General features: G+C 38.0%; 1 non-coding gene across 1 annotated transcript; it reads left to right on the forward strand.

Moving 5' to 3' along the window:
- The first annotated feature begins 513 nt into the window (after positions 1–513).
- Positions 514–585, forward strand: TRNAH-GUG (transfer RNA histidin (anticodon GUG)). The gene has a single exon. It is a non-coding gene; the product is annotated as a tRNA-His (tRNA).
- Positions 586–72,089: the final 71,504 nt, after the last annotated feature.

The following is a 72,089-nucleotide window of genomic DNA, read 5'->3' on the forward strand; positions in this document are numbered from 1 at the left end:
GCTCACAAGCCTTTAAATCAAATTCGTGCCCTCAGCTCCAATTACTGTGTCACACGCGCAACCCTTTGTACCCTCTTAGCAACAGAATGTACGCGTATGAAATACGACGTCTGCTTGAACTTTTTTTTTTATTGCGTTTATTTTGCTTTAGGTTAAAATGAATATAAACATCAATTCTTTGTTAAAAATCACGTGCAAGTGTTTATATTGTTACGATTCATTTTTTTAAATAATTCGTATCTTTGGGGTTCAACAGCAAATAAATAAATAACAGAAAAAGGTTAATTTTGATCGAGTTGCCTAAGTGTTGGAAGTGGGAAGTGATTGGAGTTATTGGAAGTAAAGATATATTTGTGTGTGTGTGTGTGTTTGTAAGCAGAAACCTGCGCCTGCTTCTCTCACTAAAGATAAAAAACTGGAATTACTCTATAAAAACTAGTTCATTCTTTCTCTTTCATTACCACAATCTGACGTAAGTACATGTACTGTTCTTAAGAGCCTTATAGCAGAGCAGCCGTGATCGTCTAGTGGTTAGGACATTGCGTTGTGGCCGCAATAACCCAGGTTCGAATCCTGGTCACGGCAATTTTTTGTACCTACTTACTTCTTTATACAATTTTTATAATTAATAAAAGCATTTCAAAGATAGATTCGCAGACTGCTTTCAGTCTGGTGATTGAACTCTTTTATCAAATCTTTTATTTTTCTTCCAAGTCTAAATATATCCACGGATAACGATATAGCATGATGAGTTCAGCATATTGGGAAAAGAGAATATACGTGTGGTGGATGCTTTAGCGAGCATTTACGCTCTTCTTATATATCTTTTGTTTTAGGTTTCTTTAGTTTAATTTTGGTGTCTAAACTTTTGTTTGAAAATAATTTAAATTGGTCATATTCCTAACAATAATTTTAAAATATTTTGCATTAATAACATTTAAAATATTATGTTTTTTATAAAAACAACTTTTTTGTTGTTCTTGACAAGACGATTTTTTCCCTAAAAATTATCATTTCATTAAAGTAGCCGTCCCAAGCACATTTTTACATGTTTATGTCTTTCCGATGAAACGTCTACCATTTCTTTGAACCCCATACTCACTTTTAAATAATATTATTAAAAAAGTTGGCCTTAAAAAAAATAATAAATAAATAAAAACGTAAAACTGTAGCTCGATGGCTCGTTTAACATGCCATTACTCCCAATTGTTTTGTGGATAGTGCATGCAATTATTCCAAGTTCATATTTAGATTCCAATTATTGTATTATACATCGCGTGGGTGTGTAACTGTATTTTTACTTTATCTCGTTGACTAGAAGCGGATGTTGAACTGCAACTGCTTAAAATCATTGGGTTGGTTCTATAGGTTTCCAAATATCATTATCTTATCGTATCTTATTTATAATAAACCAGCTGGGAAAACTACAGTGATATCGAGTTCATGTTTGCGTAGGCAGTGCTTTAACATTCTTATAAACAGTGACTTGGGTAAACTGATACACGTAAATGTTAATCTGCAGTGGGGGATAACTGTTGTCCCTTCGGTAATTCTCTGCTGGGATATCGAATATACCTTGAATTTGCTCTCTATTTTGCCAGTTGGTTTTTAAAGCATAAATGTAGAAGATCGCTTAAATATATCTTAAATAAATCGATTAAAAAAGGAAAGAAAGAAAGAACTAGTGCACTGCAATTTGTTTTTATTTGAAAGTCTTTTTCTTTCTTTTTTTTTTATTTTAAGGAAATTTTTGTCTTTATAAGTCTAGTGGATTTTTCCCTGGAAAAGCGTGAAAATATGCAAAGAAAAGATGGGGACCAGAAAGAAGCAAAACCGCTGGTACAGACGAAGGTCTATACAGTAATCCCTCGATTAATGCGCCCCCGATTAGTGCGTTTTCGATTAGTGCGTCATGTTTTTTTTCTATACTCAAATTCGATTAGTGCGCCTATATACATCTTAAAAATAAATGTTACAGATTTTAAAATTTTTCTATCTATACATTTTTTATGGCTAACTATTTTAAAAAATCATTCACCAGGATGAAATAAATTAGTTACCGCTTTAAAACATTTCACAAAGTTATTTTTAATGCCATACTACACTACTTCCATGTACACTATGTTCCAAATTTTTACCACCAAATACAACTTCTCTCGTACAACCTCAGGGGATTATCGCAACTTTTAAGGCATACTACCTGAGAAGAACATTTAAACAGGCAATAGAAGCAACATCTGGTGAGAATTCTATGACATTAGTAGAATTCTGGAAGAAATTTAATGTTAAATCTGCTATTGAAAATATTCATCAATCTTATGCGAGCCGTTTGGAAACACATTCTTCCACATTCTGCAAAAGATTTTGGAAGCTTTTCAAATGAAGTGGATAATGTTGTTGAGGAAATTGCAAATCAGGCATTAACTAGGTTTTGATGAGATTGACAATGATAACGTCCAAGAGTTAATTAAACCTCATTCTGAAGAATTGAGTGATTCCGACCTGCTAAATTTTAGATGCACAGCGGGAGGATCCCGAAGAATATGAATAAAATTTAACCACAAAAGAGATTTCGCAGAAACAATTTGAAAATATTTTTCGTACAATCAAAGTTTTTAAGCAGCAATGTTTAGAGGCTGACCCTGATGAAGAGAGAAGCAGTAAAACTTGCAGAAGAAGCAACACAGCCATACCGTCACTTGTATGAAAAAAAGAAACAAAATGCCCGCCAAACTACGTTAGCTCAATTCTTTGTTAAGAAGTAGAATAATAAAATTTATATTCTGAATATGTTTTATTGACTTTCAGCTTTATGGTTTTCCTTTAACTAGGCCCTGAGACATACCTTAATTCTTTTATAAAAAAATTAAGGTTGAAAAAAGAAATTTGAGGAACGAGTTAAACTTTTTCCCAAAGGTTATTATATTCGATTAGTGCGTTTTCGTTTGATGCGCCTGTTTTAAAGAACGCATTAGGAGCATTAATCGAGGGATTGCTTTACTTCGACTACGCGAATAGCTTTATCACGGATTTTCAGCCGAAGGTGAGGCCCTCCCCAGGAAACTCGGAGTTTTCATCCCGCAGACAGTCCCGTTAATGTATATATGTGCGGACATAAAATACTTACCCTTAGAAGGATGCAGTCAAGGAATGGCAAAGCGACTACATTAAATTGCCTAAAACTCCTAAACAAGGGACGCATTCTGTTTCAGACGAACGAGAACTGGATGGATGGATGGGTATTCAACATAAAGAATCAATGATGGCAGAGCAGTAAACCTTTATAGTTAATGATTATGCTTTCTGTGTATCGCGATTGGTGAGAGAGAAAATCCATTGTCTTCACTCTGGTGCGTACCCCGAAGACATCTTTGCCAGCCATATATGATGGCAACAGCCGTCGAAAATATCGTCGTGGAGTAACCCAACTTTATATGACTATGAAAATTATGCTTCTATTCTTCGAATTATGCAACTATACATTTCTTTTTCTTTTTGTCTATTAATTGGGTTTTCCATCTCATTTGCATATACAATTTAACATTATTTTGACTGTCCAAAAAAAAAAAATCAGCTAATGCCTTTTTATTCCCGTATACGGGGAGTAGGCGAGGCCATTTAGCCCTATCTAACTTTTGGAGACTGAGTGAGCAGTTCAATCTCCACTGGTACCAATCAAAGATAGATGGCCCAAGGCTATCACTAATTAAGCGGAACACAGTGAAGAGAGACGGCTCAAATGTGCCGACATCTCGTGGTCAACCCTAACACAATATATTTAATGTCTGAAATAATGTGGATTCTACGGTCGATTTTCTTGAGTTTACGGGACGAAAAACCTGAGTTTCCGGGAGGAAAAATCCGCTTGCCCGTGCCAGAGATCGACTAACTCGGGAACCGGTCGAAAAAAGGCTTAGAAAAATTTCCTCTAGTCGCCGACTAGACTCGAAACCAAGTCTTCCTTCGTGCGACCAAGCGCCGTGGTGCGCAAACGCCACATCCACTGAGCTACACAGGCTCTCCTTTTTGACTGTCAATTTTTTTTTTAATTATCATTTGTGAGCCGCTGTCAGTTTTCATTTTAGTGTCAGTTTACATATTTTATCTGTCTTGTAAGGTAGTTCCCATGTTATTATTATTTCTTAATCGTAATGGAGATACAACTCACTACCGTCACTGTCAAAACCTAGGACTGGATGTTAATAAAATTTTAACACGTGATTCACAGGTTTTAACAGCACCGAATTAATCATAATAATAAGAAATATATCCAAATAATAATAATAATAATAATAATATATGACAGTGGGTGAAAGCAACATTACTCCTCCCCCCAAAAAAAGTTTCCTGATAAGCGTGAAAGCTATAAAAGAGATGAAAAAAAAACGAAATGGATGGGGATCAAAATGGCAAATCCATCCGCCAGGAAACCTTAAAGATCTGTTCCGCTTAGAAGCTTTAAAAATCTGAAATTCGTTTGCGCGTGGTTGGATGTGATGCACGCTTGGTTACATAATTACAGATTCGTGTACCCTCTGGGACTGTCCCCCAGACATACTTAGAATAATTTACACAAAGCAATACCCCTTCATTTTATTTTTATTTTGAAAATGTCTCATCTCGTCCTAAATGAAGCCATTTCATTCACAGTTGATTAAACACTGTGGAAAGTATCGAAATAAATATTATTCCGCCCCCTAATAAACCCACAGTGGGAGGAATTTGACTATCTGTGACTTGTTTCATATCCTATTAACTTCCTAGTCGATTCAACGCATGCTATTGACTACATTTCCATTGTTAGGCCACCTGCAGTGCCCAGGGTCCCAATAAGGGACGCTGAGACGGGAAGGGAAACGTTCAATGACTATTTATGGAACACCTGTATGGTTTGAAATTTTCCTCTGTTCGCAAACGCTGCTGTAGCGTCTCAGTAATGCAACGAACAGAAATATCCGCGGCACTTATAAATAGATCGAAATAGTCTTAGCCACGTGGGACCAGTTCGAAGACATCAGGAAAAATAAATAAAAAAAAAAAAAAGTGGCGTGACAGGTTGGTCACAGTTCCGGACAACAGCGTAAAGAATCGTGCGGTAAGACGAGAATTTTAACCTCCTTAGAAGCTTCCTTTGGTGTACTGGTTTCACCCTCAATGATAATAACAGTTGTAAGAAACCGCATTAAAAAGATTCCGGTTAGAAAGGGTAAAAATCCCACCTTTCTAGAAATGAAGCTCGTTAGCATAAGAATCAATGCTGTTTCCATTTCAGTAGATCATAAAGAGAACGTATGCAATTCTTGGCACTGTGCCAAAACTGAAGTTGCGGTTTATTAGCTTGATTGTTGATTCTTTTAAATTTTATTGCTTCATAATATTCCCGCTAGGGATCAACATTGTAAACATTCTCTGAGTGTATCAGAGCCGCTATAAACCGCTATGTTATTGCATGAACCTTCTCATGGATCTATTTCTGGTTTTCTTCGTACCCAATTATATATAGAATACCATCAATCAAAGCTGTTTCGGGAAATGTTTCGCTCCAGTGAAACGGCAAACGTTATTCTCACAAACTACTCACGATTTGATGCAGCAAATTACGTTCTGTTAGAACCGTGCTGGAATTATATTCTTAATGGAGTTCTCAGGTATAAACAAACAAACACCCACACTTATGAGTGCGTTAAACATTCTGGAAAGTTTAACCTCGGTGGAATTTCTTGTAGAAGCAGTCAGAACTTAATTTCACTTTATTTAAATGTGTGTTTTAAATTTTAAATTTAAAAAAAAATTCAAAACACACACACACAAAGTAGAATGATTGGAAATCCGTTTGTGTCAAACTGCTTAATCTAAAGAAGATTCCCAGCTAATTACGTTTCTCGTACTAAATAATTCAAATCAAAGAAAAAAATTTAAATCAAGCTAATTATGAGAGAAAGCTGGCTAATGAGTCCAAAAGAAATCCTAAAGAGTTCATTCGCTATGTGGCAAGTTAAAGGAGGGATGACTATGGAAGTATGACTTTAAAAAATGCTGATGGTAGAGAAGTAACAGAAGCAAATCAAATAGTTGAGTTACTAAGCGATCATTTTGCAAAGGTGCACCATCTTGGTTGTGATATTGCAATGCTGGTTGTGTCACGGACTGATGCAAGTCTAGAGATAGAAGAAATAGAGGTGCTTAGTACATTGCAGAACTTTAATGCGAACACTGCCATAGAATTAGATGGCATATTGCCCAATGTGTTACGGGAATGTTCAGGAGAAGTACAATAGCATCTCCTCTGACCAGGCTGTTTAATTTAAGACTCAGTTTTGGTAAGGTTCCAACAGAGCGGAAAGAATGGAAAATAATTCCGCTGCATAAAGGACCTACCCATCACAAAACATGGTTTTGTGATGGGTAGGTCTTGCCTTAGTAACTTACTTTCTATAATAAAGTAACAGTAGAGTTGGATAGAAGAAATCCTTACTCGGTGATACTGCTGGACTTTGCAAAGGCATTTGACAAGATTCCATACGGAAGTCTGTTGCATAAATTTGAGCAAATGGGTATAGATCCGAAGCCGATGATTTGGATTAGAGGGTGGCTGGTAGATAGATATCAAAGAGTGATTTATGGAGGAGCTCAGTCCAGGAGAAGGCAGGTGACTAGTGGTGTACCTCAGGGATCGGTATACTTGATCCTTTATTGTTTATTTTGTACTTTACTGATACTGGAAATAATTTGAAAGGAAATATCCACTTGTTTGCTGATGATGAAAAACTGGGAAGAGCCACAGTCAATGAAGGTAATGTAGAGATCTTGCAGGATGATTTAAATATGTTGGTGGTGTGGGCAAAGTTAAATGGCTGCTAGTTTAACGTGGCTAAGTGTAAGGTAATGCACTTTGGGAAAAGGAGGAGATCACATGTTGTGTACTATGTTGATGGAATTGAACTGAAAGAAATTGAGACGAGGGACTTGAGGTGACTGTGGACAAAGAATTGAAGTTTAGAGGGCATATTTGTACAGGTGGTCAAAACAGCACATCAAAATTACATGATTGCTGAAAAACAGTAACGAGCAGGGATAAGGAAGTTGTTGTTCCACTTTATAAGGCATTAATATGGCCACATTTGAACTATTGCACACAAATCTGGCGCCTGCATTTCTTGGTGATAAAGAAGTGGTGGAGAGCATCCAGAGGCGAGCGACAAAGATTGTGGCAGGTCTATGGAATGCTTCCTATGAGAATATGATAAAGCTGCGTGGACTTTAAAAACTAGCTGATAGGCGTAAGAGAGGAAATATCATAGAAGCATATAAGTTATTAAAGAGTTTTATAGATTTGACACTGAAGATTTTTTCAGTACATGACAGGAAAAGAGAGAGCAAGGGATCGCTAGTGGAAATTGTGTAACAGGGTGATTAACAATTGTGTTAGGACTGGACTTTTTTGCTTAAAGGGTGGTTGTGAGTGCTTTGTCTGTGAATGAGTTTAAGGAAAGGTATGATAGGTATTGTGTGAATGGCTCCATGGAGACATGTGGGGAAATTAATAATAATAATAATTTCCCCACAGAATAACGTTTTAAGACAACAGAATTTTAGGAGCAACAGAATTTATTCCGGTATACAAATAGACAACAGCTACCAACGATGACAAGTAATTATTATTTAAATGATCCCTCACTTTTCAAGTGCACATTAAATTAAAAAGAAAGAACCGAATGTGGCATTGTGTTTAAAGCCGAAGGCAAGGTATAACGACAGAAAAAATAACTTGAAACAAAAGGATGAAGGACTTTTTGATTGCCTTTGTATCAACCTATAGGGAGTCACTGAGAAGCTTTATGCGTTTCTTATTTTTTCTCCTCCTCTTAACCTTCGTCTGCATCCGTATGGCATTGTCGCTCGTACAAGGAAGTGTGCGGTAATGTTCCAAGCAGAACCAACTTTCCACCAACGAGCCACTAATAATGTTCTCCCCCCACACCACCATCAGTACTTTTTTTTTCTGCGCTTAAAACGCCATCATCACCCGGACTATTCTGAGCAATCAGCGGAGAAAAGGGAAGAAGGTATTGTGGTTGATTGCTGACTTCACGCATGAAGAGTTTCTTAAAATTATCGTTACGCCTTAAAAACTTCCCCAATTACAAAATAGATCCAACACTCGAAAGAAAGAGCGAAGTACCGGGTCTAATTTAGCCTCGTTGCAATTTATTTTGAGGTAAACGTATTTTAATCATTGATTAAAATATTTCTACGTAATATTTTTTTTTATTTGAAAAAGCTAGAATTTCCAAAAAAAAAATTCAAAACAGACAGTGGTGTTACCAGAACTCAATTAATGTTCAAATAAAAATACAAACAATCAGGGTTCGAAAGTCTTATTGATGCCAAAGGATCTATCATAAAAAAAATAAAAAAAACAAACTATTATTTGATTGATTTTCTTAAAAGGTGTTACAACAACTATTACGATCATCGACCCTCATATCGGTCTGATAAATTAGATGACCTTAGAAGAGTCTCATTACGGAAATACTGCAAAATTCTTCAAACACCACGAAGGTTATTTTATTGATCATAAATTAGTAAATAATAATATTTTTTGGTTTACCGATCAAGTATTGATCAATTTTATTAACTGAACCAACTAGTTTCGCCACACTTATCTGTTGGCATCTTCAGGGCTTACATAGAGGTTTAAACAGTCTCACAATTATGCGTAACTGCAAACTGACAAGAATAACTGTAAAACACTGACTAGAATAATTACAAATAAAATAGTGTCGAACGTGAGTGAAACACGTATCGCGTGTACAAGATCAGCTAGCTGTTGCTGAGGAACTTTCTGTAGTTTGTATTAAAGTTCATTTCTTCCGTTTTTAAGGTTCTGATTAGGGTTTTCCATATCTCTGGGAGTATTAGGCCTTGATTTCTGTTGAGGTTGACAGTAGAACGGGCGACTGTGGCTGCTTCTTTGAAAATTCTTGAATGATAATCTTCCTCTATGTAAGGGCAACAGCTTTTGTCACCACAAAGAGAACAAGAAGATATTCAATATATAAAAACGATTGCAATTCCGTTTGTAAGTGGCATCTCCAACAAGCTCGCCAATCTCCTCAAACAACATAAAATAATAGTAACATTCAAACCAATAGAATCTATTAGTAAACTACTAAGATCTCCAAAAGACAACCATCCTTTCTACAAATATGCTGGAGTTTATAATATTCCATGCTCATGTGGCTCTAGTTACATCGGACAGACTTCGAGAAGCCTTGAAATCAGGCAAAAGGAGCACCTTGGCTATGTCAAAAACAACAGACAGGACATTTCTGGCCTATCGTCTCATTTCTCTACAACTAACCATGTCATCGAGTGGGACAAAAGCTGTTGCCCTTACATAGAGGAAGATTACCATTCAAGAATTTTCAAAGCAGCCACAGTCGCCCGTTCTACTGTCAACCTTAACAGAAATCAAAGCCGAATACTCCCAGAGATATGGAAAACCCTAATCAGAACCTTAAAAACGGAAGAAATGAACTTTAATACAAACTACAGAAAGTTCCTCAGCAACAGCTAGCTGATCTTGTACACGCGATACGTGTTTCACTCACGTTCGATACTATTTTATTTGTAATTATTCTAGTCAGTGTTTTACAGTTATTCTTGTCAGTTTTGCAGTTACGCATAATTGTGAGACTGTTTAAACCTCTATGTAAGCCCTGAAGATGCCAACAGATAAGTGTGGCGAAACTAGTTGGTTCAGTTAATAAAATTGATCAACACTTGATCGGTAAACTAAAAAATATTATTATTCTTCAAACACGATTAATAAAAAATATATAATAAATAAAAATATCATCCAGTAAATTTCCACTTTCTGGTTAACATTCAGCTATATCAACGAAGTCTTTTTTTTTTTTTTTAAATTAAAATTCGCCTCTCAGCAACAAGACTACATGAATAACAAATAACCGAAATTAATTGATATTTCAACGATTTTGTCTTAAATATTATGATATGAAAACATGAAAATATTAAAATAAAGAAACAGAGATTAAAAGTAAGTTATAAGTCACGTTATTATTTTTTAGTATCTAGAATAAATTTTATTGTCGAACCGTGTAAATTGTGTAAAAGCAGTGTACATAATGTAATCATATCCTACATCGAATGCTTGTTAAATAAAAAAATAGTTGGATATCTACAGACGCAAAAATATACTTCATCTTGTCTGAACGATGAAACTATTATTAGAGCATGTCAAACACAAAGAAGTACTTTTAAATGAACTAATTAAAGTCACAAGTTAAGGTTCGTTTATAGCGTTAATGAAATTTATTATCCGAAATCAACTTTGATTCATTTTGAACAACCGAAAGATGACTATCGCTGTTCGGTTTGATATCAGCCTCCGAAACGTCAGTCTGATGTATACAACTTATGACAGCCAACTCCTTTATGTAATGGATGGTTATTGTGGGCACTTTTTTTTTTTTTTTTTTTTTTAATCTGTGTTCAACCAGCAACGACAAGAACTCCTGGGAAGTAGAGCAATCTTCGTATCGAAGCATGAAAATGGCGATCTGGGTATCATAAACAGGTCTATAGAAAACTCCCAGCCACTAAACGCTTATTTCTAGTTCACTGTCGGTACTTATTATTGCGACTTCCAGCCGAGTGGCGGAAAGCAATCTTTTTGGTCCATAATATGATCGTTGACTACAAAGATCGAGTGAGTACTTATGACCAAGGAAATTCTCACAAGAAATGGGTCATCGACTCCACAGTAGGAAGTAGTGCTAAACAAAGATACGGGCTGGAAATCATAACGGGAGAAAGATGAACAGTTAAAGGACTATTCGCCAGAAAACTGGTGGCAAGGCCGTGCATACTCCATGCCTAACCGGAAGTATTTTGATTCAGAACGCTACTAAAAAAAAAAAAAAAAAAACGAAATCATAAATGATGGTGGTAACTTTGTCAGTGTTGATTGATTTAAGTATGGTGTATTGATACGGCGCGAATTTTTCCCGTTTTTATGTTTATGATAAATTCATTCTTGGAAGAAATCAAATTAATTACGAAGGATAATCCAATATATTCAATGAATATCTGACTGTGTGCAGCGATACTTCTAGGTCCACTTTTATCGGTAAGTTTATTTGGATGGCTTACAGATGCTTTCATTTGTACACTTGACCTTGAAAGAAGTCGCGTCGTTTAAGGGTCAAAGTGAGTTAACCGTTAGTAGTTATCTATTGAATCCTGAACAAAATATTAGAAACATACAAAACATACCTCAAAATATTCAAATTGTCCCCCTGTGGGGCGTACGCCACACGTTGAGAAACACTGACTTAAACCAAAAGACAATGATGGTACAACACGATGAAATGTCATGCAGAATGGAGAGCTAAACGAGGTCAAATTTTCCGCTGTTTTCATCAGGGGAACCAACGGGAACAGTGAAATTCGGCTACTAGAACAAAATCCAACTCTCAACATCAGAAGAATTAAAGATAGGTAACTTCTACTAAAGAAGAAGTGGAGAAATTTTTCTGAATCTTAGAAAAGCAGCTGATACTAAGAAAAAGTTGGTCTTTGAAGATCTAATCAGCGAAGTCATACACATATAGAAACGTGTTGGCCAATGGTAAGTACATACTGGATTTCTGTTCTCGACATGCACTAGTCATCACCATGTTGCAACATAAGGACGTACACATGTTCAAGCGGAGAGAAGACAAGAAATAAGAAAATTTTCATTGACTATATGGACAGCGATATTCTTCAAGGATTCAGGATAAAACAGTACACAGGCGATTTGAAAAAGAAAGTGATCTCCCTTCAGTTTTGAGCAGGACGATGTGAATAAAGTATTGATAAGAAAAATATATCAAAGCTTTAAAAAGAATGAAAGTCGAGTAGCTTTCAGAAGGCATAGTTTGAAAGTAATAATCAAATCTCGGAGACTCATTCGCAAACTCTGAAGTAAACGTCGTCTGCAAGAATAAGGGAAAAAAAATCAAAACTGTATGGAGAACTCAAGGAGATAAAGAGGCAGTCATGAATAGGAGTATCGAAATTTCTAGGAGTAAATCACAGATGTCCTAATAGAATACAAAGAAGAATGAAACAAGACAAAGTAATGTGTAAAAGTAGCTAAACCAAAATCATGGGAAGAGTTCAGTAAGAATCCAGAAGAAAAAATATCAGGAGGTGGCAGAATGTTCTGGCGGCCATTGAGAAAGCTTAGAAATCGAGGAAACCCTATTGTAAACGGTATTAAGGATGATTAAGCTGATATTGAAAACTGAAGATAAAGATATCCTAAATGTTTGGAGTAATTACTTTGAAAGATTGATAAAAGAAGCGAAATGAGATTTGAAGGTAGGTGGAATTGTGGTATTAGACGCAAACTGCTCATATGTGGAGGCGTAAATGTTTTATAGTGCACTACATAATTCACAAGGCCTAGTAAGAAGGTCGATTTTCAGATGACTGAAATAGCTCGCATAATTTCTCCTATAAAAAAAAAAGTAAATAAAACTGAATGTGAGAATTGCAGAGGAACTTGCCAACTAATGTTTCAAGTAAGATTTATGCAAAAACATACTTGAGAAGAGGTTAAGGAAACTTTCGAAGAGAAACTTGTCGAAGGACAAGATGTCTTCGGTCCAAGCGAGTTTTCAGGATCAAGTTTTCATTTTAAGACAACTAGTTCGAAAATTCACGGGAATATAACAAGGATCGGTGTTTAAGGGTTTTTTTTTTATTTTATTTTAGTCATGATAAAGGCATATGGCAAGGTCCCAAGAGAAAAGCTGCTTAAACCACTGCAATTACAAATGCATATTATACAGAGCGATGCACACTCTATATTTAAGTTGGGATTGAAGGAGGTACAGAAAAACCTTTGACGTACAAGTATATGACACGGATGCATCCTATTTCCAATGTTATTAATCATCTATATGGATCACATTATGACGAAATGTGGTCTTAAACTAGATGACAAAATTAGAGATATTAATCTCAGTTATTTATGCAGAATAAATAAATCCAGTACAAATGTGAAGGATTCCTTAACCAAATCCAGTAACTGATATAACAAATATGGCATGAAAATCAGCAATAAACAATCCAAAAACTCTGAAACTAGGAACATGTAAGCTTCAGCTGTATTCTCTAAATGAAGAACCTACAGAACAAGTAAAACATTTCAGCTAGTTAGGCACAATTTTTACTGAAGATGGTAAATAAAATATGGAAATAAACAACAGAATCAACAAAGCTGGTACGGTAGGAAGTCAACTGAATAAATTCATATGGAATAAGAGAGAAATTAGTCAAAACACTAAATTAGCTGTATACAAGACAGTGTTCAAACCAATTTTAACTTATGGATCTGAGAGCTGGTTCAGAAGTAAAACACTTGACCAAAGACTAGAGACCGCAGATATGAGAGTCCTGAGAAAGATTAGAGGCGTGAACAGATGGCATCAATGGCAATATCATATTAAAAATGAGGATATTGGGAAAGAACTTGACCTTGTCAGCATCCAGGAATGCATTAGACGAGCTAATCTCAGATGGTATGGTCACTTAAACAGAATGGGCGAGGAAAGATTAGCAAAACAAGTGTTCCCTGACAGGTTGGCAGGGAAAAGACCCACGATGTAGGTGGATTGATGCAGCAAAAGTGCTTCAGAAGACAGAAATATAAGATCTGACAATATTAGGTTCCTGGCAGATAAAATATTAATTTAAAGGAAATTTTCGATAAAAAGTTAGCAATAATGAAACCTTTCAAGGAGTACATTCACAGCATCGTGTACATCCATAGAGGATACATATCAGAAATTTGATGATGACGAAAGAACACAAGCAAACAAATCCAGCATAAAAAATGAAGCTATGAAGATAATGTACTTGATTTGGACACTTTATGGACATTAAGAGTTCCTTTATCATAATGCAGAATTATTAACACCAGAAGACTACTAGAAACGGTTTCCAAAGAAATGCACCTCGAAGATGTCGGAGAGTGAGTGTTGATAATCTGATTCATAGTCTGCTTGAGGATTCTGATTAGCCCTTCCTTGACATGATCTAACAAAGTGGAATATCACAAGTGGCGTATTCAGAGTTTTAATTTGCAGAATTATTTGAGTGAAATAGAGATCGATTCCGCCTCCCCCCCCCCCTTAATATGCTCAATGCTACGGAGTGTCATGAATCGAGCTAATGTTGTTTGTCCGAATCCTTCCTGTTTTACTCTTACAGGCAGGACCACACCGTAACATGCAGGCATTCGAAACCAAATCCGATGGAATAGGATGGTTAATCCTTATTTCCGTAGTGTCCTGTTTATTATTATTATTATTATTATTATTATTATTATTATTATTATTATTATTATTATTATTATTATTATTATTATTATTATTGCGTGTATCCTACTGGCCAGTTTGCCTGGTTGCAGGTGCTATCGCTGAAACTGAATAAACCACAAAGGCTCTTTGTATGAATACTTGTAGCATTTCATAAATTTCTACGCTACCAAGATGTTCACCGTTTCTGGTAGGTGGCGTTGATGTTATTCTACATGGTTGCCACTTCAATACTTGACGGTAGTTTCCCTACACTATAGTCTACATCGATATCAAGGTGATTCCATGGATGGTTTCTCATTTGGATTTTAGGATTCCCCCCTCCCGTTATGCTGGATGCTGTTTAAAAATAAAAATAAAAATAAACTCGCACGTGCAACATTCTTATCTTCCCTGTAAACAGCTTTAGAGAAACTAAATTTCTCCAACACGAAAACGAATCTTTGTTGCGCGCATGAACATGCAGATAAAGGCAGTCAGCAGACGGAAGTCCATCAGTAATAAAGTCGGAACTTTAGCACGCTGTCACCCATGCGACTGAGATTATTTGATTAGCAACGCCGATACGGAGATGTAACATCAGGGCGTGCATACGCCTGTAGAAAGAGAAAGGGACGATCTCACAGTAGCGTTCACTTGTGACCATGCCAACAAACTGACACCGGCCATTGACATGCGCAGCAACTGCAGCTGAAAGGGAAAAAGTGACAACTGTCCCCCCCCCACACATTCGACCGCATTTAACCCCTAAGAGCCATCCCAAAACTTTTCGACGATTCTTTAAGACTTTAATCCTTGATTTCGTCAATTTTGTGATATTTTTTAGATATTTCCAAAAAAAATGTCATTTTAGTGAATTATTCAGGATGTAATCGAACACCCCCCCCCAGCTTGACAAGTTCAAAAAATTATTATTATTATTATTATTAATAATAATTTATATACAAGGCGAAAAACAAACAGAAACTTTATATTTGAATTCCGTTTTTATAGCAGTACACAGATATCCAAAATTTCAATAAAATTAAGTATTTCACACTATAAGACGTCATAAAAGCTGGAAAGAGAAAATTTATAATGTAAAGAAAATATTACGACAATAATAAAATTTTAATTTCTGTAAGTGGCTTATTGCTGATTGATACTTTATAAAAAATGCCAACCTCGGTATTAATTTTAGACATTTAAAATCTGCCAAGGAGAATAGATCTTTCAAAAATTATTCTCAAATTGACTTGTTTCTTTCGATCGAACTCATATATTTATGCCTGATAGTTTTGCGAATTTCAAAACATGTCTTTTCATTTCCCTCACTATATAGCAGTGCATAACTTGGTCTCCTAGCAACAACATAGCATGCGCTATTCCATTGATGATATCGGCTCACTATTGGTGGCCACTATTTGTTATGATACCATGTATGCTGTTAACTGTTTGATTAAAACACCGAATACCGTTGTGAACTGTTGAAAACTAACAATACAGAACTTTAAATGAAGAGTTGCATTGCTTATAAATGTATTTCATTGCGCAGTTTTAACTTTTGTTAAAACTGCGCAATGAAATACATTTATAACTTCTCTCAAATTGCTTTTGCTTCGGGAGGATACGCCAGTGTTACTAAAATGTCAAAAGGGGCACACAGGTACTGAAAGTTTGGGAAAAGCTGCTTCAATATAACAACTTATTTAGGATTAACAATTGATGTACGATGAATTAAGTGAAGTAAAAATGTATTGCCATTTTTGTGAACCCATAACGAAACACAGGAGCGGAGAAATCTGCTCACACGCGACAGATTATATTATTCATTACATTGTCGACTCATAAATTTAACGACAAATCCATGTGAAGGATGTAGGACTAAAATAAGAGGATTAAAATACCACTACACTATTAATGCTACAAAAGGTTGTTTGTTAAAGATGGATTGGCTATCACTTCTCGCTTTTTTTTTTCTTTGTCTGCTGCAACAGTGATTAATTCGTCTGTGATAAGAATAGATCTATTTAGGACAGTGCTTATGTAATGACAAAACTGTTCTTCGTCTTTCTCTATTCCTTTTATCTGGGAGTTCATAGAAGGGTGGAGATCCGAAGTGTAAAAATGTCAGGTAGGTGCCTCTTATCTGATGACCTAGCCATTGAAGTTGAATAAACGGTCGAGTGCTAATGAGCGGCTTGGATTTTATTCCCGTAGAACCTTCACGTTACCGATCCTTATCCATTCAGATGTATTCTAACAGATTTCGTCGGCGCGTGGTCTCAAAACTATACCATATTCACTGCCCTCTAAGTTGAAGTACGAAAACTGGAACCCACCGAGAGACCCCCGCGCGACTTCTGAAGTCGCACAGCTGAATTTTGTGGATAAGCTGATGCATGCTGTGTTCTAGATCGACCTCATTAAAAACTGCACGGGGAGGAATTTTTATTTTAATGTTTTGTTAACCCATAATGAAAAAAACCACATCATTATAAATGTAACAAAAAAGAGGTCTAGTTTGTAAATCCAGAACTTTTGATAGAATTTATTTATAACTCAACTTATTATCATTATGCTTCTAAGGTCATTTAGAATAATTTTCTAGTGTTACACACTTTTATTTATTTATTTAAACAGCGGATAGCACACTGGAGGTGAAATCATTAAACAAAAGATAAATTCAGTTAGTTTTACAATTGGAATACTTTATTCACAAGCGTGATTAAAGATCTGAACTAAAAAAGGTTTTATTTATTTATTTTTATTTTATTAATGACGTTTAAAGAGGTGTGTCTTTCGACCAAGGCAATATAGAATTTCCCTTGTGATATTGACAACACGACTAATGTTAAAAGCAAACCTCTTCGCTTTGAAAAATCACATATTGAGTATTCATAAAAAAGCGCACCCTGGTGGTGAATCATCCTTGCTCTCTAAACAGTATTGTAAAGACATTTTACAAATACTAACCGTTGAAATATGATGAAAGCTATTCGCCTACGGTTTCCAATACAAACCTTTAAATTAGATGAAACAGGACAATTAGATATAGAAGTCTACATAAATAAATAAATTCTTTATAAACTAAATTATGAAGTGTGATTTTATAAATATAAAAATAGACGGGGAAATTTTTGAATTACGAGTTAAGGATTAGTAAACAGTTCGCACTGGGAACAGCAAAATTATTCAAGATCATACGTAGGGTAACTACGATGTGCTTCCCCACCTCCGCTCTGACTATACGCCTTTCATTGGTGACTTCTAAAGCAACTTACAGTTTTCGCGGGGCCTCCTGAAAGTTTCCTTGCCTTCGTTAAACTACTTAACTTGGAAACAATTAGACACAGAGGAATGAGATCCTCGTAAGCTTTTTATAATAATTTTGCAATATATTTTAGTAATTTTCAAACTTGAACAAATATTGTAATTCACTAGCATGGAATTTGATGCCATTATAAGGATGCTTACAAAACTTAACATATGCCAAGATGCAATTAAATAAACAAATAAACGTTCGGTAATCAGTCATATGATTTCCCCTCCCCACCCCCTAAAGTATTGCTAATTGTTTCACTGACGAAGAAAACAACAAGCGAACCATTAAGCATTTATTTCAAAAAGGAAAATTTGCATAAATGGTTGTTTTCTTTTTCGTCTACTGTGAGTTAATGGCCAACATCTTTTAGATTGCCGAGATAAAGGAAGACGTCAGGCAGCCTGATAAGCAGTTGCTCGAATGACCTCTTGCAAAGGGGGGTCGGGTAGTGGGCGATAACGTAGAACTACACACGTGCTACTGGTGTCGTATAAATCTGCTTGCTTGTTCACAGCGCCGTAGAATTCAGCAGGAAGATCGTTCTTTACTTGGCTTCTGGAAACAACCTGTTGCAACAAATGTCTTTTCCTACTCCAACACTCTTATTTGTCTCGCGATGGTTATTCGCTGTATGTTAGAATATTCTCTGCATTCTAATCAGACTTCTTCCCTTGCTTATATTACCATCTTGGCCAAAAATGCAAACTAAATGATTGCGCGAATTTTCTTTTTTGGAAATGCAGACAACATATTTAGTACTTGCTTATCCATATACTGTATGCAGACATGCCCAGATCGAAACAGAGAAATATTATTATTGCACTTGGAATCAGCTCGATGTTAACTGAAGCAACTTCAAAATAAGAGTACCCGTGTTCATTGGCAAAGAGAAGGATGATGGTGTCGGTATCCACGTTAGGAGGAAGGCGAGGAACTGAATGATTTTATATTTCGTATAGTCTCGAAACAAATCATTGGGGGATACAAGTTTTTCATTTTTTCTGAGTGCATATCATCCTCGTTGCGGCATTGAACTTGCTCTTGTACTTTCACCTCTCTACTGGTTACTGGTTTTTCCCTTTCAGTCGTTTTCCAACCGTAGGTGACTTTGGGTATTGCCCACAAAGTATTCCTGGTGAGATTTTTACAGGGTAGTTCACCATTGCTTTCCCACAACCCCGCAGTTTTATCCGGGCTCGGGATCGGCATATGGCTGGGAAGTATTCATGACTGTAATCCATCTGTGTTCACGGAGACAGGTTTGCCTGTTCTGGGGAGACGCAAAACCCGAGTTTTGAGATTTGGGTGAAGAAAACCCTACCTACGTGAGACCAGCTAACTCACCTTTAGTCGAAAGAGACCAGATAAAGGTTCCTCGGGAATCGAATCCAGGTCTTTCCGACCAGAGGGCTTCGTCTCTACTGACTGAACTACGGAGGCTCCATCCAAGTTCTCCTAAGAGAACAGTTGCAGCATGTTTTAATTTTCCATAAGCACGGAAGCTCCCAAAACAATTCCGTACATATATACAGGCAGGGCTGGCTGAAGCGGGCATGCGATGCATGCGGGCGCCGCCGCCGGGGCACGGTTCATAAGTTCATTTTTAAGAAACAGAATTTTTATCATAAAAACAAAAAAATTCTTAGAATGATCAATATTAAAATAAATAAGGCCGGATACACCGAATAAAAATTAAAACAAAATTGTATAATGCAGCCTCTTTGATCAGCGAGTTGTTTACAATTTTGCAGCGAGAAAGCTAAATGCTTGCCTGCAGATGTTGTGTCTACTACAGTCTATCTAAAGTGAAATGGTGAACGGTTTTTATGCGCAGAAACGAATTTTCGTATAAAACATTTGTTGCTAGTTAACCAGTCATATGGTACGCATCTCAGTAGGCTACTGACAGTAGCGCAGTACGGACTATTATTTCGTCTCTGTGTCGTGTTGCGTAATAATTTCTTGTGGGTATAAAATAGAAATGGAATCAAAAATTAAAAAAAAAGTTATCCGGTACACAAAATCGTAAGCGTCCTGCTACGAAAGAAACAGATATTAAGAAACAAACTGGGGCTCTTAATAAATTTGTTAAAATATTAAAATATTCTGATGCAGATTGTAACCAACTCGATACATCAAAAATCAGAGTTGAAGAACCGTGCACATCATCCAGTTTGCATGAAAGTATTGTTGCAACTATTGAACAAGATAACAAGACGCATGATTTAAGTGAAAAACAGTTAGGAGAAGATTTAGTTGTAATTGATCGCGAAACTAACACATTGTTAGTCTCTGTAAATTTAGAAGATCCAGGTGAATGAGGAAATATTGATGAAAAATTACGAGTTGTTTTAATTGAAATGGGGCCTGTTCGAAAGAAAAATATAATGTATCCCACAGATACATATGATCGTAAATTTGGCGACACGTATTATAATGGAAAAATGGAAAATGGGAAGCTCGTGCCAAGAACATGGCTCATTTATTCCGAAACTTTAAATTCTGTTTTTTGCTTTTGTTGCAAACTTTTCGCACCTACTGAATCAAGTAGTCCTGTAGAAGTTATAACGATTGGAGACTAGTTTAACTCACATGAAAAATTTCTTAAAATGGAAGGAACTTGATAAAAATTTAAAAAACAAAACTACTATTGATTTCCAGACTCAAAGCATGTATGAAATGAAAAAGAAACATTGGACGAATGTTTTAGAACTCTTGATTGAAATTATAAAATTCCTTGGTAGCCAAACTTTTCGCGGATCATCTGATAAATTATATGAAAGGAATAACGGCAATTTTTTAAAATATAAGTCGAACTGTTTGCAAAGTTTGATCCCGTTATGGAAAATCATGTTGAAAGGGCCTTAAAACGAAACAATAGAGTACAGTGTTTGAGTAAAGAAAGTCAAAATGAAATATTGGAAACTTTAAGTAACGCAATCAGGGATACAATTTTATTATCAATTCGAAAATCTAAATATTATTCCATAATTTTAGACTGCACACCTGATGCAAGTAAAACAGAACAAATGACCGTTATTATTCGCTTTGTTTCCTGTGACAATGGAATTGTCAAGATCAGGGAAAACCTTTTAGGTTTTGCAGATATATCAGATTCCACAGGACGTGGTTTATGTGCAACAATAATGGAACAACTGGAAAATTGGAACATTCCCATTGAAGACATGCAAGGTCAAGGGTATGACAATGGGGCAAATATGAAAGGGAAAAAATATGGGCTCCAAAATTTGCTTTTGAACAAAAATCCTCGAGCTTTTTACGTGCCATGTGCTGCTCATACTCTAAATTTAATCATTAACGATGCAGCCAAAGTGAATGCGGGTACAATTAGTTTCTTCGGAATTATTCAAGAAATATATAATTTCTTTTCATTCTCTTACAAACGTTGGGCAATCCTTTTAAAGTTCGTAAAAAAATTAAGATTGAAACAGCCATCAGAAACGCGATGGGAAAGTAAAATTAATGCAATCCGCCCTCTACGATATTAGTTAAGAGAAATTTATGATGCACTTTTTGAAATTTTAAATAATGAAAATTTTAATAAAGAAACTCAGCATGAAGCACAAACATCATGTGCTAAAATGAAGGACTAGAAATTTATTTGCTCTCTTATAACTGGGCATGATTTACTTAACAGAATAAACCCTGTGAGTAAAATGCTTCAAGGCAAAAATATGAACATTACACTTGCTTTAGAATCTATTGAAAACTTAAAAATATTCTTACAAGAGTATCGATCAGATACAAATTTTAAAGAAGTTCTAAAAACGGCAAAAGAACTGAGTAAAGATGTGGATGGAGAACAAGAATTTAAAACTAGTACGGAAGTTCGACGACGAAAGAAGACACGACAATTTGACTACGAGCATCATGACGAAACGCCACAATCGCCAGAAGATAAATTTAGAGTGAATGTGTTTTATACACTTCTAGACGTTGCAATGTGTTCGTTAATAGAACGTTTTGAACAACTAAAAACATATTATGATACTTTCAATTTCTTGTATAGATTACTACAAATTAATAACGAAGATTTACGAAAAATTTGTGACGATTTAGAGATTCTCTTGAAGGACGGCGACAATAAAGACGTAAATGCAACAGAACTATATGACGAGTTATGTGCTTTCCGGGATATTTTTCGGAAGGATAATTTAAATATTCAAAAACCCTTTCGATATTCTTAATTTTATTGTGTCCAATAATTTATCTTTCCCTAACTTTTCAATTGCTTTAAGAATACTATTAACATTACCTGTCAGTGTAGCGAGCGGTGAACGTTCCTTTTCCAAGTTGATATTGATTAAAACCTACTTAAGAACAAGTATGTCACAAAAAAGGCTTGTTAGTTTGGCGTTAATAGTTATTGAAAATGAAAAATGTGCGGAATTAAACGTTAAGACCATTATTTCTAATTTTGTGAATATGAAATCAAAAACCCTAAAATTTTAACTTAAAAAATTTCAAGTATATTTATGTAATTTAATTTATGTTCTGTTATTCTGTAAAGATGTTATTTTTTGAATACTTATATTAAATGTTCTAATTATTTCTGAATTCTTTTCTTATTTTCTCATCTATCTCGGGTTTCTTTTATTTTTCTAAAAGATAGTTTCACTTATAAAAATTATTAAAAATTTTTTACAAGTTACTAACAATTTAGTAACTTGTAAAATGCAAGAATTTTTTAAACTTTAGTTCAAATAAATTTTAACTTTAATTAAAATTCATTTTAATTTTGTTAGAGATTCGGGTCGGTGAGAAGGCTATAATCCCTGTATCATTATATTCAACGATTAAAGTGAAGTGGCTTTATCAAAATTTGATTTAACTTTTGAGAATTTTTTGAATATTGTGGTTTTTAACGATTATCCTGCCTAGTCAACACCCCCGGTTCGTTACATTTAGCGGACCAACGTGTGGCTGTTCTGTCAAAATTTATTTAAGAAATTTCTAATAATTTAAATTTTTATTATTGTAAAAGAACCACACACTCCCGGATCGTTACAGGGGCGCTTAGATAGAAACTACTTGCGGGCGACAAAGACCCTAGCGCCGGGTCTGTATACAGGACTTTATTTCAGCCCGAAAGGTCCGAAACGCGTTCCGGTAAACTTTCCCGGACAGTTCCGGTTGAAAATATATATTTTTTTAAAAACTTTTCATGTGCTACGATGAACTCGAAAGAAAGATTGTTGAATCCAGGGAAATTTCTCTAGATTCCTCTCATATCAACAACAGCCTGAGTTACAATCTCTCTGACGCACACGTTGCTTCTGTTCAGTACTGGCGCACTCGCGACAGCGCGTAGTATTCGTTTGTTTGGAACTCATACTTGCATTTTTTTCAAACACGCTACTGTTTTTTATACTTGTTCTGTTAGTACAATTTTAAGTCTCTGTAATTTTTTATATACTTCTTTGATTGAGATACCTGAGGATGTTCATGTAACGAAACTAGTAAACTAGTAGTATCTTGTTTAAATATATCTTGTCATCTTTTCTCTCAGTAATAGTCATTAAACCTTTTTATATATATGTATATATGTATATATGTATATATATATATATGTATATGTGTATATATGTGTGTATATATATATATATATATATATGTATGCATACATATATATATATATATATATATATATATATATATATATATGTATGTATATATATATATATATGTATATATATGTATATATGTATATATGTATATATATGTATATATGTATATATATATATATATATATATATATATATATATATATATATATATATGTATGTATATATATATGTATATATATATATATATATATATATTTTTTTTTTTTTTTTTTTTTAAACAGTCTGTGTTACAATTATTCCTATAAGCGGACAAATATGAATAAAATTTGGCCATTTGAAACTTTATAAATATTTTGTAAAGATTTCAATGTTAGTTTAAATCGGACCATTTGCTGGAACAAAATGAAGAAAGGCGTTTCAAAAAAAAAAAAAAATGCAAAACTCCACTATGGTTTGATAGAATTTAAGAAAACATAGTATTTAAAATCTTTACTAATATTCAAAATGCTACGAATCATCCCCCCCCCTTTATAAAAACGACAGGATAATTCATCCTTCTATTTTCTTATTATCAATACTATTCGGAATCAAGCGGTGCAACTAAGACTATGAAGTCAGCGTATTATACCTGCTGTAAACTACGCATTCTTCCGCCTGCTTGTGTGATTTGTGGAATGAACCCCCCCCCCCCCCGTTTCCAGGAGGAAAACCCTGTCACTTCGGTGTGAGACCACCTTTAGCCTTTAGCCGAAATGCCCTGATAACAGTTCTTCGCATCTACACACAATTCGAACCCGGGTCTTTCCAACCAAAGGGAATCACAGACATGGACTCAGCTACAGATCCTTCCCCTTCGATTGAAAAAGACATGAACTCGAATCCCGCCATGAGAGAGGACCCTTTATATGGACTTTTTTTAATTGAATGCGGGATAAAAGGTCTTATCTGGTGGAAGCAAGGTTTTGTTTTCTCCAGGAAATGAGATTTTTCTTCAGTAACGCAGACAAACTAGCCACAGATACACTCAGCAGCAACAACAACAACAACATAATTCGTTCTGTCTGTCTGTGTGTGTGTGTGTGTGTGTGTGTGTGTGTGTGTGTGTGTGTGTGTGTGTGTGTGTGTGTGTGTGTGTGTGTGTGTGTGTGTGTGAGAGAGAGAGAGAGAGAGAGAGAGAGAGAGAGAGAGAGAGAAAGAGACTCGGAGGCATCATGTAATAATATGTTGCAAATGACAACACGAAACTTTTTTTTTTTTTGAGATTACGGTCATCATGGAGACTACATAATAATATTGGAGAAATTTTACTATTCTTCTTATTATTATATGGGCATCTCCATGGAGTACGAAGACTCATCGCGGGAGACCCAAACCATCCACATCACTGACAGACGAAGCACATCATATCCGGTCTTTTTCTCCTCTTAACAACTTCTGCAATCCACAAACTCTCAATCTATCAATGTAGGGAGCATTCCTCAGACCACTCACCAACTTGGTCACTCACTTCTGAATCTAAGGGTGTTTAATACTCAGCAAAACGTTTCAAATTATCATTATTATTATTATTATTATTACATGTCATTTCCAAGGAGTTCTTGAACTCATCGTGGGAAGGCACATTCCTCCACTGTACATAATCCTCCATTACACTCTACGATGCTACCACCATTAACACACAATGCCATCTACTGTCACTAGTATCCACTATGAATACTATTTTTGTCAGTTAATTGTGTGTGTCGTGTTGAATAATTTGCCTGTATGTGGGAAGAAAAACCCGAATTTTCAGGAGGAAAAAACCCTACTACATCCGTATGAGATCGGCTAACTCACCTTCAATTTAAAAATTCCATGCAATGACCTCCCGTCACGACGAGAATTGAACTTAGACCTTTTCCAATCGAAGGACGCTAATTTATCGAAGTTACAAGAATATTTTCGTTTTCATAACTTAACCGCAATACTCAAGAAACCACATTTTAAAATCTATAACTGGATTTTGTGCATTTAGCAGTGTTTTTATCCTTTTAGTTTTTAAGATTCTTAACAATATATTAAGGTACTTTCTAATCTGAAAAATTCAAAAGTTTTTCTAAGAAGTGATCCGTCATCTTTATGACATGACATCATTTTATATAATCTTTTTTTTTTCCTCATGGGTTGTCACGTTTCTAGATACCAACCTATAAAGCATGATATCGTTAAGGAATAACCCCTCACCACCAATTTAAAAATATTTAATGTTATATAATTAATATATTTGTTGGCTTCCATTAAACGGGTTGCATTTTAATTACGTAACCCTGTTTAGTTGCGACACGCTAAAATCTTTTCCATTTCACAGTGACACTTATTAAAAAGAAAAATCTGGCTAGCCATCTCAGTAAATAACAGACGACTTCTATATCAATCGACCATCACTTAAAAACAGCAATGGCGTCAGAACAGATTATCTAGTACTTAATGTTCTCGGTACATTTTTAGGAATGTAAATTTTTATTACCTTTTGGTGCAACAAAACGAAAAACGTAAGCGAAGGGACGTTCGGAGACGTTCTCTGTACAGCAACAGAACTTCTGATTCATAGCAATGCCGGTCTTAAATGGGCACGATATTGTAAAGATCTACGAGATAAGATATGGCAGCAATAACTTCTCAGTAATATATCGGAAGATTAAGTTAGTCAGAAAAGTCATTTATAATCGCATTACGGTAGCTTAATCGTGAAGAGAAATTTGCACTGTAAGCTTCTGAATCCATCTCTTTCACGTAAAATTGCCAGTGATAAATTATTGGATTTGCGGTTTTTCTATAATGAATCATTTACCATAAACGTTCTTTCTAATTCTAAATTAATTACCACACTCAGGAATAAAATCAAAGTCACGAATGAGAAAACATATATTCGTCTGGTTATAACTCGATTACAGAGTCCTCTACTAGTAGCAGAAGTGATTGTTTAGCGCCACCACGATAATTGCCAATGATAAATAGCCCAAATATTTTGAAATAGATTACGCTTTGTCTTCTGCGTCTACGACTGCTTAATGAAGGAAACTAAAGCAGGTTTTTGTCGATTAAACTAAGTACTCAAATAGCACGTGAAATCACAGCCTATAGTAATGAGCTATCCGATTGTTTGTTTGCTGGAGCCCGTAGAGATTACGTAAGTGGCCGCCGGAAGTCTTTAATTCAAAAGAAACAGCAGGGTGCATAGGTCGAAGAAGTGGGAAGGCAGAACACTACGATAAACTTCTTTTCTTGCCTTACAATTACCTTAACGCGAACAATGCTTGCTTATTTGGACTTCAGAACGAGAATGCAGAACTAGATATACTTTTATGAATATTGTATTTGCATGTACAACTTCTGACAGTAGAAAACGTCAGATCGCACCACTCGCTGAAGATATATATAAATAGCTACCAGCAACTGTGCCGCACGACTTACAGCAATACATTTATTAATCAGTCTTGCGTGTTTGTTGAAGCGACCAGTAATGTAAAGCTACACTTTGCAAGAAGATATTTCGTGTGTAGTTAACGCACGAGATAGAAAATAAAACGCCCATTTCTATCGTGGCTTCCGGCCAACTTCATTTTCGCATTTAGCCCATCCAAGATCTAAAGGTGGAGATGTCCTACTTTCCTGTTTGTACCAGGAATTGAATATTGCGAAGAATAACGGCCTTTGAAATGATATACGAGGGATTGGACTAATGGTGAGAGGAAAAATTAAAAATTCCTCCTAAAAAACTTCGCTGTTACGACCTCATAAATCATCCATGTTGCTTAGAGTTCACTTGGCAGAGGGGTCGAATAACGATCCCTAATTGTAGAAATAAAAAGTAACAAGGTAATATGCAGTTTAAAACATAATTAAGTAGGTTTTGTGTGTCACCTTTGCTGCCACACACACACACACACACAGAGAGAGAGAGAGAGAGAGAGAGCATAGCAAAATACAAGTTCATGCACCTAAAACAGGACTTTGACTTTACCAGAGAAGATTCTATAATATACAGTCTCGTATCAAATGTTTATTGTATAATTGCAGTGTTATACAAAACAAATTACAATATTCCACAATTTTTTTAAAGATTCATAAAGTTTGTTAATAAAAAGCTCTTTATACTATTCAAACTTCTCGTCTACCTAATGAGAATTGCGTCCAAGATCTTCTTCTTTCGCTACGCGTTATTCGCGCTTCTTATGCAGGGTCCGTGTGTTAATTACACGCAACTCCTTGTTAGTACCACACCCAACCGACCCGTCGCCTAGCCTGCCGCTGGGGATATATATTTTTGGCTGTAATAGCGTATGTTCACGAAGCTTGCTTGCTGGATGAAAAACGCCAGATAAACTGGCGAAAAAAAAAAACCCTACTGCCCGCACCCAAAACTGGCAAACTTGGCTATGGCAGATCCTGAAATTCCTCACGTCTTCGACGGGAATCGAACCTGGGACACTCCTTCCCCAGTCATATGGTTGCAAAGCCACTAGGCTAACCACCCGGACAATTGTGTCCAAGATCTACTACTAAAAACTGACTTGAACCCTATTTCCTGGCAACCCTACTATTTATATACCTTTGAGGAAACTACAAACTTGCTTGTTAAGCATAACTACTAATAGCTTTTGTCTCACAAGTCAACAAAACACTTCCGAAACCTTTACCCTGTATAAGGCGCGTTAATCTTAGCTACACTTTCAAAAATATTTGTCTGCAATAGTTATTCATTGACAACATGCTTATTCTAGAAATGATTAACCAACAACGCCGATGTTCTATCGCAAACAGGGTAGGCGCTTCTCCCCCCCCCCTCAAAGATCCACTGCTTATGTAACCAAGAAATTGTAATCATGCTTCTTTATTTCTTAAACGCATATACCACCTCTACATTTGAAAAGTACCAGATCAAATTTGCTTAATCCCCAAAGATTTCATACACAGGACCATCTACTGTCGAAGACATAATTTTATAACCATCAAACAAGCTTATTTTAATTCTTCCTTTGTGATATAGAGCACTATCTTTTTGATTCAAAGAAGAACCAAGTACATAACTTCATCACGGAATTTTTCTGAAAAGTCTAAAATGTTTATAAGCATCTTCAATCTATCTCTATAAAGTAAGCCGCAATGATGCCTTCTCCAAATTGCTTTACTCTAAGAAAACCAGACGCAATTTATAGACAAAAATATACTAGCTTTATAATCGTCATTGCTTCGGCCATAATTCCAAAATAATGAAAATCAGCTACAATCGGGATAAATAAAATTTTGACAGGCTTATACTCAGTGGCAGTCATCGTTTTAAGTTAATTGACATTATGTAGACCAGGGTGTTTGTGTTTAATTTTGAAATCCAGCCTACTAAATTCTGTAAATTTTGAAAAAAATATATGGTCATCGTTGAAGTTAGTGTATCACCAGAGCAATCAAGTCCCATGAGACGCTGTTGTGTTGTATATTGGTTGAGCATGATCTCGACACAGTTTACTTACTTAAAAAATTTTCTGAAAAAAATATAAGTGTCGGAGAAAATTCCCGCTAACTATATTAGGAAACAGACTAGGCCTTGATAAGATTCGAACCTAGATCGTTTGTTAGAATCATCGAGCGAGTAGTCTAGGACCTTGAAGCCACACTATCTTGCAAATACTGTACGCCCACAGATGCGAGACCCTTTGACACCTCTGCGCATGTCAGAAGAAGGAGAATCCCTTCCCAAATACGGTAATCAATCCGTCTTGTGGGATAAGTTGTTTATTATTACAGGTCGGAAAATTAACTTTTCTATTATGAACATCGTAGTTTTTAAAGTGGTAACTATTTTGCTTGTATAACAGTTGGAAAAATTTACGTATAAAGCACGTGATTTCGCGTGTTGCACATCCTTTATTTCTTTTTCCCCTTCAGCATGAACTGACTATTCTTGGCACATTGCCAGACCAGGTTCTATGAACTGCGGGCGTACAATACCTACTTTAAGGTGGGAAAGGGAGGATAATCTAGCTTAATTTAATCCTTTAAATTCAGTCGTGCCTTATTTATCATAGAAAATAATTAACTTTATCTATTGGTATCTTTCATTTAGCCTGATTCTCTGAAAAATACCTTTCTCTTCTTGGTATAACAATAACTTTGTTTTCTCCTACTATAAACACGTGACATCAGTGGCACACCAAGGATATTTGCCGCTTGGGTGCAAACTTTATCGGCCGTTCCTAATACTGCATTATATAATCCAAATTAGATATCAGCTACGTAAAATGTCGCCCTATCAATGTTGTCGCCCGGGTGCGATGCATCCTCGGGTTGGTGCGGCCCTGCATGATATGTACACTATACTTGATCAGACATCAACCCGCAGATTATTATTTTCTGTCCCAAATGTTTCTCATCTAAATAGCTGCTTACCCCCTACCCTACCATTTTCAGTCGTTACCTAATCTGGTATGAAAAAAATGGAATACCACCAGTTCCATGTTTGAGAAAATTCCCTAAAACTTTCTCATAATTTGTAGAATCGTATAACAGAAAGTAAGGAGATTAATATTATCCGTCGCTAACAGGCCTATTTCATTTTCTGAAGTATACATGCGCTCAATTTCTGTTCCGTCCTTTTGCACTATCATTACCGTCATCCACAGATGGTTATCAAGATTTTGGACGGATTCCCATCTTGCCACGTGATCTATGTTGTGTTTGTTTTCTGTCCGCTTTGCATCTGGACGTTCCTTCCTTCAAGATTTCCGCTTAGTCCCACACTTCATCGTGAAGGTATCCGAAATCAAACTTGCCGAAATAGGTTGGTTAATTCACACTTATTGACCAAGTGTCTTCTCTTGTCTTACGCTTTTCACGAACCATTGAGGTTCTTTAGCTGTAGACTTCACAACCACGACCGTCTCAGGATAAGGTGATTACCCCTAATGCCCCATGTGTCATGTGTTTGCAAATGCGTGTGTTCAAGGATGGTTTACCTGTTCTGAGGGTCAAAAAACGAGTTTCCGGGTAAAAACCCTATCCCCGTGAGACCGGCTAACTCACCTTTAGTCGAAAGAGACCAGATAAGGGTTCCTTACGTCTTGAACGGTCTCCAACCCAGGTCTTTCCGACCGGGCTTCGTCTATACTGACTGAGCTAAAGAGATTCTATTCTCCAAGTGTCCTATGTCTATATATTGCGTATGCTTTTGTGGGTGGTTTACTTGTTTCGGGGTACGTAAAACCCTCCATCGCCGTATGAGACCGACTAACTCACCATTTGGTTGAAAACGCCTGTTAAAGGTTCCTGATGTCATAGACGGAATCGAACTGAGATCTTTCCAATTAAATACAGTGGGAGAAAAAATCCTCTCACTCTGGAGAATCTTAGTTTTTTTTCATCCTGTATAGCATGCAAACTGACCAAAGAGACAGATATGATGCCCTCATTTCATAACCTTTTAATTCAACTTCTGACTTACTGTAACTAATTACAGATGCCACGCAGTAATTCCTGTTAATATGGAATATAAAAAATAATAATAAAATAAACGGCCTGGAAATTTCTAGAAAACAGCCTAGAATATTTTGTCCTTCCTTACAAAAGAAAGACAAAAAAGTAATCTGATGCTAACCATCTCAATTCTTGTTTGTTACAATCGTAAAATTGACAGGATGCAGAACACGCAGAACGATACTGACTTGATGGGTGAAGCATAAATGCTTTTCGTATTCCCCTTTGTCTGAGAAGGAAGTTCTTTGAGTGGAGAATTATTGAGCTTTAAGCTCGCCCTGAAAGGGCAGTGAGATTAACTGTGTTTAGCTGAGCATAGAATTGATTTGGGTCTTTTGTATTAACAGAAATCTGCTTCATTGTATTCTGAAGCTTGCTTGATCAGTGAGTTCGGATGAATAATTGTCTTGATGAAAAACATTTCTGCTAGGTCATGAAGGAGGGATGTGATGTAGGGAATGTTGACTTCTCGGTGAATCTGAGAGTTTCTGATAAACCATGAGACATCCAAACTCATTCTCAGACATTTGCTGTGTATTCTTTATAACATTTGAATATTTGTATTCGAGGTATGACTCCATGCAGGAGATGCGTAAGTGATAACTGGGCGTATTACCATCATGTATATGAGTAGTTTGTACTGAGAATCCAGTTTACTTTTTCTTTTGTTCATGGGGTAGAGCTGGGGAATTACTTTGATGTCTTTGAGATTATGATTTCATAATCTCAAAGACATCAAATATATGACTGTTGAATTGTTTTTTATCGAGCATTACGCCGAGATATTTGGCTGTATTCTGCCATGGGATCTTAACTCCTAGTAAATGTATATCTTCCTTGATTTGAGGCTTCTTTCTAGTGAACAGTATGGCTGAACTCTTCTGTGAATTTGCTTCGATCCTCCAGTCCATCAACCATTTTTCTGATGTATGAATACAGTTTTGGAGTCTTTTGATGGCTAGTTTGGGGCTGGTAGATCTTGCTAATAATGCAATATCATCTGCATATAATGCAGTGATTATTGAACTTGGGTTTTGAGGGATATCAGCTATATAAATAGAAAACAGCAAGGGGGCCAGGAGTGAGCCCTGCAGCACACCCGCCGGGATCTTGCGTCTGGTTGACACAGTTTCATTTATTTTGACTTGAATGAATCTGTCTTTGAGGTATGAGTGAATTATTTTAACTAGATTTGTAGACATATTCAATGTGATGAGCTTGTAGAGAAGACCCCTGATGCCACACATATCAAAAGCCTTCACAGCATCTATAAAGACCGCAGCTGTGTGGAGGTTCCGGTTGAAGCCTTCGGAGATGAATTCGATCAGCCTGTGGATCTGTTGAACGGTGGTGTGGTTTTTTCGAAATCCAAACTGCTCATTAGGAATTATACCTAGATTATCCGTTTCTGATTGAAGCCTTGTGAGGATTACTTTTTCTGCGATCTTCCCAAGGCAGGACAGAAGACTGATAGGTCTGTAGCTTTCAGGGACCTGGATGTTTTTTCCAGCCCTTTTGATTGACATGATATCCGTTATCTTCCATCTTAAGGGAAAATACTTGAGTCAGAGGATGGCATTGATTATGTTGACTAGATGTACAATGGCTTTTCTGGGGAGTAGTTTAATTATTTTGTTTGTGATTCCATCTGAACCTGGAGCCTTATTGTTGTTCAGGTTGGTTATGATATTTATAACTTCTGTTGGGGAAGTGGGTGTGACAGGTTCTAGGTCATCCGTTTGTTGTATTATGGCCTGCCTGACTCGGCGGTGAATCTTGTAGTAAGATGATGTTCTTATTTTCATAAGAGCGATTGCATTGAGTTTCCAATAGAGCCTCTGCCTTTTCCTTGTCAGTATGAGCTGTTCCCTTCTTGGTCTGAATTGGGGGTAAAAGTTGCTTTTAGTGTGAAAGGTTCTCAGGAACTTCCAAATGGAGTTGTCCTCTGGGTTTAGGTTCGTTAGCTTGGATTCCCAGTCTTGGTTTCGATGTTTTTGGAGAGCTTCACGGACTTGTCTTTATTCAGGTTTGATTTATCTTGCGGGGCTCTTGTGTTATGGTATTTCTTTCTGGTTTTGTTTTTCAGTCTGATTAAATCCATGATTTCCTGGGGGATTCGACCACTAGGGTGAAACACTGTAGTTTGGGTAACTGACTTTATTGCTGTTTTGATTTAACTGGTAAGGTTGTTTACAACAAGGTCTGTCTCCTCTTTATTGTGAATAACATGGACTGGGCCAATGTGGTCTGGGAGAATTGTGGAGAGCTTGTCCCAAGATATGAAAGAGTGCAGAGGAGAGAACTGCTCTTGTGTACTGAGTTTATGCAGAATGGGGTTGTGGTCGGAAGAAAGTTCATTTAATGTTTCCAACTGATACTGGTATCTGATATTTTTGAGGATGACTATGTCAGGTACATCTGAGCTTCCAGCTGAGCTGTGATGGGTGGGCTAAAACAATAGAATTTTGCGTTGAGTAATGGTTTAGAGTTCGACTTTTGTCGTTGATTGTGGAGCTATACCAGGCTGTATGTTTGGCATTAAAGTCACCAGCCATGATGATGGAGTCTGTGAAGCCGAGAATGGTGTCCAAGTCAGATATCAGTAATGGAATGCTGGGTGGATTATATACAGCGTTGATTTTGATACTGCCAGCATTGTTGGTATGAATTCATGCCTGTTATCTCTAGGTTCTTGGTTTATGGATTGGTGAGAACATTGTGGCTTAGGTAGTTTTTAATGTATATGGCTGTACCTCCTCCACTGCTGGTAAGTCTGTCTATTTTGTATATAATATAGTTCCGTAACTTGGGGTTATTAGCTGGCCTGAGATGTGTTTCTTTTACTAATATTATATCAGGATTGTGTCTGTGGGTGAACTCTTCCAGTTATAGGATTTTGTTACTCAGTCCATTGGCGTTCCATGCAGTGATCATGAGCGAGTTGGGATGAAATTTTCTTTTATTCATTATTGAGGACTGTCAGAATTGAGTGGGTACCATGCAGGAATATTTTCGTGGAGAATGGCGAAGGATTTGTCATGCTGAATTCTTGCAACATGGTAACTAGTGAGGCAGTTAATACTGATGTTAGATTTGAGCTCATTTGATCATGGGATGGAGCAGCCTTTGTTCGTGCTGCCTCTGCATAAGTTTTGGGCATTTGTTTTCTTTTCTGAGTTGTCAAGCTGGAGATAATTTGGACCGTGGTGCGACCTGCACGGCTGTCTTGAGCATCGCTGAAATGTGTTGAAAGGGTAGTTTTTGCTGACTCTCGGTTCTTTGGGCGTGTAATGCATCCCTTGTAGTTGGCAGGGTGAGGTCCTCCACAGTGGGCACATTTAGCTGGTGTCGATCTTGGCTTAGTACACATGACGGTCTGGTGGCCCTCGTCGCATTTCAAACACCTGTAATTTGCCTTGCAAAGTTTTTGAGCATGGCCAAACCTTTGGCACCTATGGCACTGCCAGCTGACGACTTTTTGCTTAGTGGCTCAGTAGAAATTCTGAGGCCACAGATCGTAGTCAGTTCGTATATCTCTTTCTGTGCCTTGTCAATTTCTACGAGCACCAGTGCCATTGGCCCTTTATCTGACCTGAGCATCCTGCTCACTTTTACTGGTGTTAGGGCCCCGACTTATAAGGTCAGCAGTGATTTCTTCAGAGGTGACACCTTCTGTTACCCCGCGAAGTACTACTTTGAGATTCTTTTCACTGGGTAAAGCAAAAGTGTGATAAGGAAGACTTTTGTTATCCATTAGGCTTGTCAATTGTCTGTAGTCAGTGACTGAGGCTGGCTGGATTTTGACTCCATTTTGTTTTTAGCCCTGGAATATGAGATTTTATGTTCCCTAATGGCTGATGTGACAGTAGTCCCTTTTTCCTTGTCCCTTAGTATAACAGGTGTGCAATCCTTGCTCGCCTCCTCGTGGTACATCCTGGATAATACTAAAGAGCTGGAGCGACTTGGCAACCAGACAATCTTCTCGATCTCCTGGTTATAGGACACATGAACTCGAACACACGAATTAGCTCTCTTAAGGGCAAGATGACTAGGAATATTGGACCTGTAGTTCGAATTTGACAAATTAACATTGAGGGTATATGTAGAGCAAAATGTGAATACCTCTCAAAGATTTGATTTGTCAACAATGTCGGCGTTGTTCTCATTCAAGAGACTCACTGTAAGGATGAGAATCAGCTCCATCGCAGGGGCCAAATTCCTGGTTACATTATCATTGGAGCCACTTACTATCATGCACACGGCCTTGCCACATATGTACTTAATACCCTAGAACAGGCGTGGCCAACTTCATTCTATAGGAGGGCCAATATATGATGAGTGGTAGCGTCACGGGCGCACACTTTTAGACAGAACTTAAATAAAAATAAACTCCGCATTTTTTCAAGGCAATACTTATATGTATTGAATTACTATATTTGTTAAATCATTTTACTATTATTATTATACTTACCAGTTATAATAGTGTACATGTTGATATTTTAATACCTAATTGAATGAACCCATTTGTAAATCAATACTATAATTGGTTATGATATATGAGTTTTAATGATCTCTTATAACTATACGTTTAAAATAATTGTCAACATTCTTTAATCCCATAAGGTAGTTTCTCAATCAAGTTCATCAAAGTCGATTTTCAATGATGAGGACGACATTCTTAACAAATCTTGAAAGTGGTCATCATTCAGTCGGCTTCTTTGTGACGATTGTTGAAGAATTGTTTCGGTCATCAGAAATAATGAATATAACTAGTATATCAATCAGAAATCTGCTGTCGAAACGAATAGCTAAATTGATAATACATATAATTTAATATAGTTTTTCTCCTGCCGCGGGCGAACAAAATCACGTTACGGGCCTGCTGTTGGCTACCTATGTCCTAGAACAGGGGTTCTCAACCTTTACCAGTGGCGTACCACTATATTTAATTCAAGATATTAGATGTACCAGTTAGCAAATCTGTTTTCGTACCACCCGGCAGTGGCTCACGTACCACCAGTGATACGCGTACCATAGGTTGAGAATCCCTGCCCTAGAAGATTCTCACCTCGTTACAACCAGCATTGTCGGCGGCGTGCATCTGATAACAACTATGATAGGGAACATAACCATTACCAATGTGTATAAACCCCCTGCTCTCTTGTGGCCTCCACAAGTTCTACCAGTGCACAACTACCCTGCGATGCATATAGGTGACTTCAACAGCCACCACACACTATGGAAATATGCTTCCAACAATGAATGCGGAGAGACTTTGACTGAATGGGCAGAAATTCACAACATGCACCTAATTTTCGATGCAAAAGATAGATCTTCCTTCAGGTCAGCAGCTTGGAACAGGGAGTACAATCCCGACCTCTGCTTCGTCACTCAAGACAACAGTGGACGACCGTTACCTACATCGAGAAGAGTTCTCTCCAACTTTCCCCGAAGCCAACATAGACCGATTATATTAGAGGTAGGTCTGCAGGTACCCCTTGTCAGATCCATCCAACGTCCCCGTTGGAACTTCCAGAAAGCCGACTGGGATAAATTTGCTGCCTGTCTTGACAAATATGTCCGTTGGAGGGATCCAACGGACATATTTGTCAAGACAGTAATTACAAGAGATTCACGGGAGCTGTCTGTAGGTAAGAAAACCATACCAAGAGGCTTCGGAAGGAGAATATCGCTGGATGGGATGATGAAAGTAATAAACTGTATCAAGAATATCTAGAGTGTGGCGATCCTGACATTGCAGATGAACTCATTCACAGCCTTGACACCAACTGACAGAAGAAATGGACTGAAACAGTAGAAAGACTCGATTTTCGGCACTCCAGTAGAAACCATGGAGCCTTCGAAGAAAACTAGGTAGTGGTACCCTGACTGTCCGGGAACAATCAGCAATTTCTCCTAACCAATATGCATCACATATTGCAAACACGTCAAGATATACCACCGAGGACAAACAACACACTCTTCAAATAAAAAGAGAACTTACATATTTGAAAAATAACAGACCATCAGACCCTCTATATTCACGGCCCTTCACTCTTGAAGATATTAACACTGCTCTAATACATATGAAACAAGGCAAGGCTCCAGGTTTCGATGGAATTCATCCTGATTTCGTGTTGAAAACAGGCTAAAAAGCTCGACAGTGGTTGGCTTGCTTTGTCTCTGACATCCTCCAGACTGATAGACTTCCAAAAGAGTTTAAGAGGACAAAAATTATCCCTATCTTAAAACCAGGAAAAACCAACAACAAACCAGAAAACTACCGACCAATTGCCCTGCTTAGCACCTGCTATAAGCTCCTAGAAAGGCTCGTCCTTAATAGAATTGCCCCTAAGATAATAGAACAAGTCCCAGTGGAACAGGTCGGATTCAGATATGAACGAAGCTGCTGTGATCAGGTTTCGTCACTCACCACACATATAGAGGCAGGCTACCGACGATGCCTTAAAACACCTGTAGCTTTTGTAGATCTTACCGCAGCTTATGACACAGTCTGGAGGCATGGCGCAGTCTGCAAGTTGCTCATGTGTATTTGGTTGATCCCAGCTTAACACCACTATGCACGTTATTTCTGGAACTGCAAAATCAACCACAACCTACTGGCTCCCAGTGCTGAGCAACATCCTGCCTCCACATATCCGCAGATCCAACTTTCTTCTACATGAATACAGCAAAATGATGGAAATCCAAAATCTTCCAATCCATGAACACATCCCATCCCTAGAAATAAACAGGCTAAAGTCAATGCACCCTCCAATCTTAACAGCAAAAAAATCTTGCAGAGACAAGTTTCAACATGAAGGAGAACTGGAAACAGTCCTGGTGTAACACTTCAACGGGGATCTTCCATGAATTAGTGGACACAACACAGATACCCTCGGGTTTTGACCTACCTCGGAAAACTTGGTCTACCCTTAACCGAATCCGCACCAACCATGGCAGATGTGCAGACCACCTTTACAAATGGGGCATGATTGCCTCACCCAGGTGCGACTGTGGATCACCCCGCCAGACAATTAATCATATTATAGCAGAATGTGGCCTACGTGCACACAGTGGAAACCTGTCAGACTTCATCCATGCTACACCAACTGCAGTCGACTGGATAATCAACCTAGACATTCAGTTGTAGCCTATTCTTGATTCTTGCGTGTCTCTTTTATGACTGGATTATGTCTTCTTATTGTACATATGTATTAATATTACTACGTCCATATATATTAAGGATTAATGTAATATAACTTTTCATATGTGAGCCATACGCTAAATAAATACAGGTGGAACTTTTTCGGTGTTCCTCGGGACGTCTGGTGTTGGTGAGTCTTCATCCATCTGGTCCACTGTAGTTCTTCGTCTTTTGTTAGAATGCTCTCCCTGAGAGTTGTTTTGACAGGGGAATTTTGGTGACAGAGTTCTTCTTGTGATATCTCATTCTCCTCCTCCTCTCCATTCTGATCATTAGAGTGAACGTACTGTTTTATAAAACCCAGCCCGTCAGATTCAAGCTTGCCTATTATCAGTTTCAGTACTTCTATGGAATGCCCCTTATTAAGGATCTGGATCTGCTCTTTGATGTTTTCCATATCAAAGTGGCGATTTCCTGCCAACAGAAATTATTTGATAGCAGTATAAATAATCCCGCAGGATCAGGGGCCTACCAGCAAAGTATCCTATAGACCTAAAAGGACTACTAGCAAAATTTAGCCTTGTTGCGACCTACTAATTGGTGAAAGGAGTATCAGTATCTCACTTGGCCACAGTTCGGAAACCTACCTCTCTATAAAACCTTAAATTCACCACTGGTCCTCATTGCGGTGGAGCCTGCCGGTCATTTGACTTCTAGCATGTTTCGTGCAGAAGGGGAGACAGTAGGATTCAAACTGTGTCAGCGCCAGTGCAATGTGAGATTACTGAGAAACCTTGTATGCAATGTAATTAGGCTCAATATAATACGTCCATTCTCATCAAAAGCCAAAAGCAGCTCTTCTTGACAGGGTGAAACGTTTCTCAATTATAAATAACAATAACAACACACTGATTGGATAGAATAATAAACTTAAGTACTTATGATGGATACTACATTATGACTCAATCGAGGTTTCAATCGTATCATTTTATTGACAAAATAAGCAAATAAATATTATGTCCAAAATACATAAGCTAAAACGACTCTGGCTTCAATTGTTAAATTAAAGAATAGGCGCACTATGCAAAAAATGCTAACACCAAATGCAGTATTTAAAATTTTCTTACTGTGACTTCCTTACTTGTTTCAAGTATAAGTTATTCAGCTTTCTGACCACTGTATAAAGGTGTTAGCGAAGTATTTGAATCCCCCATCCTTGTGTTTTTAGAAACGGTAGGTGCAATGCTGAGAAAGTTATATTCACACTTATAGCTAAGACATCTACGAAGCATACATTTTTTTTTCTTCATTTGGTTATAATTTAAATTACATTTGCTAAAGTTGGCCGAGTGGTTAGCATGTCCGTTATCCAGCCAAGAGGCTGCGGGTTCGAATCCCGAAGTGGGCATGGATGTTTGTGATTATCCAACCAACTTTGTGTGGAAAGGGAAGCTGAGACCCTACCACTTATGTTAGCACAAGACATCATTGCCAAAACCATGTGAGGTACGGCAGCGACCATGCAGTATCTACGGACGTCAAATATGAAGGGGAAAAAAAATATTCTTTTTTTACTTTACGAACTATCCATGAACTTTGAGGTCGAGATCGCGAATGTTTTAATCATGAATGGAGTGATCTCGCAATCATAAATTGCAGGCAGAAGAGTCTCAAATCTGCGTATGGTTTATTAAGAAATGATATAATTTTAATTCTTTAGTTTTAATAAAAAATTATTATAATAAAACGAATTAAAAAAAAGTCTAAGGATTTTAATAAAAGGAAATTCTTATTTTGTTTTATTAAATCCTTGGTATTGTGTGTGTGAAAAAAAAAATTGAAATCGGTCAATAATTGTTAATTCATTATCTAAAGCTTCGTCTGAATATGTCAATATTTCTTTTAAAATACAGAATACAGAAAGAAATCTTGATAAATGAATAATAGATTTCATTATTATTTATTTTTCTATCAATAGATGGCGCCAAAACGTGGTTTTAATATGATCTTTCTAATCTCCTATCCAGTGAAGCAGTATGCTATCTGTCACTCGAATATGAGATTTTTTTTTTTTTTCATTTCAGAATACTGAAAAAGAAAAGTCAGTTTTTATTATTCCAATTACTATCATTTCAAATTATAATAATAGTGAACTTTTCTTTCAGAAAAATAAAAATTTCTATTGCATTCGTTCCTTGTACCTTAATTTATGCTCGTGTTATGAAAGAATATCAAATCAAGAAGTTTTAAGACGAGTTGGGATGGAAAGAACACTGCTAAAGAATATTATGCAAAGAAAGACCAGATTTACAGGACATCTTCTGAGAGGTTCTTCGAGACACCTGACAAGAACTATATTACAAGGGAAAGTTGAGGGGAAGAGAAGAAGTGGAAGACCAACTAGGGAGTGATTCAATGACATCGTGGAATGGACTGGTTTAAGAATGATGGAAATGACAGACATAGAGAAATGGAGAAGGGCTGCTCATCTGCTGCAACCCTCTTTGTAGAAAATGCTACCGGACGACGTACGACGTTATGAAGCAAATAAAACTTAAGAAAAGAAGCATCGTTAAGAATTAGATTCCATTTGCATTTGTATTTAATAAAATTTATCACTGTTTTTAACAGCACTGCCTTTACTAAGATTATTAGTACTCGACGTTTAATGTAATTTAATAATTACTCTAATAATTACTAATAACAATTCGATGTAATTTAGAACTCCTATAATTTGTTCCTTATAACAATAAATTATAACAAATATAATAAAAAATTAACGAATATTTTATTCTGGATTTCTTGTCCGACTCATTAAAAAAAAGCGGCCCTATTTTTTGAGGGTACATATTTATTTCGTAACGTTCTATATCCAAGAATATATTTAGCTGCTTTCTTTAATTACACATAGAAAAGATAGATGGCAGCACAATAGTTTATGTGTTGATAAATGCATTTTTGTTTTAAATAAATAAAAGCAGTGCCCGCCGTGGGTAAGAGGCGCCCTTGTGCAAAACGTTTTCAGCGCCCCCATAAAATAAGTTTCCATAAAAACTTTTTGCGAAGAATGTTACTTTATTAAAAGTACAAAACAGTTTATACTCATACATAAAAATTAATTTTATTTAACAATAGTAGAACATTGTAATCATTAAAATTCATTAATAAGGAATTTTTAATAATAAAAATTTTCAAAAATGTTTATTTCGTTAATCAATCGAGAATATTTATACAATTTTCGCTGAGTCGATGCTTACTCTGTGAAATAAAATCTGTGGTATTATTAATAACATTTCACTTCAAACAAATTATAATAAAACTGGTGATGTATTAAGTTAAAAATATTGTTGGATTATTAAGAATTCATAATAATTTTAAATTTCATTTTTATTGTATTAACTATAATTTGTAATTTATAAAGTACGATATAATTCAAGAATAGGAAAATTTATATATATATTTTTTAAAATTATTTCCCGTGGTGAAATGGCGCCCCTCATCTTCAAACGCTCTTGTGCGGGCACAATCTGCACAACCGCATGGTGTGGCCCTGAATCAGCTAAAAAAAAAATCAGCTAACGCCTTTTTATTCCCGTATACGGGAGTAGGCGAGGCCATTTAGCCCTATCTAACTTTTGGAGACTGAGTCGGCAGTTCAATCTCTACTGGTACCCAATCAGAGACAGATGGCCCAAAGCTATCACTAATTAAGCGGTACGCAGTGAAGAGAGACGGCTCAAATGTGCCGCCATCTCGTGGTCCCTAACCCTAACACAATATATTTAATGTCTGAAATAATGTGGGTTCTACGGTCGATTTTCTTGAGTTTACAGGACGAAAAACCCTGAATAAAACTATTATTATTTATTTGTTCTTTTAATTCAATAATACAAGACAATGACAACACGTTTTCCAAATATCTTACTGAATAAAACTTTATTTACATAAGTAGCAAAATATGTTAATATATGCTCTGCATGAGCTTGGGTCAGGAGCAAAGCAAACTGTTGATATGCTTTGTGTTTTGAAAGAACACATAAAAAAAGAAGAGTTGGGATAGAAAGAACACTGCTCAAGAATATTATGCAAAGAAAGACCAGATTTGCAGGACATCTTCTGAAGGTTCTTTGGGACACCTGACAAGAACTATACAAGGGAAAGTTGAGAGGAAGAGAAGACATGGAAGACTAACTAGAGAGTGGTTCAATGACATCGTGGAATGGACTGGTTTAAGAATGACAAAGGCGACAGACAGAGAGAAATGGAGAAGGGCTGCTCATCTGCAACCCTCTAGCAAGAGGATGCTACCGGACGACTTCGATGATACATACATTACATGCATTTGATTACATATGATACATACTTGATTACATATTTTTCTTTTAAAAAAATTCAATCATTTTTTTTAAATTAAAATTATGATTAATATTGTGATTACAATATTGAAACATAAGATTACCTATTTACAACAGGTTTAATTCTGGTTTTTTTTTTTGGTAACAATGAAATTCATACAGATTTTTTTCCTTCTTTTCCCTTTTTCCTGTATAATGTATTAATAATAATAATAATAATAATAATAATAATAATAATAATAATAATAATAAAAATCCAGCATTTATTCATTTAACATCGAGTTATATATATTTACAATTTTTATTTATTTTCATTTTTTAGTGTATTTAAGCACTGTAACTACAGCATTGAAATGTGATATTTGGGTTTGGATTTTTTTTGTTTTTTTAAATCTTGAATGAGAAGTAATTTCTCAGCTTTCATCCTCGAAGCTTATTTGTAAGCTTATCTGAGGATGACACCAGTTAGTTATTATTTATTACTTTGTTTGCTGTGTTGGGAAGTTACGAAATCAAACCTATGTTGCAGCCTTTGATTGAGAAATTCTCGCATGCCACACACACACACACACACACATGATAACTTGGAATGTCTTGATGCGTCACTCAACTGGAAGCTTGAACGAATATATTGTGTTTCATTAAGTGTGTATGGTATTTTGGGTGCATGTTTCTTGTTCATGAGAAGACCTTGTTGACGCTTTCTTTTATGAAATATTAAAAATACTGTGAGTGTTTCTCATATTTGTCTATTAGTATGATTGAATCATTACTCAAAAGCATGTGATATCACCTCAAATACTTGTTTGTTGTTATTGTCCCATTTTCTGTCATCCTGTTCAACTGTAAAATAAATAACATGAATCCATGTAAGAAATATCATTGAACTGGTGTCATGTAAGCTTCTAGGTACTGTTCATTATCTTGCAGCTTAAATATAGATTTTAGATAACCAAGATTGAATAAAGCTAATTGACAATACAGTAGTATATTCATAGTGGTATGTTTATGTGCACTACAATATCACTATATAGAGCCTCTGTTAGTTCAGTCAGTTTCGACAAAGCCCTTTATATAGGTTTGAATCTCATCTAGGACATGAAGAACCTTTATCAAGACTTTTCACTTGAAGTTGTTAGTCAGTCTTATAGAATTGGAAAAGCTTTATGCCTTATGCCTAAATATATATTTAGGCATAAGGCAAATATATGTTTAGGCACCTTATGCTAAAATTATGGATTACTTGCCAATTGAGGCAGGTTGTTGATCTTAAAGGCATGCCAAGTATCAAGGATTATTATATTGTTATATCACTATACCCTTTATATAACATCAATATTTATGAAACGGAAGAACAATAATTACTATATATAATTTGATATGAATATTCCTTAGAGCTCTTTTCAGGCTATTGTAGTTTGTAAGGTTTCTGTATTCAAAAGGTAATTTTTTTATCATGTCTGGGATGTAGTAGTTTCGTGTGGTCTTTCTGTAGTGATTATTGTATTTATATGTGATATAGTTAGTTGTCTGAGGTCTGGCTTTTGGATTTTGATGCGGACGTATTATTTTAGACTAAGCATGACTAGTTTTCTTACAAGGTTTTTCACGAAACGCGAATTGCATTGGCGCAGACACAGTTTGTTTCCTACTGTCTCCCCCTCTGCATGAAACATGCAAGAGGACTAATGGCTGGCAGGACCCATCTGCAATGAGGACCAGTGGTGGATTTATGGTTTAATTTAGGGAGGTAGGATTTCAATCTGTGGCCAAGGGATTTCGTACTGTAGGACAGCTAGTTGTATTTTATTGCTGGTAGACACCTGAGAGTGACTATGGGATTTGCTAGTGGAACCTCAAGTCCACAGGATTACTTGCAAGTTGCTCGGGACACCTGAGCAACCTCTGTTCTCTCTTCTAATCATAAATTAAGCCACATCATGGACACTCCATATTATAATGAGCTAGACTTCAAACAGCTATTGGCAGTCTTCGAGCATGTAGGTGGCCTGTTGCAAAGAAAATGGCCAGGAAAGGTAGCAATAGACCAAATAGCAGAGGTTGAATCAGAGGACTACCAATCCCCTGACTACCAAACCTCTCCCCAGCACTTCTCAAGATAACACCAGAGAGATTATGTCACCAGCTAATAGCCAGCCTGTAGTGGACTCAGATAACTCTACAGACTATCAGGTAGTCAGCAGAAAGCAGCAGAAGAAGGGTTCGCCAGAAGCAGATCCTGAAATAATACATCAATCCTTGGAAAGAACAACTCCAATGGACTTAGCAGCATAACCTGATGAAAGAATAGAGACCGACTCCAGGGCACAACCCAAAGAGAGGATTCCACCAGTAATTTTAAGAACAAAAGAAAAATGGTCTTTAATTACAGCGACGATGAAGAACAAACATCAAATTTACATCAGCCAAGAGTACAGATGAAGTAATCCGAATTCAACCAGAAAGAACTTCAGACTACCGCCGGCTCATCAGACTTATGGATAAACTGACAGTTCCATATCATACGCTTCAGCTTAAAAGTGAAAAAATTTAAAAGTAGTTATCAGAGGTCTGGCTGAAACCATACCAGCTAAAGAAATAGCTACTGACCTCAGATCCCAAGGCCATTTAAGATTTTGTGCAGGTACCGAGCAGACAAGCGTCCCATGCCTCTGGTCTTAGTCGAGATCAGTAAAGACCATAGAGAAATTTACGACCTTAAAATAGTCTGCAGCTTAGTCATCAAGACCGAACCTCTCAGAAGAAAGGCTTCATCTGGTCACTGCCATCGCTGCCAAAATATGGGCATGCGCAAAAACTATGTAAAGCAGATTACAAGTGCATCAATTGCGGTGACAACCATCCCTCGCACACTTGCGTCAAGCCGCGAACCACACCCACTAAGTGTGCAAACATTGGCGGCCCACACCCAGCCAACTACAAGGGATGTTCATTCCACCCATCTGACCTGCAGAAAACTGGTGTGACAAGCCACACCAGAAATCGGGACGCGGGCTGTTACTCCCGAAAAATCATATGCATCTGCGGTCTCTACTAGTAACAAGCTGGCATCTTGCAACCAAAACGCCGTAGCAATCCTAGCTTACACTCTAGGAGAGTTGTTAACGGCCTTTAGCAAAACAAATCCCAATCAGGCCAACACCAACAAATTCCTCAAGAACACACAAGTCATCTTCTCCATGATTAATGGATGACACGGTTTTCACAGCTAACTCAATACAGATCGCATATTGGAATGCTAACGGACCAAACAGCAATCTCCTAGAACTAAAAGAATTTACTGAACGATATAAGATAGACATCATTTTAATCAACGAGACGCACCTTCGGCCTTGCGACAACCCACGACTAGTAAGCGACCACCAGTACGGATTCCGCCAAAGCTGTTCAACAGAAGATCTACTCTCATACATCACCCATCAGTGGACAAACGCCATAGAGAAATTCGGCGAATCCCAAGTAGCTGCACTTGATATCTCCAAAGCCTTTGACCGAGTCTGGCACAAAGGCTTACTAAGCAAACTCCGATCATTTGGACTGCCTCAGGACTTCGGCAGATGGATTGCCAGCTTCCTGTCTGGAAGCCCCCTATGTGTGACAGTAGACGGCTCCCTATCCTCTCACCATCCAACTAATGCCAGGGTCCCTCAAGACTCAGTTCTCTCACCGACCCTCTTCCATCTATATATCAATGATCTTCTTCAGTTGACCTCCAACCCACTACAAGGGTTTGCAGATGACACCACATTGCACTCCTCCCTTTCATTTGACAAACTCTACCCTACACAACTCACTTCAACCCACAGAACATCAACCACCACTGCCCTTAGTGATGGTTGAGGTTATCTAAGCCACATCCTCTGATGAGACTCAGATAACCTCGTCAACTTCAACGCTAATAAAACCTGGTTCTGTCTTACTTCTCACAAAAAAGAACCATTTTCCTCCATCATTGTTTTCGATAACTCTCAAATTCACAGACAAGACGAAATTTCCCTACTTTGTTGAAGGTTTTTTTCGTAGCCCTTACATAACTCCAAGAGAGTTATGTAAGGGATACGAAATACCAATTGGTAATACCTTCCATACCAATTGGGACTTCCATCCCAATTGGTATGGAAGGCATCAAGGAACAGATTAAGGCTCTAAACAAGGAGGAGTCATCAGAAGTTTTAAAACTTATAATGGCAAAGTTTAAGATTGACTGGCCAGCTTATTTAAACCTGTATGCCCAAACAAATGATCCAGAAGTAGAGGATGAAGAATTCCAAGGGGAATTCATAACTGTTCCATCATCTAAAAACCCCCATCATAACAACTCAAACAAACGGAGAAGAACAACAGACGATCTTATGGAGGATGACACGCCCTCACAGGACGCGCCGAAAAAATCCGAAGGTCCCCCCCCCCAAGTTATTCTACAGGACAAGGAGAAATGGATTTCTGCCATATTAGCTCTCAGGGAGCAAAACATCACATACTCTTGGGCTCAGATGAGGGAGTCAAAATCCAGCCAGTCACCATCACTGACTACAGGCAGATGACTACTGGACACCAAAAATCTTCCTTACCATGCATTCGCTTTACCGAGTGAAAGACCTTAAAGGTGGTAATACGAGAAGACACAGAAGGAATCATTCCAGAAGATATCTCAGCTGATTTAAACAACCAGAGCCTGACCCCAATCAAAGTAAGCAGGATGCTCAGGTCTGATAAAAGGCCACTGCCTTTAGTACTCGTAACAGCCAGATTGTAAAACCCAAATAACACCCAGAAGAAAATATATGAGCTGACTGTTGTCTGTGGCTTCAGAATTACTACGGAACTTCCAAGAAAGAGAGTATCAGCAAGACAGTGCCACAGATATCAGGTTTTTGGGCATGCCCAAAAGCTATGTTGGGCCAACTTTAGGTGTTTAAAATGTGGTGAAGGTCACCAGACCATCATATGCATCAAGCCAAGATCTATGCCAGCTCAGTGCTCACACTGCAGAGGTCCTCACCCCGCCAACTATAAAGGATGCATAGTACACCCAAAGAACCGCGGATCTCCCAAAACCGCTCATCCATCACTCAGCAGTGACACCCTGGACAACTGTGCAGATTGCCATCCAGTTCAAATAACCTCCACCTTGACAGCTCAGAAAGGAAATCAACTTGAAACCAGGACCAAAACATATGCCGAGGCTGCACGATCCACGAATACTTCCTGCAACGAATTTACAAGCACCAACCTTACATCAGTTCTGACTGCCTCACTAGTTACCATGCTTCAGGAATTCAGCAAAACAAATCTTACACCATCCTCCAAGAAGAAATTCCTTCAAGGTACCCATTCCATTCTGACAGCCCTCAATCATGAACAATAGGAAATATAAGCCCAACTTCCTTACCATAACTGCATGGAATGCAAATGGATTGAACTACAAGAGTTCACTCACAGATACACCCCTGGTATAATTCAAGTAAATGGAACACATCTTAGGCCAGCTATTAACCCTAAATTACGGAACTATACAATGTACAAAACAGACAGACTCACTTCCAGTTGAGGAGGAACAGCCATATTCATTAAAAACTACATAAGCCAAAATGCACTGTACCAATCCACAAACCAAGAACCTAGAGGTAACAGGCGTTGAAGTTCATACAAACAATGATGGCAGTATCAAAATCTATGCAGTATACAACTCACCCAGCATTTCATTACTGGTATCTGACTTGGACTCCATTCTCAGCTCCACAGACTCCATCATCATTGTTGGAGATTTCAATGCCAAGCATACAGCTTGGTATAGCTCCACAATCAATGACAGACACCGCACCCTAAACCATTACTCAACGCAAAATTCTATTGTTATAGCTGGACCTACAGGACTCAATCATCACAGTCCAAATGGAAGCTCAGATGTACTGGACATCGCAATCCTCAGAAACATCTGATACCAATACCAACTGGAAACGCTAAACGGGTTATCATCTGATCACATCCCCATTCTGCTCAAGCTCAGTACACAAGAACAATTCAGTCCTCCACACTCCTTTATATCATGGGAAAAGCTCTACAAAACTCTGTCAGACCACATTGGCCCAACACCCATCATCTATAACAAAGAAGAGACAGATAAAGCTGTCAACAACCTTACTTATCAAATTAAAAAAGCACTATCTTCAGTCACACAAACCACAGTTTTTCATTCCAGTGGTCAGATCCCTGAGCAAATTATGGACCTGATTAGGCTGAAAAACAGAGCCAGAAAGAGGTACCATAACACAAAAGCCCCACAAGATAAGACAACGTTGAATAATTTAAATAGGCAAGTCCGGGAAGCTCTACAAAAACATCGAAATCAAGATTGGGACACCAAACTGAACATTCTGAACCCCAGAGGATAACCCCATCTGGAAATTCTTGAGAACCCTCTGCAATAAAAGGCAACTCATACTCCCAATTCTGACCAAGAAAAAGTAGAAGCTTTGGTTGACAATTTGGATACTCAGTGTAACCCCTCTTATGAGAATTTAAACATCACTCTAATGTACAAGATTCAACGCAGAGTCAGGATGGTCATAATAGAATAAAAGGAGAAGGCAGAACCATCACACCCACCTCTCCAGCAGAAGTTATAAATATCATAACCCACTTGAATAACAACAAGGCTCCAGGTCCAGACAGAATCACAAACAGAACAATCAAACTACTCCCCAGAAAAGCCATTGTGCACCTAGTCAATATTATCAATGCTATCCTCAGATTCAAGTATTTTCCCTTGCCATGGAAAACGACTGATATCACACCAATAATAAAGATTGGGAAAAACTCGCAACTCCCCGAAAGCTAACCTATCAGCCTACTGTCCAGCCTAGATAAGGTTGCAGAAAAAGTCATCCTTACAAGGCTTCAATCAGCAACAGATAAACTAGGTGTTATCCCTAATGAGCAGTTCGGATTCAGAAAATACCACAGGACCACACATCAGATACACCGACTGGTTGAATTTATCAGCACAGGTTTCAACTGGAACTTCCACACTGCAGCGGTCTTTCTAGACGCTGCGAAGGCTTTTGACAAGGTGTGGCTCCAGGGTCTTCTCTACAAACTCATCAAATTTAACATGCCAACTAATCTAATAAAAAGCATAGATAGTTACCTTAAAGACAGATTCATGGAGTAAAAATAAATGAAACCGTATCAATCAGACGCAAGATCCTGGCAGGTGTGCCCCAGGGTTCTCTTCTGGCTCCTCTGTTGTTTTCTATCTACATAGCTGATATTCCACAAAATCCAAATTCAACAATCACAGCATTATATGCGGATGATACCGCTTTATTAGCAAGATCTCTCAGTCCCAAACTAGTTATCAAAAACTCCAAAACATTCACACATTGAAGAAATGGCTGCTGTACTGCAGGATCCAAACAAACCCACTGAAGAGTTCATCCACCCTGTTCACCAAAAAGAAGTTTCAGATCAAGGAAGACATACATCTGCTAGGTGTCAAGATCCCATGGCAGAGTGAAGTCAAATACTTTGGTGTCATGCTTGACAAAAAAAACCTCCAATTCACAAATCATATAAAACACATAAGCTCGAAGACATCCAAAGCAATCGCGCAACTCTACTCCATGATCAACAGAAGAAGCAAACTGGATACTCGGAACAAACTACTCATATATAAGATGGTAATACGTCCAGTCATCACTTACGCATCTCCTTCATGGAGCAATACCTCGAATACAAATATTCATATGCTGCAGAGAATACAGAAAAAATGCCTGAGAATGAGTTTGGATGCCCATGTTTTATCAGAAACTCCCACATTCACAGACAAGTCACCATCGCATCCCTCCTCCATGATCTGGCAGAAAAGTTCTTCACCAAGACAAACAATGATCCAAACCCGCTGATTAAGCAAGCTTCAGACTACAATGAAACAGAATTCTACAAATGCAAAAGACCCAAGTCAATTCTATGTTCATGACCACAGCTAATTTCACTGTCCTTCTTGGGCGAGCTTAACGCTCAATAATTCTCCATTCAAAGAACTTCCTTTTCAGACAAAGGGGAATATGAAAAGCATTTATGATTCAACCGACTAATCAGCAACGTTCTCTCCTCTCGTATATTATAGATTCCAAATACAGCTCACTTTACGAGGTTCTAGAACCCCCCCCCCTTTTTTTTTAACGGCATCTGCCATATTTATAAGGTGCAAATTGTTCACCAGAAGCTTAAATTAATGCTAATAAATCTAAATAAAATATGCCTTCTAATCCGGATTAAAGACAGGGCTACTGGAAATTGGCATTTTCAATTAACATTACAAATAGGTATTACCAGTTTTGTTCGTCTTTAGATATGCATAAATTGTTGCCTAGATTGGAGCACATGGGTATTGATCTGAAGCTGGTGATTTCGATTAGACGGTAGCTGGCGGATATATATCAAAGAGTGGTTTATGGAGGAGCTGAGTCTAGGAGAAAGCAGGTGACCAGTGGTGTACCTCAGGGCTCAGTGCTTGGTTTTCTATTGTTTAATTTGTACATCAATGATATTGGATACTGGCGATTTCAATGCTAAAGTTGGGAAAGGTAGAAGTGGAGATATAGTTGGCGAACATGGACTAGGAACAAGAAATTAGAGAGGAGACCATCTTATTCAATTCTGCCAAGAAGAGGAGCTAATAGTCACAAGCACATGGTTTAAGCTATCATCCCGAAGACTATATACTTGGCGATCACCACAAATTAATAATACAAATATAGTCCGAAACCAAATTGATGACTTGCTTTAATCAACGATTCTGAAGTTCCATAAAGGGCACAAAAATCTATCCTAGTGTGGATATTGCTTCTGATCATAATCTACTGGTGACAGTGTTAAAAATTAGACTGAAAACTATACTTCAGAAACATCAACAAAAATGTTTAATTTAGGAACGTTAAAAAAACCTAGAGATAAGAAACAAATTGAGTCAAGATCTGAATCACTTATCAAGAATGATGACGTCATGAGGGTTGATGAATCATGGGAATCATGAATCTGTCTTCGTAGAGAAATGTACCAATACCTTGTGTCCTGATGGAGCTGTAAAAAAGAAAGATTGGATAACTGACGAAATTTCTTCTCTCATGGATCAACTCAGATCATATAAAAATCACAGTTCAACAAAATATAAAGAGGTTCAAAAAATTATTGAAGCAAGATCAAAGAAGCAAAAGAAATGTGTATGAATGAAAAATGTAGAGAAATTGAAATTCTACAAGAAAAGCATGACAGTTTTAATCTACACAACAAGCTGAAAGAGACCTCAGGTATATTTAACAAAAAAACAACTATGTGTCCTTCGAAATAAAAAGGGAGAAATTATATCCAAAAAGGATGACAAAATACAAGAATGGGTGCAATATATAGAAGAACTCTTTACTGATAACAGACAGAACCCAGAAAATACTTATGAACAGATGGACGGTCCATGCATTCTAAGATCAGAGGTAGAATGGGCGCTGAAATTGGCTAAAAATGGTAAAGCCTTAGGCCCTGATAGAATACCAGCAGAAATAGTAAAGTTATTAGAAGGTGACAACATTGCTATATTAGTAAATCTCTTTAATAAGATCTACGACACAGGCATAATCCCTCAAGACTGGTTACAGTTGACCTTCATCATGCTACCTAAAAAAGCAAATGCGAAAACTTGTAATGACTATGGAATGATCAGCCTAATGAGTCACGTTCTGAAAATGTTCTTGAAAATAAATTAGAAAAGAATATACAGAAAATGTGAAGACACCATTAGTGATACCCAGTTCGGCTTTAGAAATGGTTTGGGAAAAAGAGGGGCTCTTTTCTGCTCTGAAATCTTATTCCAAAAAATGTATTGATCAAAACAAGGAGGTATTCATTTGCTTCATTGAATTTGAGAAAGCATTTGATAAAGTCCAACATAACAAAATGATTGCACTATTAAAGAGAATTAAATTAGATGGTAAAGACATCAGGATCATTCAATACTTATGATGGAACCAAAAGGCATCTGTTCAAGTTGATGACATTATTACAGACCACATTAACATCAAACGAGAAGTAAGGTAAGGATATGTGCTGTCACCTCTTCTTTTTAACATATACTCAGAAGCGATATTTCAAAAAATCTTAAAAGGAAGAGAGGAAGAGATTAATGTAAATGGTGAAATCATCAGTAACATCCGATATGATGATGACATAGCAATCCTGGCTGACAATATTCAGGATGTTCAAAATCTTCTGGAACTCGTGAATGAAGAGAGTGAAAAATGGGATTAAAAATAAATATCACCAAAACTAAATTCGTGGTCATAAGCAAGAAACCAATTCTTAATTCATCACTTTCTTTAAATGGGAAACGAATAGAAAGAGTGACAAAGTTTGAATATCTCAGATGTAAATGAAGAATGCAATCCAGAAATTGAAATAAAAGTTAGAATTGAAATGGCAAGAAACAATTTTCTCTTGATGAAATCAACACTGTGTAACCGAAACTTAAACTTAGCGCTTAGAGTATGCATGGTTAAATGCTATGTATGGTCTATACTGCTGCACGGTGCAGAAACTTGGACCTTGAAGACAACATCAATAAAACAAACTTGAAGCCTTGTGATGTGGTTATACAGATGAATGTTAAAAATCCAATGGACAGCAAAAACGTCAATCAGGAAGTACTGGAGCAAATGGGGAAATCACGTGAACGTTTCTTCTTCTTCTTCTACTTCTTCTTCTTCTTCTGCAGCTTCTCACACTTAAGTGGGATCACTGTTGATTATGAGTCTCCTCCACATCCTCCTGTCTTGGGCTGTCACCACATCCAAGTTTTTCATCCCCAAGTCCTCTTCTACCAGCTCCATCTATCTCTTCATTGGTTGCCCACGCTTCCTCCTTCCTTGCACATCCATCTGCATGACCCTTCTTCCCACATATTCGTCATCCCTCCTCATCACATGATCAAATCACGTGAACGTTTAGATACCATAAAAAGAAGGAAAACTGCACATATTGGTCACCAGCTTCGTAATGAAAAATATAAAATACTTCAATTGCTTATAAAGGGGAATATAAATGGAAGAGGTCAAGGAAGACGAAGAAAATCTTGGCTGGCAGACATCAGACAGTGGACTGGTATGAGCTCTGAGGGACAATTTAAAGTGGCTGAGGATCGCTCAAAATTTGCCAAGGTGGTCGCCGACCTCTGATAGGAGATGGCACTCAAAGAAGAAGAATGATATTGGAAATAATTTGAAAGGAAATATCCACTTGTTCGCTGATGATGCAAAATTAGAAAGGGCGATAATCAATTCAGATGATGTAGATATCTTGCAGGATGACTTAGATAGGCTGACAGTATTGGGATAAGGTAAATAAATGGCTGTCAGTTTAACGTGGCTAAGTGTAAGATGATGCACATCGGGAGGATGAGATCACATGCTGTTTACTATATTAATGGAACTGAACTGCAAGAAGTTGATGAGGCTAGAATCTGGGAGTTTTCGATTGAAAAGGCATTCCTTGTAGTTGGCAGAGTGAGCTCCTCTGCAGTTAGCACAGCAGGAAGCAGTAGATCGTGGCTTGGTGCAGGTGTTGGTCTGGTGTCCCTCGCCGCACTTCAAGCACCTCTAGGCTGCCTTACATAATTTTTGGGCATGCCCAAACCTTTGGAACTTATGATACTGTCCTGCTGATGCTTTCTTCCTGAGGGGCTCAATTGATATTTTAAGACCACCTTCAGGTTCTTTTCGCTGGGTAAATCAAAGGTGTGATATGGGTGATTTGGATTGTCCATAAATCTAGTTATTGGTCTATAGTCCATGATTGTGGCAGGTTGAAGTTTAACTCCTTCATCGGGGTTTTTGGCTCATGAGAATGTGATGTTTTGTTCCCTGAGGGACGATGAGACATATATATCCATTTTTCTTGATCCCTTAAGATGAATGATGGTACCTTTTCTTTAGGTACATCGACTGATTCCATCTCTGTTGTTTTGAGTTCTTCTGTGGTGGTAGAGAATTTTTTCTTCTTTTTGACCGTCTGGAATTCTGTATGTGTTTCCAAGGTGTGACAGATGCTGTCTTGCGATGTAACATCTTCTAGATTAGGGGAGTTTACAAAGTCTGATTGCGTCTGTGCAATGGATTCGTCACTTATGTCATCCATTTTGTCTTCTATGACTGCTGAGGGGGGGAAGGATGTATCAAAAAGCTTAACTTTTCCCAGCCAGTTGTCACTCAATAGCTTTCTCAGTCTGAGGAATTCCTTGCATACCTCCTCAAATATGGCCACATTCAGAGGTTTTTCCATGATAGTAATTAGTGAAAAATGTGTAAAGACACGGATAGAGAAAGAATAAAGATTACTCAGGTGTCCCGAGCAAATTACAAATAATCCTGTGGACTTTTGAGGGTCCATTGGCAAATCTCGTATATACGCCCACAGGTGTCTACCAGCAAAACAATATATTAAAGGTTAATGCCCTAAAAACATGGGAAAGGAGTGTCAAGAACTCACTTGGCCACACTGCAGAAACCTTCCCACGAAGTACCCTCATTCAACCTTAGGGAACATAAACTCATATTCCTGGGCTAAAAACCAAGATGAAGGAGTCAACATCCAGCCAGCCTCAGTCACTGACTGGAGAAATGACAAAGCTGATGATTAACAAAAGTCTTCCTTATCATACATTTGCTTTACCCAGTGAAAAGAATCTCAAAGTGGTACTTCTTGGGGTAACCTAAGGTGTCACCTCTGAAGAAATCACTGCTGACCTTATGAGTCAGGGCCTGATCCCAGTGAAAGTGAGAAGAATGCTCAGGTCAGATAAACAGCCAATGCCACTGGTGCTAGTAAAGATTTACAAGAGACAGTTTAACAGTTTACATTATTCACATCATGTATACATATTATACTATTCAACTTGTATAATTATGACAATATTTCACAATACAATTCAATGCACAGTACAATGTTACAAAATAAAATTCAAGTATTACTATCATATTCTGTTAGTACTAACACTTATTTTGGCTATTATTTTATTATGGTTAATAAAACGTTTTCTCATATATTATTATTATTATTACCACGGGCTACTCCAGGAGTCCTTAGACTCATCGAGGGAGGCCCTAAACATCATGTTCACACAGCTGTTCAACATTCTCACAGTATCTATCATACCTTGCCTTGAACTCGCTCACTGTCATAGCACCCACAACAGACTCTGGCAGCTTATTCCACTCATTTACCACTCTAAAAGTAAAGAACCCAGCTCTAACACCCCTGCTAACCACGCTCTTGCCCAGCTTCCATGGGTGTCCCCTAGTTCTCCCACCACCAGTCCTGATCTCAAAAATATCATCTGAATTAATCCTATAGAATCCTTTTAGCAATTTGAATGTCTCAATCATATCTCCCCTTTTTCGCCTATCAACTAGTTTCTGCAACCCACAAATCTTCAACCTGTTCTCATATGGTTCATTCCATAGACCTGCTATCATCTTAGTCACTCGCCTCTGGATCCTCCCAACCTCCTCCCCATCGAGAAGAAACCGAGGTGACCAAATCTGGGCACAGTAGTCGAGATGAGGTCTTATCAGGGCTCGGTACAAAGGTACAATAACTTGTTTTTCTCTGCTCGTCAAGGTATTTTTCAACAACCAAGTGAGTTGATGAGCTGATTTAGCTACTTTCGCAATGTGCCCCCTAAACTTAATCTCCCTATCCACCAACACTCCCAAGTCCTTGGCCTCATCAATCTCTTGGAGTACAGTTCCACCAATGTGGTATACTGCTGCTAATCTTTTCACTCCGAAATGCATAACCTTACATTTTGTCACATTAAATTGACATCCATTCTCCTTAGTCCAGAACTCCAATCTATCTAAGTCATCTTGCAAGACTTTGACATCTTCTGCATTCACTATCGCCCTACCCAACTTTGCATCATCAGCGAACAAATGAACTGTCCCACTTAGACCATTCCCTATATCGTTAATGAACAGATTAAACAGCAGTGGTCCAAGAACAGAACCCTGTGTCACAGGCCGTTTTTTGGACTCTACTCCTGAATAAACTACTCTTTGATATCTCTCCATCAACCACCCAGCTATCCATCTCACCAACCCTATATCCATTCCCATATGTTGTAGTTTACGGATTAGAATTCCATGTGGTATCCTGTCAAACGCCTTTGCCAGGTCCAGCAGTATCACTGTAAACCCATTTCCCTTATCCAGTTCAGCCGTCACCTTGTTATAAAACTTGAGCAAGTTACTGAGGCATGATCTACCCTTCACAAAGCCATGCTGTCCTCTGTACAGTATCTCATTTTCATCAAGCCATTCCTGTATTTTTCCCTTGACTACTTTCTCCAAGACCTTGACAACGACTCCTGATATGCTGATCGGTCGGTAATTTGCAACCATAGTCTTGGATCCTCCTTTATGCAGTGGAACTATTTTCCCCTCTTTCCACGCCTTCGGGACTAAGCCAGACCTGAGACTCAGATTAAACAACATGGTCAAGGGCACTGATAATTCATTAGCCGCTTCATGCAAGACCCGTGCATGAAGCGGCTAATGCAAGTAGAATATAATATATTTCGAATGGTTTCAAAGTTATAAGTAATTGGTTTAGAGTAATGTAAGTTAGTTAATGCAAATATGTGTAACCAAGGGCCGTAGCCATACTGGTTGTTGAAAAGTAATTAGCTCAAAACAGACACTGAGAGTCCGGGGAACGCATCTGAGAGGGCTCCCTTACCAGTTATAATAGTGTACATGTTGATATTTTAAAACCTAATTGAATGAACCAATTTGTAAATCAATACCTTAATTGGTTATGATATGCACTTCGGAAGGATGAGATCACGTGCTGTTTACTATATTAATGGAACTGAAATGCAGGAGGTTGATGAGGTTAGGGACTTGGGAGTTATTGTGGACAGAGAACTTAAGTTTCGAGGGCATATTGCAAAGGTTGCCAAAACTTCACATCAGATTACATGGTTATTGAAGAACACACTGACAAGCAGGGATAAAGAAGTGATTGCACCACTTTATAAAGCATTAATAAGACCGCATTTGGACTATTGTGCACAGATCTGGTCATCTGGATTTCTTCGTGATGTGGAAATGGTGGAGAGGATTCATAGGCGGGTTACGAAAATTGTTGCAGGCCTGTGGGATGTCTCCTACCAGGATAGATTGAAGGTCTGTGGGCTTCAAAAACTAGTTGATAGACGTAGGAGAGGAGATATGATAGAGGCATATAAATTATTAAAAGGTTTTATAGGATTGATACTGATAACCTTTTTAAGACCAGTGAAGGAAGGGAGAGAACGAGGGGTTATCCCTGGAGATTGTGTGAGGACTAGATTTTTTGCTAGGAGGGTTGTAAATGGGTGGAATGCGTTGCCAGAGGTGGTTGTGAATGCTTCATCTGTGAATGAGTTTAAGGGGAAGTATGACAGGTATTGTGTGAATAACGGTTAGTATGTCAATGTTGGGTCTCCCGGAATGAGTCTTTTGACTCCATGGAGGCGCCTTATATAATAATAATAATAATATGAGTTTTAATGATCTCTTATACTATACGTTTAAAATAATTGTCAACATTCCTTAATCCCATAATGTAGTTTCTCAATCTTTTTCTGAATACATATTCTAAGGTTATAGATTTAATTTCATTCGGAAGTTTTTTAATAGCTACTCGTCGCAATGTACTCGAAAGATTTATGATAAATTTCTTTGTTAGCCTTAGGTACTTCCAGCATTTTTCGACCGCAGCGCAATCCATAGTCTACATTATATACCAAGAAACTTTCAGTGTTTCTTTTTACATATAACAGACAACCATCGAGATATAGTTTCTGAAATGGTAGAATATTATGAACGATATACAGATCATTGGTGGAGAGTGAAAAGTCGGTAATAGTTATGGCTCTAATTATTCTGTTTTGTATTCTTATTAATGGAAGCAGATTGTTATAATAGTCTCCGCCCCAACAGGTAATGTCATATTGCAGTGAAGAATCTACCCAGCAATCGTATAAACAATTTAAGAATGATGCATTTACAATTTTTTTTAACATCAACTATCAACTATCAACTTTACTGACATAAGGCGTGAAGTAAAAGCTTTTCATATTCCCCGCTATCTTGAGAGAAACTGTGAGTGGAGAAAGTTTTTGAGCTAATTGCTCGCCCTGAGTGGGCTAGGAGATTAGTCCTCAGTGTTGAAGTTTAGGATGGCTTTAGGTCTTTTATGTTTGAAATAATCCATTGCGTCATAATCTGCAGCTAGTTGGATCAGTTTGTTAGGGTGCACAGATGCTTTTGAGAAGAATTTGATTGCTATAGTCTGCATGAAAGTGTAAATATAGGGGATATCTGTGTCACGAAGCAGCTGGACAGTTCGGATGAACCATGGAACGCCCGGGATCATTCTGAGCCATTTATTCTGGTTACGTTGTAATTTGAGAATATTAGTATTTGAAGTATGACTCCAGGCAGGTGAAGCGTAGGTGAGTATTGAACGAACCATCAGTTTGTATATGAGAAGTTTGATTCTGGTGCTCAGCTTACTGTTTCTGTTAATTAGCGGGTAGAGCTGGGCTATGGATTTTGACGTATTTGCACAGAGAGTCTTGATATGGGCGTTGAAAGTCAGTTTTCCGTCCGGTGTTACACCAAGATATTTAATTTCAGTTTTCAACGGAATTTTAGTGTTGAAAAGGAGAATATCTTCTTTAGGAAGCACTGATCTTCTAGAGAATAGGACGGCTACGCTCTTTACGGGATTCACTTGGAGTCGCCATTTGGAGAAATATTGTTCGATTAGCAGTAGGTTTTCTTGCAGTTTCTTGATGGCTAGGTGAGGCTTTAAAGATCTGGCTAATATCGCTGTATCATCTGCATATAGAGTTAAAGATAATGGGTTGTGCGGTATATCATACAAGTATAAGGAGAATAGGATTGGTTCTAGTAAGGACCCTTGTGGAACTCCAGCCAAACTGCGCTTTTATGTCGAGACTACCCCACACATCCTGACTTGCATGCGCCTATTGCAGAGGTATACCTTTATAAGATGAATGATTCCGATTGGTATACTAGATGATATCAGTTTGTATAGCAAACCATAATGCCAAACCTTGTCAAATGCACTGGCTATGTCAAGGAAAACAGCTCCAGTGCATTGACGCCAGTTAAAACCCATGATGATGTGTTCCACTAATCTGTGTATTGTATTTGTTGCATGGTGCTATGCGATTGTCAGAAGCCAAACTGCTCCTCAGGGATGATATTTAGTCAGCGTACTGAATCTTGGAGTCTGGTAAGAATTACGTTCTCGGCAATTTTGCCGAGATTTGAGATGAGGTTGATTGGTCTGTACTTTTGAGGCAATCTGGGATCTTTTCCAGGTTTATGGATTGGTATTATGTCTGGCAGTTTCCAGTAGAAAGGGAAATGTTTGTTTGTAGTGAAGGATGGAGTTAATTATATTTGTCTGATGGACAATAGCTCTACATGGTAGAAGCTTTATTACTTTGTTAGAGATACCATCGGGTCCAGGAGCCTTTTTTTTCTTACTTATTTAATAATATCATATATTTCGGCAGGTGAGGTGGGTGCAATTTGAGTGGAATATGTGAGAACAGAATTGAGTGAATATCTGACGTTACGGTGGATCTTGTATATATGGTTAAAATCGAGGTGATCTTATGCAGGTTTACATTGTTTATCAAGATGATTTGCTATTGCTTCAGCTTTATCAGCATGAGTGTGGATGAGACCTGAATCTGTTTGGAGGGGGAGAAGAGGTTTATTTCTGTTTTAATCTTTCGGATGAGGTTCCATATGGAGTGTTTATCAGTAGAGATGGAGGTCAGTTTTTCTTCCCAGAGTTGAGTTCTATCGGCTGCGAGGGCATCTCTCACTGCAGAGTTGAATCTGTTCAATATCCGTTTGTCTTGCGGTGCCCTGGTGTTGTGGTATCTTTTTCTTGCCTTATTTTTTTCCCCAATCAGATTCATAATATCTTCAGGTAAGTGGTTGGATTTGTGTGTAGTTGCAGGAATAGTAACTGCTGCACAGGCTTCTTTAATCTGTTCTGTTAGATTTTTAACGGTTGTTTCAATTTCCTCTTTTGATTTTATGATGGGAACAGGACTAATATTCGGAAGCACCTTGGAGAGCCTTTCCCAAGGAATGAATGAGTGAGGGGGGAGATAATTTTTCAAGATTTCCTAATTTTAACTGTATTGGGTTATGGTCTGATGACAGATCGTTGATCGTCATTAAATTGTATTGGAGTCTGATTTGCAGTATGGCAATGTCCAACACATCAGCCCGACCATAAGTGTTGTGATGGGTGGGGTCAGCGGGACCTATTACATGAAGTTGTTGAAACCAGCATAGTTTCTTAGTATCTGTCCACTTTTGTTGGTGGAACGGCTACTCCAGGTTGAATGCTTGGCATTTAAATCACCTGCCACAATGATAGGCTCTCCGGTATCAAATAAGGCCTCCAAATCCGAAAACAGTAATGTCTTTTGCAGAGGGTGATATGCTGCGAAGATCTTGAATTTGCGACAGAACTCATCAGAATCTCAATGCCAGTCACCTCGAGGTTGGTGGTAGGAGGAATGTTTATAGAGTGATGAGAGATGAAATTTTTAATGAAAATGGCCTTGCCTCCTCCTCTGTGGGATAGTCTATCAGCTCTCTACAGTTGGTATCCATAAATTTTGGGGTTGTCTGAAGGTCTTAGGTGCGTCTCATTTAGTAAAAGGACATCTGGCTGATGTCTTTGGACGAAATTTTGAAGTTCTAAAATCTTACTCCTCACGCCGTTCGCGTTCCACGCAATGATCTCTAGAGATTCTGGTTTTAATTTGTTACTGTTCATTAGTGAGCGCTGAAATAATGGCTTGTGTGTTCTTTAGAAATCTGTTAGTAGAACTTTGAAGGGTTGGATCTGCTAAAATCCAACAGCATATTTGCGAGAGAAGAGGTAATGATAGCTGTCAGATTTGTGTGTGGTGTTGTCTGTTCACGGGATGACTGTTTAGGACGAGTTACATCCGCATATGTCCTAGATCGTTGTTGCGGAGTTACTCTTTTAGGAACCTATGACTTCTTCTGAAGGGCGTCTGACCTTTTATATTGAACTTCAGGAAACTGTGAAGTAATTTCTGACGTAGGTGTGCTGAGTGAGGAAGAAAATGTTTCTGCTTCTGATTTTCTATTTCTTAGATTGTGAGCGCATCCTTTGTAACTGGCAGTGTGAGGACCGCCACAGTTGGCACATTTACCTGGGTGTTTTTGGTCTTATGCATGTATTTGTTGGGTGGGCTACCCCACATTTTAGACATCTGAATTCAGCCCTGCACATCTTCTGGGCGTGACCACATCTTTGACATCTGTGGCACTGCCCTGTTGAAGCTCTTTTTCTTAGTGGTTCTATAGTACTTTTTAGTCCACAGATGGATGTCAGATAATATATGTGCTTATAAGCTTGACTGATCTCAATTAGAACCAGTGGCATTGGAGTTTTGTCGTGTTTTTTTTTGGTCATTCTACTGACCTTAACGGGTGGTAGGTCTTGTTGGTGTAGATCCGCAACCACTTCTTCTATGTATACGTCTTCCGAGACACCTCTGATTACTACCTTGTGGTTTCTTTTTGATCCTAGTGAAAAGGTGTGACACTGTAGACCTTTGGCATCCAATTCACCAGTCAACCTTCGATAATCCATCACTAAGCAGGGCAGTATTTTAATACCGTCTGTGACATTCTTTGCTTGACTGTATGAAATCTTTAAATTGGACATCATAGTCCTTAGGGACATCCATTTTTTCTTTTCTCGCAGAATAATCGGAGGTATCTTTTCCCTTGAGGAGGTAGGAGAGTTCGGGTCAGGACCGTCTTCTTCCATTCGATCCGCTTTGGGTGGTTCAGAGGCTGCAGTTTTGTGTTTTTTTGCGAGCGCGAACCTCCTGATAATCGCTGTGATCTGCAATGAATTGTCATCAGCAGTTGTTTCTATTACGATGGTGCTATCTTGATGGATGCTGGGGAGAAGTTCAGAGAGTTGAGGGTCATCTGAATCAATCTCTTTTATTTGATGAATTACGAATTTACCTGGCCATTTAGTGTGCAATAGATTGCCTACATGCTTGAAGATATCCAGAAGTTCTTTGAAATTTATTTCTTCGTATGGTGCCTCCATGATTGACCCCAGAGTCTGTTCTGTGGGGCAGGACATGCCTCGCCCTTGTCACGATAGCAAATAGACAGTTGCTTATGATTACAAGATATGAAACAATGGCGATACTAGTGGCAGTAGGCCTGGAGTATCGCCCTTGTAATTTCAATTGACTTACCTGGAAAAACCACTAAGGAAAAATAAAGTGTCTGTTAGTAGGCAACTAACTACTATTACTAGTGAATAAGCATAAATCGCTAAAAAACATATCAATCAAATTCGCAATTCACCATCAGTAATACACGAAACACTAACGCGCTAGCCGCCATCTTATCAAAATACCCGTAATCATTTTTTAACATTGACAATTGACATTTATGACTTTAGGGGTGAAGCAAGATGCTTTTCGTATTCCCCGCTATCTGTTGCGATTACAGTGAGGGTAAAATTTATGAGCAGTCTGCTCGCCCTGAATGGGCATGGAGATTATGCATCGCTATAGGAGGTTAATATAGTTTTTGGTCTTCTATGTTTGATATGTCCGTTGCCTCGTATGCTGCAGCTTGCTGAACCAAATCGTTGGGTTGTATGGACGTCTTTAGGAAGATCTTAGATGCTAAGGATTGTAGGAAAGAGAAAATATAGGGAATATTTGTGTCTCTGTGGAGTTGATTGTTTCTAGCATACAACTGGGCGTTCACGATCATTATCAAGCACTTGTTCTGCACTCGTATTTTGATAATGTTAGTATTAGAGGTGTGGCTCCAGGCTGGAGAGGCATAGCTGATTATGGGACGAATCGTCATCTGGTATAGCTGCTGCTGAGCTTGCTACGTCTATTAATTAGCGGATAGATCTGTGCGATGACTTTAGATGCCTTTGCGCACGTAAACTTGATGTGTTGGTGGAAAGATAGCGTTCTGTCGAGAATTACACCCAGGTATTTTGTTTCTGTCTGCCAGGGAACTTTAGTATTGAATAGTAACACATCTCCTGCAGGAGATATTGGCCTTTTCGAGAAAAGAATGGCTGAGCTTTTTTGGGGGTGGACTTCCAATCTCCATTTGGAGAACCAACCCTCCAACTTTAGAAAGTTTTCTTGATGCTTTCTGGTAATGAAATGGGGTCGGAGAGTTCTGGTTAGTATTGCCGTATCGTTCGCATACAGGTCCAAAATGGAAGACATCGGATTGTGCAGGATGTTCGACATGTATACAGAAAATAGCAATGGAGCTAGTAGGGATCCCTGCAAAGATATGGCGCTGGGATGAGGTAGAACTGTTGATTTTGACTTGTTGATCTGTTCCGAAGATATGAATGGATTAGATGAACCAAGTGAAGTACCGGCTGAGATTAGGTTTGTGTAGGAGTTTAAAATGCCAGATTTTGTCAAATGCTTTGAATAGGTGTAGGAAAACAGCTCCTGTGCACTGGCGCTAGTTATAGCTGGTGGTGATGTATTTCACAATTCTGTGGATTTGCTGGGTAGTACTATGGTGTTGCCTGAAGCCATACTGTTCTTTAGGGAGGATGTTTAGGTCATTTACTGAGGTTTGGAGTCGTGAGAGGATGACCTTCTCCACAACCTTACCCAGATTGGAGATGAGACTGATTGGACGATAATGTTGCGGTAGGTGTGGGTCCTTGCGTGGCTTATGTATAGGAATTACATCAGCCAGTTTCCAGGTGGAAGGAAAACAGTGAAGTCTTAAGATTGCATTAATTATAATGGTCAGGTGCACTAAGGCTTTTCAAGGCAACAGTTTGATCACCCTATTCGAAATGCTGGCTAGACCAGGAACTTTATCGTTCTTTAGTTTTTTAATAATATCATATAATTCAACAGGTGATGTGGGTGCAATATGGTCAGCACTGGTATCTGGGAGTTTTAATACGTGTCTAACCTGTCTGTGGATTTTTTATAAGTGATTGAAATCTAAGTTGTTATATGAAGGTTTACACTGCACCTCTAGATTCTTTACTATGGCTTCTGCCTTATCTACATCTGTGTACACTAGGCCCGGGTTAGAGATTATGGGGAATCTGTTTTTATTTTTGATGTTTCTCAGTAACCACCAGATCAAGTGATCAATAGGTGAGATAGAGGCTAACTTTTAATCCCAAACTTGGTTTCTATGAGTTTTTAGAATTCTTTCACTGCACCGTTCAAACTATTGAGAACTGTTTTGTCCTGAGGAGCGCGAGGGTTACGAAATCTCTTCCTAGCTCTGTTCTTCTCTCTGATCAGGTGGATAATATCCTCGAGCAAACGACCGGGCTTGGGAACAGGTTTGGGGAAAGTTGCAGCCGTTATAGCGGACTTAATCTGTTGGGTGAGGCTAGTCACTGCAGATTCCACATCTTCTTCTGTGCATATGTGAGGGACAGGTCTAATTTGATTCCTAAGTGCTTTAGACAATCTGTCCCAAGATATGCATTAGTGAGAGGGAAGAGAGATGTATTCTTGTTCTCCCAGTTGTACTAGAATTGGGTTGTGATCCGCTGACAGCTCGTTCAGTGATTTAAGGCTGTAGTGATTTAATATCTTGCAGGATAGCTATATCCAGGATGTCAGCAATGCCAAACGTACTGAGATAAGTTGGTTCGGTAGGTCCAGCCACAACAGCATAGTTTGATCCTATGTAGTTGGAAAGGATGCAGCCATTCTTGTTGGTAGTTCTACTATTCCAGTAGAACCACCAACAAGAGTTTAAACTCTTGTTTGTGGAGTTTAAATCCCAGCAATAATGATGGGTTCTCTAACTCCTAAAATGGCATTTAGATCAGTGTGCAGTAGAGATTTTAAGGGTGGATTGAAAGCTGAATAGATTTTCAATCTGCCGGCAGAGCTGGTGAAAACTTCCACGCCTGTAATTTCAAGGTTGGTAGTTGGTAGGTTGTTCATAGAATGGTGATTAATATAATTTTTAATGAAGATGGCAGTGCCACCGCCTCTGTAGTTGGATCTGTCATTTCTATACATGAGATAACCCCTAATTTTGGGACTGTCAGAGGGTCTAAAGTGTGTTTTACTGATTAGAATAATATCAGGTTGGTATCTGTAAGTGAAATCTTGTAGCTCCAGAATTTTGTTCCTTAAGCCGTTCGCATTCCATGCAATGATCTGAAGAGAGGCAAGAATGAGTTTGTTTTTATTCATTTATGAGTGCTGTGAGGATGACCTGTGTTTCCCGTAGGAATCTTTTAGTAGTGGTTGCTGAAGGGTTAGACAGGCTGAAATCTTGTAGCATGTTAGCTAGAGAGGTTGTAATAACTGCTGTCAGATTAGAAGTTGCTATTGGCTGATTTTGTTCTGATATTGGTTTGTTAGTATGGGCCACGTCAGCAAAACTTCTCGTTTGCCTTTGGCTTCCACTGTCTTTGTAGGTCATGGACTGTTGCTGTCGAGTCTCAAGTTGAGGAGCAGGGGCCTCAAGTGATCTTTTACTAGAGGAAGAGGGCGGTTTAACAGTCTCCATCCCTCTGTTTTTTGGGTGCTGATTAGATCCCTTGTAGTTTGCTGGATGAGGGCCACTACAGTTGGCACATTTAGCCGAGATGGTTTTTGGCTTGGTGCAGGTGTTAGTAAGGTGGTTCTTAGCACATTTCAGGCATTTATACTCTGCATTGCAGAGTTTTTGAGCATGGCCAAATTTCTGGTATCTATGGCATTGACCAGTAGATGCCCTTTTACGGACAAACCGATGTTGAATAATAGATGTTCTTATAGGCTTTGTGGATCTCAACCAAGACCAGAGGCATAGGGGATTTGTCCGCTCTAGTCATTGCTGATCTTAATAGGTGGTAGGTCCTGGTGGTGGAGGTCAGCCTCAATTTCATCTGTAGTTATATCCTCTGTGACACTCCGCAGTACTACCTTCAGATTTTCCTCCGAACTAAGAGAAAAAGTGTGGTATTGAATGTTGCTAGAGTCTAACACTTTGGTCAGTTTCCTGTAATCAGTCACAGTAGCTGGCTAAATTTTTATAGCATCATCAGTGTTCTTGGCTGAGAGATACTCTATCTGTGAGTTTATCATGGTGGACCTTAATTGTGTTCATCTTTTCTTTTCCCGTAGGACTATAGGTGGAACTCTCTTTTGTGGCGGTTGGGGGACTAGAACTGGGAGTATCCACTTCCATACCAAAATCTATGGGAGGTTCTGTGTCAGTGGTTTGTCCTTTTTGCGCACACGTACCTCTTTAAAGTCTGGGGGAGACTGCAACTGAGTAATGATCTCCTCATTTGTATCGTCCAAGTTATCTTCTGTGACTGCAGAGGGTGGGAATGAGTCAAAAAGCTTAACTTTTCTCGGCCAATTATCACTCAGAAGTTTTCCTAATCTGACGAATTCATTATAAACCTCCTCGAAAATGGTCCCGTTCAGAGGTTTTGCCATAGCAAATCCCTTAGGCACAATCTGGTGTTTTCCCAGCAGTACGATATATAGTTTAGTATGCCCTGTGATTAGGCTTAGAAGATGGTTTCCGGTGGAACTAAAAATTTATATTTTTTAACGCAATATATTCTGTTAATTATGAGCCAAAACTTATTTGTTAAGAAAATGGTGTGGGAGTTCCACTTCAAATTGCTATCGATATGGAGACCCAAATACCTGACGGTTTTTTTTTTTTTTGAATAAGCTACATTTACAATTTAGAGTATCACTACATTTCCTTTCATGCCATTTTATAGTTACTGTTATACTGTGATCTAATTTGTATTCTTACTGGCAATATCAATGTTAAATCCGTTGTTGCTAAACCATATACTTAGTTTTAACATATCGCTATTAATCCGATTGTTTAGATCTTCAAGGGTTGTTTCAGTCTATACTAAAGCCGTATCATCAACAAAGGATATCATTTTGTCATAAAGTTTGTATTTACATAGATCATTAACATATATTATAAATAGGAAAAAAACAGAAAAAGATATATGAACTGATCGCTATCTTGGCCTCAGAATTTCTACTGAGCCACTAAGCAAAAAGTCGTCAGATGGGCAGTGCCAGAGGTTTGGCCATTCCCCAAAACTTTGCAAGGCAAATTTCAGGTGTTTAAAATGCGGCGAGGGCCACAAGATCCACGCCAGCTAAATGCGCCAACTGTGAAGGACCTCATCCTACCAACAACAAGGGGTGCATTACACATCCAAAGAACCGCAGGTCAGCAAAAACTGCCCTTCCAACACCCTACAGCGACGCTCAAGGCAGCGGTGCAGGTCGCAGCCCGGTCCAAATAATCTCCAGTTCGACAACTCAGGAAAGAAAACAATCTGCAACAATGACCAAAACTTATGCCAAGGGTGCACGAACTAAGGCTGTTCCATCTCATGAACAAATAAGCTCTAATCTAACATCAGTATTAACTGCCTCACTAGCTACCATGTTACAGGAATTCAGCATGACAAATCCTTCGCCATCCTCCACGAAAAGAATCCTAGAAGGTATCCCTTCAATTTTGACAGCCCTCAATAATGTATAGGAGAAACTTCTAGCCCAACTCTCTCATGATCACTGCATGAAACGCAAATAGACTGAGTAACAAAATTCTGGAACACAATCCTGATATAATATAAAAAAGGAAACATCTCAGGCCAGCTAATAACGCCAAATTACGGAACTATATAATGTACAAAACAGAGAGACTCACCAGCAGTGGAGGAGGTACAGCCATATACATTAAAAACTACCTAAGCCACAATGTCCTGGCCAATCCATAAACCAAGAACTTAGAGATTACAGGCGTTGAAATTCATACTAACAATGCTGGAAGTATCAAAATCTATGCTGTATATAATAAACCCAGCATTCCATTACTGATATCTGTCTTGGACACCATTCTCAGCTTCACAAACTCCATCATCATGGCTGGCGACTTTAATGCCAAGCATACAGCCTGGTACAGATCCACGATCAATGACAAAGGTCGTACTCTAAACCATTACTCAATGCAAAATTATATTGTTATAGCTGGACCCACAGAGCCCACCCATGACAGCTCAGCTAGAAGCTCAGAGGTACTTGACATAGTCATCCTCAAAAATATCAGATACCAGTATCAGTTGGAAACATCAAATGAACTTTCTTCCGACCACAACCCCATTCTGCATAAACTCAGTACACAAGAGCAATTCTCTCCTCTGCACTCTTTCATATCTTGGAACAAGCTCTCCACAATTCTCCCAGACCACATTGGCCCAGTCCATGTTATTCACAATAAAGAGGAGATAGACCTTGCTGTAAACAACCTAACCAGTAAAATCAAAAAAGCAATAAAGTCAGTCACCAAACTACAGTCTTTCACCCTAGTGGTCGGATCCCCAAGGAAATCATGAATCTAATCAGATTGAAAAACAAATCCAGAAAGAGGTACCATAACACAAGAGCCCCACAAGATAAAACAATTCTGAATAATCTAAACAGACAAGTCCGTGAAACTCTCCAAAAGCATCGAAACCAAGATTGGGAATCCAAGCTAATGAAGCTAAACCCGGAGTACAATTCCATCTGGAAATTCTTGAGAATCTTCCGCACTAAAAGGCAAATTATATTATACCCCCAATTCAGACCAGGAAGGAATTGCCCATACTGACCAGGAAAAGGCAAAGGCTCTGGTAGACAGCTTGGAAACTCAATATAACCCCGCTTATGAAAATTTGAATATCCATCTTATCTACAAAATTCACCGCCGAGTCAAGCAGACCATAACACAACAAAAGGATGACCCAGAACCTTTCGCACCCACTTCTCCAGTAGACTAAATATCATAACCCATTTGAACAACAATAAGACTCCAGGTCCAGACGGAATCACAAACAAAATAATCAAACTTCTCCCCAGAAAAGCCATTTTGCATCTAGTCAATATAATCAATGCCATCCTCAGACTCAAGTATTTTCACTTAACATGGAAGGTGTCGGATATCACGCCAATCAAAAATATTGGAAAGAACTCCCAGCTCCCTGAAAGCTACAGACCTATCAGTCTTCTGTCCAGACTTGGAAAGGTTGTGGAAAAAGTCATCTTCACAAGGCTTCAATCAGCAAGGGATAAATTAGGTATAATTCCTAATGAGCATTTCGGATTCAGAAAAAACCATAGCACAGTACAACAGATACACCGACTGGTCGAATTCATCACAAAAGGCTTCAACTGGAACCTCCACCCAGCTGCAGTCTTTATAGATGCTGCAAAGACTTTTGATAAGGTCTACTTAGTTAAGTAGATAAGTTCACTAAAACAACAGGGTCTTCTCTACAAGCTCATCACATTCAATATACCAACTAATCTAGTAAAAATTATTCATACATACCTCAAAGACAGATTCATGCAAGTCAAAATAAATAAAACTGTGTTAACGAGATGCAAGATCCTGGCAGGTGTGCCGCAGGGCTCACTCCTTCCCCCCCAGCAATTTTCTATCTACATAACTGATATCCCTCAAAACCCAAGTTCAATAATCACTGCATTATATGCAGATGATACTGCTTTATTAGCAAGAACTCTTAACCCCAAACCAGCTATCAGAAGACTCCAAAGCAGTATTCATACATTAGAAAAATGGTTGATGGACTGGTGGATCCAAGCAAACCACAGAAGAGTTCAGCCATACTGTGCTCTAAAAAAGAAATTTCAGGCCAATGAAGACATACATCTGCTAGGAGTTAAGATTCCATGGCAGAGCGAAATCAAATATCTCGGCGTGATGCTCGACAAAAAACTACAATTCACCAGTCATATAAAACATAAGCTCGAAGACAGCCAAAGCAATCGCGCAACTCTACTCCATGATCAACAGAAGAAGCAAACTGGATACCGGGAACAAACTACTCATATACAAGATGGTAATACGTCCAGTCATCACTTACGCATCTCCTTCATGGAGCAATACCTGGAATACAAATATTCATATGCTGCAGAGGATACAGAACAAATGCTTGAGGATGATTCTGGATGCCCCATGGTTCATAAGAAACTCCCACATTCACAGAGAAGTCAACATTCCTACATCACATCCCTCCTCCATGATCTAGCAGAAAAGCTCTTCACCAAGACAAACAATCATCCGAACCCATTGAACAAGCAAGCTTCAGACTACAATGAAGCAGAATTCTGCAAATACAAAACACCCAAGTCAATTCTATGCTCAGCTGAACACAGCTAATCTCACTGCCCTTTCAAGGCGAGCTTAACGCTCAATAATTCTCCATTCAAAGAACTTTCTTTTCAGACAAAGGGGAATATGAAAAGCATTAAATCAACATTTCTGTGTTCTGCTGAAAATAACACGACTGATCTCAATCACATTCGGTCAAACTTCACTAATTCTAACATTAACATTTCTGGCTAGATGGGTGAAGCAAAATTGCTTTTCATATTCCCCTTTGTCTTGTAACGGAAGAACTTTCAATGGAGTGTTTGTGAGCTATATGCTCGCCCATTGAGGGCAGTGAAGTTAGTTGCGTTCAACTGAACTTAAAATAGATTTTGGTCTTTTAAATTTGTAGATTTCCTCTTCAGTATATTCCGAGGCTTCCTTGATTAACGGGTTTGGATGGTTACTTGTCTTGGTTAAGAACTTCTCAGCTAGATTTATGAGAAAGGAAGAGATATAAAGGATATTAACTTCTCTATGGATCTGGGTGTTTCTTATGAACCAGGGGACATCCAGAATCATCCTCAGGCACTTATTCTGTAATCTCTGAAGTTTGAGAATGTTAGAATTTGCGGTGTGGCTCCAAGCTGGGGATGATAAGTGATAACCGGTCGAATTACCATCTTGTAAATTGTTAATTTTGTTTGCATGTCCAGTTTACTTTGTCTGTTGATCATAGGGTAGAGCTGTGCTAAGACGTTGGATGTCTTTGAGGAAATGTAACTAATATGTTTGCTGAATAGGAGTTTACTATCAAGAATCACTCCAAGATATTTAACTTCAGTCTGCCATGGAATCTTTACTCCCAATAAATAAATATCCTCCATGGCATGGATTTTCTTTCTAGTAAACAGTATGGCTGAGCTTTTCTGGGGCTTAATTTGGATCCTCCAGTCTGCCATCCACTTTTCTAAAGTGTGTATGCTATTTTGTAGTCTTTTATTTGCCAGTTTTGGGCTCAGTGATCTTGACATCACTGCAGTATCATCTGCATATAATGCAGTGAATATTGTTCTTGGGTTCAGAGGGATGTCTGCTACATAGATTGAAAACAGTAGAGGTGCCAGAAGAGATCCTTGAGGTACGCCTGCCGAGATCCTGTGTCTGGTCGAAACCGTTTCGCCTACCCTGACCTGCATGTATCTGTCTTTCAGATAAGAATGTACAGGGTGTTCGGGATAAATTTGACATATTTATAATTAATTATATTTTTCCGTAAGTTACATGTATTAACACACACTTCTCTTCATTTAAAAGTTTGGACCCTTCTTCATTCACATACAAGATGTCAGAAAGGATGGATAGCTGGAACCCACCTGAATCATGGAAGAGAATAACTTGTATCATGATGATTCGTGCCCGCCATCAAAATAAGGAT

Source organism: Typopeltis vanoorti, chromosome 14, assembly GCF_054136105.1.
Source record: "Typopeltis vanoorti isolate ZY-2024b chromosome 14, IOZ_Tvanoo_1.0, whole genome shotgun sequence".
Lineage (NCBI taxonomy): Eukaryota > Metazoa > Arthropoda > Arachnida > Uropygi > Thelyphonidae > Typopeltis > Typopeltis vanoorti.